General features: G+C 37.8%; 5 protein-coding genes across 6 annotated transcripts; 3 read left to right on the forward strand and 2 right to left on the reverse strand.

Moving 5' to 3' along the window:
• Window positions 1-506: 506 nt before the first annotated feature.
• Window positions 507-3265, reverse strand: LOC126632832 (serine/arginine-rich splicing factor SC35-like). The gene is made up of 7 exons (XM_050303328.1): window positions 3093-3265; window positions 2828-2986; window positions 2673-2739; window positions 2477-2554; window positions 1290-1481; window positions 925-1198; window positions 507-813 (listed from the first exon to the last, which is right to left on the reverse strand). The coding sequence occupies exons 1-7, from the start codon at window positions 3166-3168 to the stop codon at window positions 808-810; spliced, it is 852 nt and encodes a 283-aa protein (XP_050159285.1). The 5' UTR covers window positions 3169-3265; the 3' UTR covers window positions 507-807.
• A 22139-nt stretch (window positions 3266-25404) lies between these two features.
• LOC126633493 (sugar transport protein 5-like) lies at window positions 25405-38050 on the forward strand. Its single transcript, XM_050304108.1, has 4 exons — window positions 25405-25728; window positions 34620-34936; window positions 35932-36561; window positions 37274-38050. The coding sequence occupies exons 1-4, from the start codon at window positions 25590-25592 to the stop codon at window positions 37718-37720; spliced, it is 1533 nt and encodes a 510-aa protein (XP_050160065.1). The 5' UTR covers window positions 25405-25589; the 3' UTR covers window positions 37721-38050.
• Window positions 38051-49413: 11363 nt separating this feature from the next.
• LOC126632797 (protein CURLY FLAG LEAF 1-like) lies at window positions 49414-50785 on the forward strand. The gene is made up of 2 exons (XM_050303291.1): window positions 49414-49825; window positions 49974-50785. The coding sequence occupies exons 1-2, from the start codon at window positions 49595-49597 to the stop codon at window positions 50421-50423; spliced, it is 681 nt and encodes a 226-aa protein (XP_050159248.1). The 5' UTR covers window positions 49414-49594; the 3' UTR covers window positions 50424-50785.
• An 8261-nt stretch (window positions 50786-59046) lies between these two features.
• Window positions 59047-65776, reverse strand: LOC126632796 (carbon catabolite repressor protein 4 homolog 1-like). Of its 2 annotated transcripts, none has more exons than XM_050303289.1 (11): window positions 65204-65776; window positions 63463-64172; window positions 63290-63372; window positions 62069-62155; window positions 61876-61956; window positions 61681-61764; window positions 61544-61597; window positions 61372-61460; window positions 60992-61100; window positions 60647-60788; window positions 59047-59729 (listed from the first exon to the last, which is right to left on the reverse strand). In XM_050303289.1, exons 1-11 carry the CDS (start codon window positions 65362-65364, stop codon window positions 59509-59511), a joined length of 1821 nt encoding a protein of 606 aa, XP_050159246.1. In that variant the 5' UTR covers window positions 65365-65776; the 3' UTR covers window positions 59047-59508. The 2 variants fall into 2 exon arrangements, with proteins under 2 accessions (XP_050159246.1, XP_050159247.1); XM_050303290.1 differs by having other exon boundaries at window positions 61684-61764; window positions 65204-65775.
• A 2151-nt stretch (window positions 65777-67927) lies between these two features.
• Window positions 67928-68660, forward strand: LOC126630990 (uncharacterized). The gene is made up of 2 exons (XM_050301151.1): window positions 67928-68149; window positions 68240-68660. Exons 1-2 carry the CDS (start codon window positions 67985-67987, stop codon window positions 68408-68410), a joined length of 336 nt encoding a protein of 111 aa, XP_050157108.1. The 5' UTR covers window positions 67928-67984; the 3' UTR covers window positions 68411-68660.
• Window positions 68661-72089: the final 3429 nt, after the last annotated feature.

Raw genomic sequence — 72089 nt, forward strand, 5'->3', positions numbered from 1 at the left:
GCAGACCGCAATCAGCAAGAACATGACATTGACATCTACCATTTGTGTAGTTAAAATAGCACCAACAGCTACTACAGCATCTCATCAATCAGCAAGTTCACTCGTCCTGATACCACTACATAAGCCCAATCTATCGACCATTGCAAGTAGGATAATAGGATAAGACCAGACTGCAATCAGCAGGGACACGACTCATTGACATCTACCATTTCTGTAGTAGAAATAGCACCAACAGCTAGTACAGCTACAGCATCTCACCAATCAGCAATGTTCACTCTTCCCGAACATCACTAATAAATAAGGCCAGTATATGGACCACCGTAAGTATATGAACAAAGCAAGTTTCAGCTCATGGAAAGAAAAAACGAACATAAGTAAAAATAACGGAGCAGAAAAAATGACAGCAATAAAAAAGCTCAAAACAAATACGAATAGAAAGAAACTAAAAAGATTAAATATTTTGAAAAAATAAAGACGCTAATTCTAGAACCTAAAAAACTGCAATGTAAAACGATAATCCGAAGACTCCCATTCGCATGGACTGCTAAGCCATTATAAAAACTACAGCAAACACTTCATATTGTACCAGCCCAGTAATAGAATACAAAAGGCTACCATCAAACTTAGATGAGTTAAAAAACTCACTGAGTCCAACAAAGAAATGTTTAACCTTCAACAAAACTGCAGGAAGTCAAAAGTAACATTCAATTCGTTGATCCATAATATGAAAGTCATCCTCCTACTAAGAATTCAGACACAAGGAGTCGAGCCAAAAGTTATCATCTCAGGCCAAAAGATGAGAGTCCATCATTCCTGCAGAACAATATAACAACTTAAACGACTCATACATACTTATTCATGCAATAATATGTTGCAATCCAACAATAGGAACAATTAAATATCTACCCAAAGTGTATGGCTTACATCAGCATCAGATTTACGAGGGGAAAGACTTGGAGAATCATTACGTCGTCCATGTGGTGAAATATCTTTGGGGGTAGGAGAGCGTTCCTTGCGGTTGCGTCCATCAACATTCTCACCCCTAGAAGGTGTCGTACGAGGAGATGGGCTCCTCTGAGGAGATGCGCTCCTCAGAGGAGATGCGCTCATGCGAGGAGAAGGGCTCCTGCGAGGAGATGAGCTCCTACGAGGAGAGGGGCTCCTGCGAGACTTGGGGCTATTCCGAACAGGAGAGGCACTTTGAAGTACAAGAGGTTAGCATCAAATAACACTTTAGTAAGGCACAATAATTCATGATAAAAGACATTATCAGAAACAATATTTTATACCTTCCATAAGACCGGCTTCGACTCTGCCGCTCATCATCATATCTGCCCCTCTTACGATTATCAGGACTTGCACTGCGGCTCCTACTTCTGTAGCGATGCTCTCTTTCACTCCTATGGTGCCTGTCACGACTATATTTATCCCTACTTCGACTGCGACTTCCGTAATCCTTTTCCTTATATTCATCTCGATACCTGAAAATTTTTTGGGTCAGTTGCTGCAACATAATTTCCACAAATTTTATAGACTCATGTCAGTGGTACAGCTTTCCAAAAGCACACAATTACTAACAAACACATAAGCCTGTATTAGCTCCCAATAAAAATAAAAATAAAAAACACCCTAAATCCATGTAAAATCTGTTCAGTGAGAATAGAGGCCTATGTCATAATAACTGTACTAATAAACTCAATAAAAAGATTTATATAAAAATAGAAAAATAAGAAAATACACCAGCTTCAAAAAACAGCTGTACTGTTGCAAGAATCAAATAACTGAAACAGAGACATCACCCTCCACCCAAAGCATCATGCAGCACTAAGAAATAGTTAAGAGCTCTTCGTCAACATGAAAAAAGAAAGAATGTTGAGGATCAAAAGAAGTAGGTATTTCGAATTCAAAACACCTGAGCCTTGTTAAAGAGTCCCTTGGTCCTCTGCCATTAGGCTAGGACCCCAATCATGAAAAAATAAAAACAGAAACTGATGTGCAAACCCCCAGTAAAAAATGAAGAAAAGAAAGAAAAATTATGTACGAAGGTGTAAGATTAGAAAATTTCACCAAAACCCCAAAAAGTTGTAGGATGGTGAAAAACGCCAATAACAGATAGAGTTTAAGAAACAAAAATCGACCAGTCCAGACTGCTACACCTATCACCCTATGATACAACTATCACCCCATGCTACAACAGCATACCCCTTGCATATATGCAGTCCACTTCAATGGCAACTGATAACCATCAGCTGCTAAAATTAAATGCCTAGATGTATAAAAGCAAACAGTGAACTGTAAATACCAACTAAATACAACACGCACATATTATTCAGAAGAAAACTGCAAAACCAATATGTGGTAATGCAGGACTAGAAACGCAACATTAGAACACAAGATATCGGTATTACCCAATTACAGTTAATCAGAATACAACGATTTGTGCTTTACCCAATTCCAGCAAATGAAGAAATCTCACCTAGGACGAGGGCTACGGCTACGGCTTCGGGACCTTGATTTGAGCTTAGAAGTTGATTCACTTACCCTACCCTTGTGGCTAGAAAATCAAAAACAAACCAAACCCAAATTTTTAAAACAGCAACACTCCAATAAAAACATAAAAACTGGCAACAAACACAATTCTCAAAACCCATTACATCACACGAAAAACTTACATTCGCTCCGCATTGGGGCCGTATTTAGCAAACTGAACCATAATCTCTCTTCCATCGACAACTCTCCCTGAAATCAAAATTCAATTGATTAATTACAAAATCCCAGCTTCTAATTAAGCTAATAAGCGGGCAGAGTGAGAGAGAGAGAGAGGAACCATCAAGTTTCTCCACAGCCTTCTGCGCCTCGTCCTGATACTTATACCGAACGAAAGCGAATCCGCGGGAATCGCCAGTTCTCCGGTCTCGGGGAATGAAGACATCGACGACCTTTCCGTACTTGTCGAAGAGCGGGAAAAGGTCGTCCGCGGTGGTTCCTGTAAACACAGAGAGAGAGAGAGAGAGAGAGTGTGTGTCAGAGAGAGGGAGAGTTAGTATTTTGAGCAAGGGGATGATGGAGGAGGAGGGCAAAAGGGGAATTACGGAAAGTGATGTTGAGGACGAGGAGGGAGTAGGTCTCTCTGATGTCCGGAGGTCCGGATCGACCGAAGTGCGACATCTCCGAGAGGGATTGGAGCGGCGGGGGTGCGTGAGTCTGCGGCGGTATCCGAGGGCTCGCGAGCACTAGGGTTTGTGATTTGAGGTGGGGGAGGAGGTCAAGTTATTGGGCGCTATGTTGACGAATATGCCCCTCTTTTTGTTTCTTTATTCAATGTGGTTTTTTGGTTTACTATGTTTACCCGACTTCTCCCGCTTTTCTCCGCTTTTCCGTCAATGTGTAAATTCCATATAAGTGCAAAGTTTTACATTATGGTTGTTTGGATGAGGAAAATAAACTTACAATTTTGGTAAAAGTTAAAATTTATACATTGACATGCACCAATTTCCTTATTTGGATTCATAAACATAGAAATTTAGAATTTCCGCGTGGAAAACACACTTGGAATTTTGGACCTCCAATTCTCAAGTTCAAATTCCATATAAATATGTGTCATTTCCCAATTTCTATGATGAGAATTTAAAAATAACAAATTCAGTATTCAATTTCATTGTTTTTTTAGGTTAACCAAACAAGACAATTTACAAATTCTAAAAAATAAAATCTTGTCATTTCAATTTCCGTCATTTTAAAATTCCTTAGTAATTTTAAATTTTTTCATCCAAACATAGTGTTAGTTTTTTCTTCTGCAATATAAATATAAACTAGGGGTTGGTATTTGGGATGGAAAATTGAAACTGAACTGAGATTATACTGGACTGCATCGAACGATTCAGCTTTTCGGTTTTGAAAATAGTTTTAGTTTGAAATCGCACCAATAGCTAAAATAACAGTTTGGTTTCGATTCCTATTATTTGGAAATGAAACGAAATAGAACTGAACCCTATTATAAAGAAATATTTAATTTAATTAGCAAGTTAGGTGTTGGGTAATTGTTATTTTGACACACCCCGACCTAAATTAAGGCGTGTTGGCCGTCATGTAAAGGTGACGTAGCCATGTGCACAGTGTGGAAGTGATAAGGATATAAAAATGTGAGTAAATAAAAACCAAGCTAACTAATTTAAACTAGACGAATAAATAGGTGCGAGCAACGAGATTTAAATGTAAACACACATAATCAGAGCATAGGTAGTCTAAGTGCAATCCAGCAGGACAAATACTAATTATACAATACCAGAGGAATGGTTCTACATTAGATACCGTCTGTAAGAACCGTTGTAGACTCCTCGCAAGCCACCAACAAGAACGCTTCTACCTAGAACCTGGAGGGGCGCAAAACAAAAAGTGTGACTGGGCAAAAACAAATATTTTCAAAACCATTTCAATCATCAAAGATAGTAACCCCTCGCCATAAGACCTGTATAATTTCCCAGAAAATAGAATACATACGTATATCGAAACCACACTTGAAATAGTCAAATCCACGTGTATACCATGCCAAATATCTCAACATAATGAGGTAAGTAAATCAGGTGAAGTAATTCAATGAAAAGTAATATGTCAGCCGGATCCACCTAAGGTGGCCTGTACAGCTGAATCTATAGCTCATCAAATATGTCTGCACACGAGTTGGAACCACCTAAAGTGGTCTGTACGACATGACTAGGTGTAAATAAATATGCTCAAGTGCTACGATCAAGTGAAGACTGTGCGAATAATCGCGAGTCACCTACGAGTCGGAACCACCTATAGTGGTATGTATGATAGGACTGTGCACCAAACTTGGATCCAAGATGAGCGTGCGGTGCCGGAGGTGAACATCACGTGAAAGACTGTGCCCTGGCTATGTGCGGGAGCACTAACACAAGGGTGCAGGTTTATGAGCTCTAAATGCATCAATGAAATCATAATCATATAACTCACAACCACCATCTATAAACTCACATAGAACTTACCTGAGCGTCGTCCATAGCACCAACAATAATATATGCGACTACTAAATGCATATTCTAACTATAAAACATTTGGCATGGCATTCGAAATATAAAACCATTTAAATAAATTTTCTGGGAAAAATACCAAGCATATATACATATATATTGAAAACCAAAAGCTCACTCACTGGTATGTGGTAGGGTTGTAACCCCCGAGCCTCACCTGACTGCGCTCATCCTCAGGAAACGTCTCACCTATATGTGAAACAACTACTTTAACGTTATTTTAAGCACATGATCAAAATTAGGTAATAACTTCTCATACGTTGCTCAATTAGGGTATATGAATATACCATTGTGGCCTACTCAACCCCACGAACATCCCCATATTTTTAGAAAAAATTTCTAAGTTCCCACGCGCTGCCTACGCGCAGGCATGTGCCTGGCACACTGACGGATTCCCTAACGGCGTTAGGGAATATTCCATTAAATAATGGAATATACCGTTTAATTTACCTGAAGCCGTTAGCATATTCCGTCAAAGTTGATGGAATATTCCCCTTCTCCTTCCTTGGTTCACCGGAGTCCGGCGCTGGTCACCACTGCACTTACTGGTTTCTAGAAAAACTTCAAACCTTAGTATCTCACTCATTTCAACACCAAATTTCATGAAATTTGTACCAAAATGAAGCTCTCAACAAGGAGAATCTCTCCGAAAAATTTCGTGAAAACTGGCCAAACCTTCAACTCGAAGAACTCGAGTGTCCCGACGTCCAAAACCTTCCAAAATTTACCTAGGATCCTTATAAAGTTGCCTAGGACCCTCCTTAAACCTTAGAACCTTGTGAAACCTTGGCGATCGCGTAGGAACAAGTTTGCTCCCCATCAGAGTTTTTATTTTCTTGGGTTTTCGACCACTAAACAAGAAACTAAAAGTATAGGCGAGTTTGTGAGGTTATGAGGAAGATGATAGTGATGTCCTCGAGCTTGATCCGTGAATGAAGAAGCTAGTCGATGAATTGACCGTACGGGTTGTACAGATAGATAAGAAAGATCAAGAAAGAGAGAGAGGTCAACGTGTGTGTATGTGGGTATGGTCCGGATTGGGCAACAAAATTAAACCCTTGAGTTCCAATTGGCCCACTAAAATCCCAAAAATTAGGAAATGATGTAATTGGTACATTTACCTTAGCCCATAAACGCATTCACAACCCAACGCTCAAGGGTAAAACCGTCATTTTCACGCTTTTAGGAATAAAATACATTATAATTCGGGACAAGTTGTCACACCTACCCCATTTAAGAAAATTTCGTACCCGAAATTTCATACAATACTATACAAACCACTAATATTCGTAAAACAAGCATGAATACATATCTCTCATACGATCTTCCGTTTCCTAAATGGCTTTCTCCACCGAATGATTTCTCCACAAAACTTTCACTAAACGCACGGTTTTATTCCTCAAAACCTTATCCTTCCAATCCAAAATCGTCACCGGCTCCTCGGCATAAGTCAAATCTGGATTAATTTCCAGTGGTTGATGAGGTATCACATGTGATGGATCTGAGACATAATGATGAAGCACATAAACATGAAAAAGCACTTTAGATAATTCAGGAGGCAACTCAAGCCTATAAGCGACTTCACCGACTCGCTCGGTGATTTGATACAGTCCGATGTATCTAGGACTTAACTTACCTTACTTCCCGAATCGTACTACTCCTTTCCACAATGATAGCTTTAGAAATACCCAATCACCAACTTTATACACACTATCCATGGCATGTTTATCCGCTAGACTTTTCTGACGATTCTAGGCCGCTTTCAGGTTATATTTAATTACCTGAATATTATGTGTAGTCTCATCTACAATCTCGGGCCCCACCAAAACTCTTTCACCAACCTCTGACCAACATAGAGGAGTCCAACAAGACTTACCATAGAGTGTTTCAAAAGGTGCCATACCAATGCTCGAATGGTAGCTATTATTGTAGGCGAATTCCATCAAATCTAAATGCTTATGCCAAGAATCGCCAAACTGCAATACTGAATATCTTAACATATCCTCCAGCATTTGAATAGTCATCTTAGATTGTCTATCTGTCTGGGGATGATATGTCGTACTATAGAGTAACCTCGAACCAAGAGCCTCCTGAAATGCCACCCAGAACTTAGAAGTGAACCTAGGATCCCCATCTGAAATAATACTAACCAGAACCCCGTGGTATTTAACAATCTCTTATATAAATCATTCAGCTAATCAGCTTAAAGAATATTTATCCCTTACTGGAATAAAGTGTGCTGATTTAGTAAGCCAATCCACGATCACCCAAATTCCATCATAACCTTTTCGCGTATGGGGAAGCTTGTACCCGAAATCCATAGTAATATCTTCCCATTTCCACTATGGAACGGGAAGTGGCTGTATTAATCCAAATGGTTTTTTCCTCTTAGCTTTAACCTGTTGACAAACGGCACACCTACTCACATATTCGGCAATTTCTCTTTTCATACCAGGTTAATAATAAAATGGTCGAATGGTATGATACATTTTAGTACTCCTGGGATGCATCGCATATGCCGATATATGTGCTTCATCAAGAATTTCTTTCTTGAATTCTGCATTATTTGGCACGTACATTCTATTCTCCTGTATAAGCATGCCATCCAATTCTCTAATTCTGAGATCTTTCTTTTTCCCCTGATTTCTTACTTGAATTAACTCATGAGTTTCCTCCTCATTCATCTAAGCCTCGAGCACACGATCAATTAAAATTGGTCTAACCTGGAAACTAGCAAGCAAAGCTTCCTCCCAATCTTCTACCCCTAACTTCACTCCAGTGGATCTCAAATCTGCAAGCAAAGGGATACGACAAGCTTATAGAGCATTAATTCTACCTTGAGATTTTCTACTAAGTGCGTCTGCCACCACATTTGCACGACCGGGGTGATACTCAATCGTGCAATCATAATCGCTGAGTAACTCTATCCATCTTCTCTGTCGAAGATTAAGGTCCCTTTGGGTGAAAAGATACTGAAGACTTTTATGATCCGTAAAAATCATGCATTTTTCTCCATAGAGATAATGTCTCAAAATCTTCAAGGCAAAAACAATAGCTGCTAATTCAAGATCATTAGTAGGATAATTCATTTCATGTGGTTTTAATTGTCGCTAAGCATAAGCAATCACCCTACCATGCTGCATTAACACACATCCTAGACCATTCAAGGAAGCATCACTGTAAATCTCAAAGTTACCACTGTCATCTTGCAGAGCCAAAATAGGTGCATAAGTGAGACAATATTTTAACTGCTGGAAACTCTACTCATAATTATCGTCCCACTCAAATTTAACATCCTTTTTAGTTAACCTCGTCAGTGGTAATGCAATGACTGAAAAATCTTTAACAAACCGTCTATAATAACATGTTAGGCCAAGGAAACTCCGTACCTCAGTAACGGTTCGTGGCTGTTTCCAATTCTCAACGGCCGCTACCTTCTAAAGGTCCACCTGAATACCTTGAGCCGATATAACATGCCCCAAAAATGCCACTTGATCTAGCCAAAATTGGCATTTGCTAAACTTAGCATATAATTGATGCTCCCTCAATCTCTTCAACACCAAAGTGAGATATCGAGCATGCTCAACTTTAGACTTAGAGTACACCAGAATATTGTCAATAAAGACAATGACAAACCTGTCTAAATACGGCTCGATTCATTAAGCCCATAAAAGCTGCAGGCGCATTAGTTAACCCGAATGGCATCACACGAAACTCATAATGACCATAACGAGTCCTAAAAGCCGTCTTAGGAACATCCTCACTTTTGATCTTTAGGTGATAATAACCAGACCTTAAATCAATCTTAGAAAACACACAAACGCCTTGTAGCTGATCAAATAAATCATCTATACGCGGCAACGGATAACGGTTTGTAATCGTCACCCGATTCAACTGCCGATGATCAATACATAGCCTCAAAGTCCCGTCTTTCTTTCGTACAAATAAAACTGGAGATCCCCAGAGTGAAGTACTAGGCTGAATAAAACCCTTATCAACTAATTCCTGTAACTGGATTTTCAATTCTCTCAATTCAGCGGAAGCTATTCGATAAGAAGTTAAAGATATAAAATTTGTACCTGGAAGTAAATCAATAATGAACTCCACATCTCGGTCTGGCGGTAATCTAGGTAAATCATCAAGGAATAAGTCAAGAAAATGTCTGACTACTCGTACATCCTCCACACTATTAGGAGTATTGTCATTTAATACCACATGAGCCAAATATCCCTAACAACCTTTCTTTAACAACCTTTTAGCCCTCACAGCAAAGATGACACCGTGCCTCACTCCACTACACTCGCCCACAAATGTAACCATAGGTACTCCTGGACGATGATAAGTGACTGTCTTCCCGTAGCAATCTATCTTGGCACGATTGTAATGTAACCAATCTGTGCCCAAAATAACATCAAAATCAACAATATCTAATGGAATAAAGTTAGTTGGCATAACAACATCCTCCACCAACACGGGACATCCAGGATACACCCAGCTAACATAACATGTCTCCCCTATAGGCATTGAAAATTCTAACTTATATCCAAGATGTGTGGGATGAGGTTGCGTTGTCTGAGCAAACGTATGAGAAATAACAGAATGTGTAGCACCACAATCAATCAATACTCTAGCAAAATGACAAAGAATATTCAACGTACCCATGATTAAATCAGGATTATTCTGAGCATTTTGCAATGTAATGTGATGAATACGCCCATGTGTCTGTTGTCGTCCCCCACGGCCTCTGCAAGCCTGATTACCACATTCTTGACCAGGCTGATTAGGCTGCCTCAACGATCCTGCACTACTAAAAGTAACCTCCACGTGTTGGGATTGTCCTCCAGGATACCATTGTGACCTACCTGCTGTGTACGGCTGATATGGCATATAACCTCCAGAATACTGAGCATAACCACCCTGCTGATATGGATCTTGTGGATGCTGATACTGGTCTTCCATAATATAGAGCTATATCACCCTGATAGTGATAAGCACCCCCGTGACTTGTCTGGGTAAAACTACTAGGCCTTGGGACTTGCTGGATCGGGACAGGTGGTGGTAAAGAATATGGTTGGGGTCTCTGCTGGTTCTGCGGGCACTGAATAGCCTGATGCCCCATCTAGCCATAAGTATAGCATCCACTACTGCCTCGCCTACACTCCCCAAAATGCCTATTATTACATCTACAACATAAAGGAGCACATGTGCTACCAGAATCCTTCTGTCTTTGGAATCTAGAACCTCTTGAAAATCTGCCACCTCTCATTTGCCCAATGGAACTCTAACCCCCGTTAGAAGAACTGGATCTGGCACCACTTCTATTAAAACTTTGAGTCTTACGAGGTCCTTGAGACAACTGACCCTTATCTCTATTATTATTACTTTTCTTCATATTACCATCTTTTTCTTCCTCTTCTTCACTATCACTGGGCATATTTTCAGAATCCTCAACCCTCAACAAAATCTCATAAAACTCTTGGTAAGTAGCACAGGGAGTCGTGGTCGCCATAGAATGCCATAAGTAATCACACCCCCAAAGGCATGAAATATTTACTTCTAGATATCCTCTGAAATTCTCCCAGTCTAATAGAGGATTTTATCTTAAAAATGTCTCTCTCCCGATTGGTATAAATATATCATTCTAGGGTTCATATCTGGTAACGCAATTATCGTACTCTAACTTTCTTGCCCACTATTTGAGTCTTATTTTGCTTACTAACTTGACTGTTTGAGAGCCTTTGACCAGTACACCCCCAGTCTTTAGCTTGCTCACGGTTATCTACTCTTTTAGAGGTTACTCAAATTTGTGCATCTCCACCACTTGTGGCGGCGCATGAATTTAGTTCCAACAATTGGTGCTTTCATTGAGAGCAAACTCATATCTATCTTGAGCAAATCATTATACCCCTACGGAGGCCCCTTTAAAGAGATCACGTTGTGACTGCACCACTTCTGGGCACAGCGAGAGCGAAGATGTTTCCGTAGTGGACCGAATATGGGAGATTATGTTGCAGATATATGTGTGTGTAAAGGATCTCTAAAGAAGCTCACTAGCCAAGGAACAAGCGAGACTCACTGACCTCGAGATACGAATAAAGGCTTTTGAAGATGTCATCTCCCATTTTAATAAGCAATGGTATATGTAACGTCTACTCAAACCCAACAAAAGCAGTTGATCCAACCTATGCACGCAGCCCTAACGACCTAATCCCAAAATGCGACATAGAAAGTTGAGAAAGATTCAAGACCTTCACCCAATCCAATGTTCGGGAAAAGAATCGCTCTTCAAGATCAATTGCATATATAGAGAACAGTAATATCTAGAAAAGACTTGAAAGGAAAGGAAGGCAGCAAGCAAGAAGCCTCGAATGAAGGCTTCAATCAACAAACCACTACCCATCGATTCTAACATCTTGATGTTCTCTGATCGAAACTTATAAGATGTTTACTCCCTTCACAACAACGCTCTTGCCATCAAGGTATAGATTTCTAACGCTATGGTTAGCCGAGTTTTGGTGGATAATGGATCATGAGTCAATATCTTCTTCAAAGACGCAGTCGAGAAGATGAGAATCCTTGACAGCATCAACAATAGAAAAAACAACCTTCATACCCTTAACGAACCTCTATCTGGTCTTTGGGAACTGTGAAACTTGTGGTTCAGGCAGAGCCATACAACCATCTGGTGACCTTCCATTTTAGGGTTGTCTGACTCCTCATAATGCCATTCTCGGTTGGAACTAGTTGAACAAGATGAGAATCGTTCCCTCAACCTACCACCAGCTGCTTCGCTATGCCACTCCGGATGGAATAAAGATATCAAGGAAGACCAAGCAGGGGCACACTAATGCGCTGTTGAAAGCACGAATATAATCCGGAAATGAGAGCGTTAAAATTTTGAGCAAGGGGATGATGGAGGAGGAGGGCAAAAAAGGAATTACGAAAAGTAATGTTGAGGACGAGAAGAGAGTAAGTCTCTCTGATGTCCGAAGGTCCGGATCGACCGAAGTGCGACATCTCCGAGAAGGATTGGAGCGGCGGGGGTGCGTGAGTCTGCGGCGGTGTCCGAGGGCTCGCGAGCGCTAGGGTTTGTAATTTGAGGTGGGGATTTTACAAGCGTAGTGAGGAGGAAGTCAAGTTATTGGGCGCTATATGCCACTCTTTTTGTTTCTTTATTCAATGTGGTTTTTTGGTTTACTATGTTCACCCGACTTCTCCCGGTTTTCTCCGTTTTTCCGCCCATATGTAAATTCCATATAAGTGCAAAGTTTTAGTTTTTTCTTCTGCAATATAATATAAACTAGGGGTCGGTATTTGGGACGAAAAATCAAAACTAAACTGAGATTATACTGGACTGCATTGAACGATTCATTTTTTTGGTTTTGAAAATAGTTTCAGTTTGAAATCGCACCAAAAGCTAAAATGACAGTTTGGTTTCAATTCCTATTATTTGGAAATGAAACGAAATAGAACCGAACACCATTATAAAGAAATATTTAATTTAATTAGCAAGTTAGGTGTTGGGTAATGGTTATTTGGCGGAATCCATACAAGAATTTAAATTTGGATACTTGAATCTTAGTATAGTGCTTATTGGTTGCTAGAATTTATTTTTCCCTTTTGATTTTGAAACAAACCCAAGAGGAATTTCCTTGAGCTTTAGTATAGTGGTTATTAGTTTTGGTTTTAGTTACTTTAAAATGTTCTTCTCTCCCGTTTCAGGGCTAAAACAAACTGGAAAAAAAAACTATAAAATTAAAATTTGAAAAAAAAAAAAGTTGAGAACCCGAAATCGAAACAGGCATGTAAGGTAAGCCCAATTTTTTAACACGCCTATAAGTTAGTCCCAAACTGAAACCAAATTGAAGTAAACCTGAATGGTTTAATTTTACTTCGATTCCAACTGTTAAAACGAATAAACCACAAAAAATTCCGACTTTGCTTTTACCCTAAAATAAAATTGCACCAAAATGTGTACTAGCCCTAATTAAAATGCACAAATAATGAAACCACACACATGGGGACATATGCTTAATGATTTTTTTTCAAGTATAAACGATATTTTACACTAATCTACAATGAGAAAAAGGGTAAGGTGTGAAGTTGGGACGTAGTTGTGGGACCATAATTTTCCAAGGCAGAGTAAGGTGGACTGGAATACAAATATCTAAGAAGTTCAGTCATAGACTCAACAATTCCGAGCGGAGCTGGATTAACGGAGTAAGGGGCGAAGTTCGAACGACTTCGCTGAGAATGACCATACTTGTTTCGCAAGTTATGGGAACCCGATCCAACACGAAATCAACCAGGTTTCGTATATGCTTGGAGTTCCTACATTGAGAAATTGGCGTGCGCTGCGCGCTACAAGTAATCACACCCCCAAAGCCATGCAATATCTACTCCTATATATCCTTTGAAATTCACCTTGTTTAATAGAGGATTTTATCTTAAAAAGGTCTATCTCCCGATTGGTATAAATACATCATTCTAGGGTTCATCTTTGGTAATGCAATTATCGCAGTCTAACTATCTTGCCCACTATTTGAGTCTTATTTTACTTACTAACTTGACTGTTTAAGAGTCTTTGACCAGCACACCCCTAGTCTTTAGCTTGCTCACGGTTGTCTACACTTTTACAGGTTACTCGGATCTGTGCATCTCCACCACTTGTGGCGGTGCACGAATTTGGTTTCAACAATTGGTGCTTTCATTGGGAGCGAACTCATATCCATCTCGAGCAAATCATTATACCTCTACAAAGGCCCCTCTAAAGAGATCACGATGTGACTGCACCACTTCTAGGCACGGCGACAACGAAGATGTTTCCGTTGTGGACCAAATATGGGAGATTATGTTGCAGATATATGTGTCTGTAAATCATCTCTGAAAAAGCTCACTAGCCAAGGGACGAGCAAGACTTGTTGGCCTTAAGATATGAGTAAAGGCTCTTGAAGATGTCGTCTCCCGTTTTAATGAGCAATGGTATAGTTAACACCTACTCAGACCCAACAAGAGCCGTTGATCTAAGCTATACGCGTAGCCCCAATGACCTACTCCCAAAACGTGACATAGAAAGTTGAGAAAGATTCAAGACCTTCAACCAGTCCAATGCTTGGGAAAAGAATCACTGTGCAAGATCAATTGCATATGCGTAGAACAGGAATATCTGGGAAAGACTTAAAAGGAAAGGAATGCAGCAAGCAAGAAGCCTCGAATGGTGGCTTCAATCAACAAACTACTACCCATCAATTCTAAATCTTGATGTTCTCTTATCAAAACTTAGAAGATGTTTACCGCCCTCGCAACAACGCTCTTGCCATCAAGGTATATATTTTTAACACTATGATTAGTCGAGTTTTGGTGGATAATGGATCAAGAGTCAATGTATTCTTTAAAGACGCAGTCGAGAAGATGAGAATCCTCGACAGCATCAACAATAGAAAAAATAACCTTCATACCTTTAGTGAAACATCTGTCTGGTCTTTGGGAACTGTGAAACTTATGGTTCAGGTAGAGCCATACAACCATCTGGTGACCTTCCATTTTATGGCTACCCGACTTCTCATAATGCCATTATCAGTTGGAACTAGCTGAATAGGGTAAGAATCGTTCCCTTGACCCACCACCAGCTGCTTCACTACGCCACTCTAGATGGAATAAGAAAATCAAGGGAGACCAAGCGATGGCACACTGATGCACTGTTGAAAGCACGAATATGATCTGAAAGGGAGAGCAGTGCTCTCTCCAACACTCACATGGAAGAATCATCATAACAGTCACAGCTTGGGAGTCAACAAATGAGTTACAAAAAGTTTGACCTAGGTCTTGACCACCAAGACGACAGCACTCCCAAGTCAAAGACAGAAGAGAACGCTATGCATATCAGCCTCGATCCTGACAAGCCAAAACGCAAAGCTAGAATCAGATCAAAACCGACCGATTGAGATAATGAGCTATTCACCAACTTCTTATATGACAACAAAGACGTGTTCGCTTGGTCCGCAGAGGACATGTCTAGGATTAACCATTTCGTGATCTACCATTGGTTCTACTTGGACCCAACCGCCATACCAGTTATCCAGCATAAGCGAAATCATGAAACTAAACGAAGTAAGATTATAGAAGCCAAGATCAACAAGCTCAAGGACGCCAACTTCATCATCGAAGTACATCATCAATTGAAGCTCAAACCTGAAACTCAACTCTCCTACACGAATATTTTAACAAATTCAAAGACAAACAACAAATATAAAGTTGATGACAGGATTAGAAGTGTGGTGAATGTCGTCAAATTGCGACAAAGATAAGAAAGGTTAATAATAGTTAATTTTATGTCAATTCAATTTCTCTCTCTACTTGGTTTAGGGTTATTTATAATGCACTGGCATATGAGATGTACCGTTGTTTAAACTGTTATATTTTTTGTTGAACAAATTAAACTGTTATATTAAAACTGTTAAAATCTAAGGTAAATCTCAGTTTACTATCCTTAATTTCGTGGTTTTCAAGATTTAGTACATGAAGTTTTTTTGGTCCTAGAGTTATACCTAAAGTGTTAATTTTGGGACAGTCTCATACATCCGTTAGTCTGAATGTTAAGTCTCCCGTTAATTGATGACGTGGCGCCCATGTGGACAATGACTGGACACCACGTGGAAATTAAAAATTGAAAAGAAAAAAATTCCCGTCCAAATTTAAAATATTAAACTAACTAGTTAAATAAAAGTATTTAAAAAAAAATCCCAGAACCCCCATTGTCTTCCCCACTCGACATCCCTCCATCCCTTCCACCTCATCCACGGCTCCACCCCACATCTCTCTCTTCTTTCACTCTCCTTCTTGTTACGTGCAGGTTGATTAAGGGCTTAGAGATTTGGATCTTATCAATGGTATCATCCTTCTCGAATCCTAGTTTCCCTCGTGTGCATGCCCACCTGACCTATCTTCTTGCCATGGATGCATGCCTCTCAGCTGCAATTGACTCATTTGAAGCTTTGATGTGTGCTAAGTTTCGTGTAATTTGGGATTCTGCCTTCGCCCTCTGCAAGGCTATGGATTCTGCAGTCGTACCAATCTGCTGTAACATTGCTCTGTTACGCCATGACTTGGCTCTGGATGCTAGGGACGGTTCCGATCCAGCCCCGATGTTTTCCGATGATGCTGAAATTTCTGATCTCAATCACCAGAAACTTCCATGACTTAGGATACAAGACAGAGACAGCAGCCCACAACGAATTCCCTCGAAAATTCAAGTCCATTCCATTCCTCTGTTACTTAAATCATCTCCGTTGTTGATAGCAATGGCAAATTCGCCCGTCCAGTCGCTACACTCAAATGATTTTGTATCAGCCACAATTCCATTGCAAAATGTTAAGAAACCCAAGCCCGTTGTGATGGCTACCACAACGTCGCTGCTATTTCCAATTTCAGCAACCGTTAGCAGTAAATCAACCCACGCTCACAGTCACAAACCCGTTTTGAGCACCAAGGAAGTTTCAACAATGGCGCATGTTTTGGGTTTCCCTCTCAGGAACGCAGGAGCTACTAAATCTGTAGGTCTCTCTCATACAAACACCACAAAACGTCGCCATGAGGTATTGCGATCTTTGATATACAATTTGTCACACGGGAAGGCCAAATGGCATTGGCTTTTGAATAAGTTACTTGCATGTTATATGATGGTCAGGTGGGGATGAATGATGTTTATTTGAAAGAGATTAATGGGTGGGTCGGCATGTATAAGGTTGGCAAGTTTGTGGTGGTTTTGAATGCAGAGAAAGTGTTTGATGAAATAGGTAAGAGACAAAGCAAGGATGAAAGGGGTGGATGGGATGGAAGGGTGGAGCCGTGAAGGGGGTGGAGGTGTGTCGGGTGGGGAAGACGAAGGGGGTTATGGGCTTTTTTTTTTTAAATACTTTATTTAATTAATTATTTTAATATTTTAAATTTGGGAGGGAAATTTTTTTTTTTGAATTTTTAATTTCCATGTCGACCCTTGATGACACGTGGCACCCAATCATTGTCCACATGGGCACCACGTCATTAGTTAACGGGGAGACTTAACAGTCAGACTAACGGATTTATGAGACTATCATAAAATTAACACTTTAGGTATGACTCTGGGACGAAAAAAACTTTATGTACTAAATGTTGAAAACCACAAAACTTAGGGTAGTAAACTGAGATTTACCCTAAAATCTAATAATACAAATCCACTCATCCACTACACAGGTTCAACGCTCACGGCAGTAGGTAAAATATTGTCCAATGTGTTTCCTTGGGGTTTGAGTTTTTCTTCTCAATATTCGTTCATCAAACTCAACTCTTTGCACGAATCTTGTACAATTTTGCTTCACGATGTGAAAAGTCAAATCTATCATGAAGAAGAAGCATTTGTGATAAGTTATTCATGAAAAATCTATCGTATTCTCTTATGGTGAGTTGACATTCCATAACTTTTAATGCTGTGTTTAAAGAGTTTTATTTTAATTTTTTTCATAAACAACTAGTATATGCCCCACACTATGTGTGTGAAAATAATTTTTATTTTTATTTTTATTTTAAAATGGGAAGGAGAAGGGGAGAAAAAATGAATGTGGATTAGAGAGAAGTTTTCTTTTTATATTTTATTTTTCAAAATTAGAAGATGTTAGGATCACCCTTGGGTGGGGTTTTGAAAAAAAAAACTGAAAAATTTAGTTTATGTGAACTTACTTTACTGCCCATGATTTTGTTTTCTGGTAGAAAACAAAATTGTCTTTTTACCCTCTTTTGGTTGACAAAGAAGATTTTATTAATGTAGTTTAGATTATATTTTAAATTTTACTAAAAGAATGAGATCATATTAAAGGTAATGCTAGTGAAACAAAATTTATAAACTAAATGATGTGTCACCAATAGGATGAGCACACTTATCAACGCTTAATTAATAATCCAATTAGCAACTTTCATCTTCTTTGGTTTACAAAATTTTATCTACAAATTTAGTTTCTCTAACATTACCCAATATTTAAACTCAGAACACAATAAGTAAAAAGGAAATCCTTATTCTCCATAGCAATTTACAACTTATTGGTTCTAGATTTTTTTCTAGTAGTGCTACTAGGTAGGTTACAACCAAGGTATTAAATATCGGTAATATCGGAAATATCGGTAATCCGAAAACACGGAAATATCGATGGAAATATCGGGATAATATCGATATCGATAAAAATTACATGGAAACCACGGAAATTGTAAGAAAAACTTGGAAATTTTTATTGAAACTTTGCAGGATGTTTATTTAGTCAATTATCTATTAGTTTATCACAAAAAATTGGAAGGAAATGCATTGCATGATGGATTTAACATTATCAAGTTGATTATATAGCGAGCTGACAAACATTGTGAGTGTAGAAAATATGTAGTAATTAATGAAAGAAGTCTAAACACACCATAATCATTTATATATAATGAATTAGTACAATATTTTACACTTTAGTACCACATAGAGTTCCTATGAGGTTCAAATTTTTCACTATCTTTATTATCTCTATGTGTAGAGTGAGTGTATTGTGAAGAGTAGTTATCAAATGATAAATCCCCAAAATAGTTTCGCATGTAATTGTTAACATGCCACCCATATGGATCCGAGATTGGTTGAGGTTGTCCATAAGAAAAATCATTTGAAGATTGAGTCTGGGATTGTTTCCATGAGTCGCTCGATTCCATCCCAATAGGAATGGGATATGAAGGGTAGGGAAATGGTTGGTTATGAGTATAACCATAGTTACTACTTCCCACTCCAACAGAGTCCGAAGTTCTAGATAACGAGTCATCTTCTTGACTTGACAAAATCCCCTTCCCTCTTTCTCTACGAGTATAGTCCTTCCCTATGACACCAATTCTTAGTCCTGCCCGCCTACTGCCATGGTCATCATCCTGTGTTGCATGCGTGAAGTTTGCCTCACCAGTGAAATGGCTCATAAATCCGGGAGGTGGTCCATAATAGTTTCCATATCCACCACCACTACCTCCAGCTCCACTGTATCCTTCATCATTCCCACCTCCGGTGGTAGGTGAGTCTCCTGATCTTGTACTAGAGCTATCATTAGTATCAGCACGATGTTGTGGTTGTGTAGGATTGGAATAAGGTGGAATTCCAGTGTTTTTTGGTCTTGGGCGCAAAAGTTCTTCCAAAGAGTCAGCGCTGCTAGATCCCACCTCCTCATCTAATACTATTTCTACATTTATCCCTTCATTACGTGCTTCTTCAGCAACTTTGGGAGCTGGGTTGCCTTCATCATCATCTAAATGAAGAGGTCTAATCCATTGATAAAGTTGGTTACCGTCTATATCATCATCTTCACCAACAATATCAAACACATCTATTGGGTCACCACGGTCGACATGATCTATTTTTGCTTCCTTATCTCGAATTTGAAGCTTCATGTTGTAGTAGCAATAAACTAATTTTTCCAACCTACTGTGAGCCAACCTATTTCTTTGCTTTGTGTGTATGAGTGCAAATGTGCTCCAATTTCTTTCACAAGCAGATGAGGAAGCTGTTTGTGATAATACTTTGATTGCTAACTTTCTCACAGTTGGTGCATTGGTCCCATACATGATCCACAATTCTGCTACAATGAAAAACAATGTTGATAAGCCTAATAACTCGAACAAATTCTATTATAAACTTATAGTGAAATATGTTTACACTCACTAGGAGACATTGTTGTTCGAGTAGCAATTGATGTTGGTTCTCCAAAAGTTCTTCTTGCATCTTTAAACCATGTTAGCTGAATTTAATAAATCATGTTAGTTTAATCCAACAAAGTAATTATTATAATTTAAGTAATTGTGTACCTCATTTCCAAATTGGCCAACTGTTGGTGATGCAGGGTCTAATTTAGAGTATACATTATGTACAGCACGTATAAGGGTACTATCATCTCCAACACCGGGTCTGTATTGGTATCGAGGATTCAAATAATATGATGTTCAAAGAAACACATACTCTAATAAGAGAAATAATACTTATGCAACTAAAGAAATGAATTGCAAATTATGACATAATTTATACCTGCTGCATGCAAATCGTGGTATAATGTTTTATATCATCGGTCTTCAATTATCTTTATGACCCACCTTGCACCATGTTTTCTTTCCAATTCATCCTTCACACACGCATTAACTCATATACTGCCCCCATAGTAGGATACACTTCTGTGTCAATAATCCGTAAAACCTTGTAAACAGGTTCAAACACTTGGCACACATGTTCTGATTGAGTCCAAAAAGCATGATCAAGCACTATACTTTCCACCATACGACCTGTATTTGAGCGGCCGAAATTGTGGTTGGCCCAATCGTCACTAGTGAATAGTTGCTTCAACCCTACTTTCTTCTTAAGTAGGCTGTCTAATGCAATATAGTTGGTGGCGAATCGAGTGGTAGCTGGACGAATAATTTCTCCTTTGCAAAATTCACGCATCTTTGCCAACAACCAACCGTGATTGTAAATATAATTTGTGATCGTTCTAGCTCTTTTGACCACAGCAGCAACATTCTCTCTCTTCCCCATTGCCTCAAACATGAGATCAATACAATGTGCTGCACATGATGTCCACAACATTATGATGTTTCATTAACTTTTTTCCAGCTTTGACAAATGCAGAACCATTGTCGGTCATGACTTGGACAACATTATGCTCTCCCACCTCCATGATTACATCCCTCAATAATTTGTAAATATACTTGTAGTTCTTTATATGGTCTGAAGCATCAATAGACTTCAAAAAAATTGTCTTTCCCTTGGAGTATACCATGAAGTTTATGATAGACAATCTGGTCGGGCCAGTCCATCCGTCACACATGATTGTACAACCATTAGTTTCCCACTTTGACCTCAACTTGTTAACATACTCGCCAATGTCTTTATACTCCATATCCAAATATTTGTTTCTTATCTTATAGGGAGTGGGAGGTTGTACTCCAACACCGGCCTGTTGACATCCCACTACCATATTTTTGAAATGATGTGATGATGCTTTCTCAGCAGGGACATTTTCATAGATAAAGAACTTGCTAATTAGACGCCCCATTCCCTCCTTCACATTACCTCCAGTGAAATAACTTCAAACACTCTTTTGACGTGCTTTGGATGACTTATATAAACTTGGGGCTATTGGTGGTGTTGGTTGTGATTCTCTAAGACTGCCTCCCCGTCTCATTTGTGCACCACCACTTGTCCTGGAACCTTGTGCTCTATTAGGAATTTTATGAAGGTGTTCTCTTTCCCATGCTGACTGTTTGGAGGCACGTAATGCTTGTTTCAAACTGCGTCGTTCTTCAGGTCCCATGTCATCATCACATTCGTCCTCATCGTCATCATCATCACTGTCAACCGCTTGGCCAATGACTTCTCCTCGTAGCCCAGCTCGAATATTTTCCATTCCATGTGTTATCTTTTCCTTCTGCTGTTTTTTATTTTTTAATAATGTGCTGATGAATGCCTTCACTTCTGGGGGGACATTATCGCATCGTTCGACATTTTTTGCTGGATCTAATCCACTAAGATGGTACTTAAGTCATGTCACTCCGCCACTCTTCATTACCCGACCACAATATTTGCAAATTGTGCCATGTTTGTTTCCGTCTATTGGGTCTCCATGTTCCCAAGCTGGATCACGTTTAGTAACTCCACTGGACATCTTAAACGTACCTATATTTATTTTTCATGAAAATTAGACAATTATTTTTTGATAAAATAAGAGAACCTAAATAATAAAGTTATTCTACAGAAGAATTAAATACGAAGTAAAGAAAATGATTGTAAAAATTTAAGTAATTATACAAATAATATGGAATAATAAAACCTAATAATAATGAATAATAATGAATAATAATCCAATTTGATAAAAAAATAATCCTAATATAAAACATGGTGATGAATAATAATCCAATTTGATAATAATCCAATTTAATGAATAATCCAATTTGATAATAATCCAATTTAATGAATAATCCAATTTAATGAAGAATAATCCAATTTGATAATAAAACCTAATATTAATGAATAATAATCCAATTTGATAATAAAACCTAATATTAATGAATAATAATCCAATTTGATAAAAAAATAATCCTAATATAAAACATGGTGATGAATAATAATCCAATTTGATAATAATCCAATTTAATGAATAATCCAATTTAATGAAGAATAATCCAATTTGATAATAAAACCTAATATTAATGAATAATAATCCAATTTGATAATAAAAAAAACCTAATATTAATGAATAATAATCCAATTTGATAATAAAACCTAATATTAATGAATAATAATCCAATTTGATAAAAAAATTATCCTAATATAAAACATGGTGATGAATAATAATCCAATTTGATAATAATCCAATTTAATAATAATCCAATTTAATGAATAATCCAATTTGATAATAATCCAATTTAATGAAGAATAATCCAATTTGATAATAAAACCTAATATTAATGAATAATAATCCAATTTGATAATAAAACAAAACCTAATATTAATGAATAATAATCCAATTTGATAATAAAACCTAATATTAATGAATAATAATCCAATTTGATAAAAAAAAATCCTAATATAAAACATGGTGATGAATAATAATCCAATTTGATAATAATCCAATTTAATGAATAATCCAATTTAATGAATAATCCAATTTGATAATAATCCAATTTAATGAATAATCCAATTTAATGAAGAATAATCCAATTTGATAATAAAACCTAATATTAATGAATAATAATCCAATTTGATAATAAAACCTAATATTAATAAAATAATAAATAACATTAAACATATTAAAATTATCCTAGGGAATAATTATATAACATTACTTAATTACTTAAAAAAATTAACATGTAATTGTTAACATTACTTAATTACTTACAAAAAGTAACATGCAAGTATTAATTACTTAAAAAAATTAACATACGAGTCCACACAAATTTATTTGTTGTTGTATAAATTACAATAATATAAATATAAGTTTGTAAACTTACCTTAAATATGGAACCCTTTGTGTTCAAGCTTTGGAATGGATCTGGAATGGCTTTGAAAATGGTAAGGGAAGAAGAAGAAACGAAAATGCTCTGAATGCCTCTGATAGTGATACTCCACCTCTGATAAGGTGAAAGAATTTAATAGACAATGGCACACTGTTCTGCATGTGAAAGAATATCACGGATTCACAGTGGCACATGGTTTCATTATAAAAGCAGTATTATTTGATGTCCATGGTCTGAAACTGCAAAAAGTTATTGACATATTGTGAAATCAGTCAGGCATATCAGATGAGATGACCCAACCACACACACACACACAGACATGACACCACACACGCACACAACACACGCACACTCACCTCACATGCATACAGTCTTTCTCTCAGACTCTCGAACCTTCTCTCTTCTCTTCTCTGACTCTGAGCTCCTTTCTCCCCCTTCTCCATTCTCCCACGGGCCACAACAAACACAGATCTCTCACATCTCTTGATCCTTCTCCCACACACACACACACGCACAGAGACCCAAGGTCTCTCGATCCTTCTCCCACTCCCACACACACGCACAGAGACCTACATCGACAGATCGGCTTCTGCTTCTCCCTCGTCGCCTCCATCGTCTCTCTCCTTTCTCTCTGCACCGAGGGTCCAAGACCCACATACACACACGCACACCCATCATCATCATAGCAACCTCGTCTTTCTCCCTCTCCTTCTCGTCTCTGCAACTCGGCGAACTCCGGCGAGGCCGTGGGCTTCTGCTTCTCCCTCGTCGCCGCCGTCTCTCTCCTTTCTCTCTGCACCGAGGGTCCGAGACCCACATACACACACGCACACCCATCATCATCAGCAACCTCGTCTTTCTCCCTCTCCTTCTCGTCTCTGCAACTTGGCGAACTCCGGCGAGGCCGTGCGTGTCGACTCACTTTTCGAACACCTCCGACGGTTTCACGGCAAACTTCATATATAAAAACGTTCATCTCGTCTTCTATTTCATTTTCATACCTAGATCGGAGTCTAGGGTCCTGTTTTACAGTCAGCCGGAGCTTCTACAGCTTCGGCGTTCTTCTCCGAGCAGGCCAGTTCCGATATTATCCCGAAAACCATTTGGATATTGAAAAAAAAAATCGGTTCCCCTAAAAACCGATAATATCGGCGATATATCGCCGATATTATCGGCATTTCGGACCATGGTGACAACTCATACTAATTACCACCTAAACACATATGAACAAGAAAATATTGATTAATTACCACATAAACACGTATCGATAAAAATGAAAAAGAAAAAGAAAGGGTAATTAACACATTTGCATCTGTAATTCCCTTTAATTGCAAGTAGTGGAAGCCATCTCATTTGCCACATGTCACATCAAAGCTTTGCATACAACGGAAACGGAAGGAAATAGTGGAAGGGAAGGTGCACGTTTTTTGTTTCATCACCAAACTACCCACCCCTAGCTAATTAGCTTAATCTGTAAACAATTGCATGCATGTGACCTTTTCATTTTTCTAATTTTTTGTTTTTGGTCAATTCATTTTTCTAATTCAAGTGAACGTGTTGAAGCTTGATACTCTATCAATAAAGGAATATCATGATTTCTTTTTTAACATGATTATTCTTTCAAAATTTACTTAAAATCCTAATTATGAATGTCAAAGAAATCATACGAATTTGAATATTTGGCATTCGTAATTAGGAATATCATCAAGTAACCGCTCGTTTAAAACCTAATTACGAATATTCATATATGGATTTAGCTGATGCGTGTGATATGATTGCCTCTTTTTTGAAGTTTACGTAAAAACTTACATTTGATAAAGTAATGGACGATGGTGTTGTTTTTTCTCATCAGGATTTTCTTGGGAGCTGATTTTTATAAAAAAAAATTTAAAATAAATTAGCCTCTTGCACATTCTTTGTTTATTTCTAGTCATTGTTAATTAACGGTAGAGAAACTGAAGAAGAAAGAATAACATAGAGAAAGAGTATAGTGAGAGAAAGTTTAGAGAAAGAAATGTGAGACTTGTATTCACCTTACAGAATTATTATTAAAACTCTGTTTTTATAACAGATCCTAACAAATCTAACCAAATATTAACAAACTTACTAACTAATTGCTCATTTTAACTAATCATCTAACTAATGGTGTGGAACCCTTAATAGCCATCAAATTGAATCACACCAACAAAAATAACCAACACGGTTAAACATGCATAGTAAGTTTACAACAATAGACTGCTTACTGGTAGGTAGCTTTTCTTGTTTTGGTGGCGGGTGTCTTTTTAAATACAAAAACAAATTGATTATTGCAACGCCATTAGTCTTTGCTTATAAGTTAATCACTTTCTTATGACCCCCAACTCTTGGGGCAAGCAGCACATGCATACTCTCAGCAAACTGCAGCTGTCCAAGAGCGGACTACTTGAGCGATACCTGCTGTTTGTTTCCTGAAAAAATAAGACAGGAAAGGAGAGTGAGAATTAAAGAGCGGAACAAATGGCCGTGGGTGGTTTCGCTGTCGATGGACCTCTGGCCGTCACTGGCATCGACGGGAAGATAACGGTTTCGGTGGTTACAACGTGCATCGTCGCTGCGTCTTGCGGCCTCATATTTGGTTATGACATCGGAATTTCAGGTGCGTTGTTTTGATTATATAATTTAGTCTTTAATTTTAACGTTCGAAAATTAAATTGTTATCTGAAATGCTTTGTCTCTCTCTGTATGTCGCTGTTACAAAATACATTAATTATCCAAAAACTATTTTTATTCTTATATTTTAAGAAAAAAGAAGAAGAAGAAGAAGAAACGATGAATGAAATTAACTTCAATATTGTAGCCTGTAGATATTCAGAAGAGAATCATGGATAGTCATTAGTCACGGTTTACCTAATACCAATATTAGGTGGGTAGCAATTTGGGCATGCATTTTTCTCATGGTCGGAATTTTAACACTCGTTCTAGTTTTCTGGCACTGTAAAGACATATTGTTTTAATTTCATGTTTAATTTTTTTATAGTAAAATGTTAAACTGGCTTAAGAGCAACTCCAGCCCACTAAGGTAATTACCGCTTGGGCTATTGAGTAAAGGCAATTACTGTCTTAGTTAATAATAAGGGATTTTTAACGAAAAATTCACGGTACTGTTAATTTTAACTAAAAACCATATTTTTACACTAAAAAGTTAATCATGGTACTATTCATTTTACCCTTTATTTTGTCCTTATCGTTAAAAGTCAAAGTTTTTAAAACCATTTTCATTAGTTTTCCTTAATAATAACTGTCCGAATGCATATTTACCCTTAAAATAAATTTCCCGGACAATTGACACTAAATTTTTTTTTAAAATAAATAAAAAGATAAATTTATGTATAATTTCGCAAAATAAACTTTTGCCGATTCCGTCACGTATCATGGTTAGGTAATTACTTTTTTTTTTAATAATTTTTAATATTTATTTCTTACTTGATTAATATGAACCATTGGATGACATTTTTTTTGTAATTCAACAACCCATATTTTGCCACATGGGTCACAACAGCTTATATGTATTTTTTTTTCCTTTAGATTTTTCCTTTTTAAAAAAAAAATTGTTGAAAAAATCTGGACCATAGGATACAAATATGTGCAAACTGAACAACCGGACTCTCGTGCACGTGAAACCCACGCATCTAGCGCAAAAAATATAATAACGTGGTGACGTCACACTCCCTCAGGCATTGGGGTTGGGCTATTTTGACCTGAGTGAGCAGTCGGGCCACCCTCTTTTTACTGTAACTCGACTTGTTTGATCTGGGGTGGAGCTCATTTTGTTGGTTTTGGTGCGATTATATTGAATCGCCCAATCTCCCTTACAATTGGGAGGGGGTGTAGTTGCTTTAATAATTCACAGGTATTAGCTAGCTACGATTCCTGCATTATATTTTACTCAATCTAGTTGACAATTCATTTATGGGTTGTGATGTTTTTATATAATAGCCTCTTGACATTTTGGCAGCCAAATTAAAGGTTTGGTTTATGCAGTTGACTGTTAGGCTAAATTTCTCCATAATCTCCATAACAAGATACCATAGATATTAGATCGGATCTTTTTTTTTTTAATGAACGATATACCATGTGCCCCATAAAATTTGAAAAACTTTTGTAAAATCTAAACTGATTTGGGTTTGCAACTCGATGATTTTTAAGGTTGTCTCTTTTTTTAGCACAATTTTAAAACTCAATCATGAAATTTTTTTTAGAGTGCTACTAGACCCACCCCATTGTTCTATTTCTTAACCCACATTATAATTCCACCCACCATAAAAAGTTAAAAAGTTAAAACGTCATTTCCACACTCACTATTATTCCTAAAATAACCTCTAATTAACAACTTGTCATAAATTTGTATGAATGCATTGTACAAAGTCACCAGCAACGGCTAGGACTTCATCTGCAATCGCTCTTAAATGTACCAGTGAATCCACCTTCCCAAACTCAAGTCCACAAGATGATAATGGTGCCCACCTGATTCAATTCCACACTAGGCCTCCCATTCTGAGCACACCTCACAATCATGCTGATCCATGAAACAACATTCCTCTCCGGCATCTCATAAAAAATTCTCTACGCACCATCAATATCCAGACACCATACATAGCGCTCAAGCAGCGAATTCCAGACACCATAGATAGCCAGCAAGCAGCGAATTCCAACTCGCAACACTCCTCTCACTCATACCATCAAACACCCGGCATGCATACTCAACACCACCCCCAAACCCAGTTACCAGAACCCTCCTGTGCACCTGTTCCCCTTCTATCACCAACTTCGAGCACTAAAACATACGAATAGGAAAACCCATCAGCCTCCGCCTCCAAACCCACCAGCGATTTATATAATTCAACCGACTTCTGCGAAGTTTCGCTCCGAGCGTGGCCTCTGATCATATTCCCCATAGTACTACCTGTGTCTTCAACATTTTTTAAATATTTGAGGGAGTGATTGAGACACCCAAAAGCAACGTAGAATGATAAAATCCGAACAAGAATGTGGCTTTTTTGTGAGTCCATGAATTGTTAATTTGGGTGTGAATTTAGGGTGTGCTTGCAAATCACTGGAAGCAACTAGTTTTTTGCTTTGTCCCTATATGTCATTTTACAGGAGGTTAAAATTGGCTTTAAAAAAATTATTAAAAGATGGGTGGAGAAATAAGACGGCAAGGTGGATTTATCAGCATTCTTTTTTTATTTATAAAAACTTCATGGCACATTTTAAAAACTAATTCATATCACGATGGTTTATCAAGAAAATTTTCTATAAGCACCTAAATTTTTATTTTATCAAACATACCTAGATCTTTTAAGTAACAAAAATAAAAAGCTTTACCCAAATTCTTATAAAAGCGTAAGTGATGGATTGCCGTTGGTTATGATCTTTCTCTTTAACCCATTGCTTTCTAAGTCTAAACTCTTCCCTCACGTTTATTAGCATATATTAATGCAGATCATTGTTTGTGAAAAAAAATCCTATACAAAAAAAAATAGACATCACTTTATATAAAAGAAAAAAAAGAAACTTCAACTAGATTAATGTGTTTATAACTTTATTATACGCCATAAGAGGCTGCTAGCATCACCCCGCTCATGACTTAATGCAAGGGAGAAGTGTCCCTTTAATTCATTAGGGATAGTGTTATTCATACATTCATTTTTATCTTTCACGTACTTTTTGGTAATTTTTTGTCATTGATTTTCTTCAATTCATTCGATCCGACGATCGAAAATTAAAAATGATGTGTAAGAAGTAAAAATAGGTGTGTGGCTACCCTAACCATTTGTTAGTTTATTAGTTGATTGACATATATGTTGCCAATAACAAAATGTTAATAAAAAAAAAGAATAAAATGTTTTTTTTTATAAAAAAAAATCTTTACAACTAATATTAATATATAGAAGAGTATTCTCGTTTTAATCTTAATTTATTATTCTCTATGAATTATTTGATGATAAACTATGCTACCAATAAGGTTAGGTTGCTAAAGTCTTCAAATTTCAAATGCCCAAGAAAATAAAATATGAATTCAACCGAAGTGGTTCAGAAGCTTCGATAGATACGAAATCTTTTTTCACTAAACATAGATAAATAATTTAGTAACAAGTAGTGACATTCAGTCGATAAACTATTCTCTATGAATTATTTGGTATTACAAAATGTCAAACTATTTGGCAAGATAACTAAGACATGTACCAGCTACCGAGATCAAGTCGATCTCCTTTGTCTTTCAGTTGGCAGATTTCAATTTTAATTTTCCGATTCTAATCATACTTGTTATATAAAAACGACCAAACATGAGGCATTCTCCCTTTCAATTAGAAATATATTTTTGTGTATGTGTTTGGGTCCAAAATATTGTATTGGGCCGAGCCTAGAGCCAAGCTTCGGTCCAGTTACATTTATCTAGAATCTTGTCATGGACCGTCCAATCAAGGTCGGCTGAATCCTATTACGAAGAGGATTGGTTTGGATAAGGGTGAGTTAGTCGAATCCTAGTGCAACAAGGAGTCTTAAGGCTAAGGATGCTGAGAATTAGGGGATGAATCTGGTTTGTTAAGGAGTTTGGTTCAAAGTCCTATAGGAATTATGATTGGCCGAAACCTGATCAAATTGGGTTGAGGAGTTCTAATCCTAATCCATTTCTTGTTCTGTCATGCCCCGATTCCGACATACGTCCAGGATCGACACATGACGTCACCAAATACCCGTATCTCAACCTTCCCCACCTCCGAGATATGTACATAGCATAATTCAAGATCCAAATCTCATATAAATTTTTGTATATTTTATGGCTGCATCTAACCTCCTCGTTAGACTGCCTACGTACCCTCAATAGGGATCAAGCCATTCGTAGTTCATTGTTTCACTACAATCGAATATCCATCACATAAAACGTTTTGTCCCAACAATATACCACAATCCATATTATGTGATATATCAAAGAACAACAACGAAACACAACATATTTTCTAGCCATAATTATCAACAAGTCTAATCATAACAAATACAATGATATCCAACATAACAATCCCACATGATGATTAACATTTCCACTTCATCCATCACATAAATCATCATGTTTCACATATCACCATAAATCATAGTATGCAACATCTCAAAGAACGGTCAATGAAGCACAATGTTATTATCTAGCCATATTGGTCAACAAGTCTAATCATAATGGCAACAATCACAACCAACATCATTCACAATCACATCAATCAATATCACATATCATAGACCGAAATCCAGGGCTAGAGCGACACAGTTTGGCCAAAGACTACATTTCTGGAAAGGGGATTTTGGACCATCCAACAGAATCAAAGCACCTAAGGGGACTCCGGACCATCACTCAACAGAATCCAAATCAGGATACGATTTCGGACCATCACTCAATGGAATCGCGGATAGAAGGGATTCCGGACCATCACTCAACGGAATCCAAATCAGGATACGATTCCGGACAATCACTCAATGGAATCCAAGTAGAACTCAGTTCCAGACCACTCAACAGACCCGAACGGAAGTCCAAGAAGCACAACTATGGCTCGAATGAACAAGACATGATTCAAGTTAGTCAATTCACGAAGACTAAACGAAATGAAACAATATTGAGCAACAAATCCCCATCACAATGGGTTATCCATCTATTACCAAACCTCACATCACCCAAGCAATTCAATAAGCATTTCAATCATATGTCACAACCATTTCCACTACACAAGTCAAATCACATTTAACTACATCATACCAATCACTATGTTTCCAACATTATATCTCAATCCATAGCTTGTAACATATCAACGAATCACGAAGCACAATATTAATATTTAATTACGTTAATCAATCAGTGAGATAGCATATCATTTCACGAATTTAATTAAAGAACTCTACATAATTCCCTACTTGGGTTATGAATAATAACATGGTAATTCTAATTTGTATTCACAAGATCCATTGTGGGTAATTCCCATTCACTCGAATCTAGGGTTCTAATCTTATGGGAATTAGTGAAAGTAAGGATTTCGGACTACTCAACGGAATCCAACAACATCGGGTTCCAGACCACTCAACGGAACCAAAATATCAAACGGTTTCTCACAATCTACTCAGACCTGTTATAGGTAAAATCAATGCCTACATCATGGAAATGGTGCACTGGCCAAACGAAACTCGGATAAGCTGTGGAGCTCGGGTGAGTGACAATAATTCAAGTATAAGATATTCAATAAAAACAGACCATCGATCACAATCTATAAACATCAAGTATAGAATCATGCTTTATGGAATCATAATCAAGTCATTGAAAACTCCGTGGGAGTCACCTAACATCCAACGACTTTTTCCATTCAACCAAGCAAGATTCCCAAAAACCTTCGTTCATAAGTGCATTAAAAACTAGGGCTAGAGGGACGCGATTCGGCCGAAACCTACACAAGTAACCAAATAGGAAGTGGCCCCCTAATGCGAATTAACCAAGCAGAGTCACTCCTACAACTGTTAGAAAGTGATCACCCAATGCAGATTAACCAAGCATGATCACTCTTAAGCATACATAGCCATAAGGATCGCCCAATGCGGATTAACCAAGCGTGATCCATTTATAGTATGGTCCCCCAATGCGGATTAACCAAGCAGGACCACTAGTGACCCCTCCCAATGCGGATTAACCAAGCAGGGTCAAGATAATCAGGTAGGTAGTGATCACCTAATGCGGATATACCAAGCATGATCACTCCTAGAATGCGTATGGTCCCCCAATGCGGATATACCAAGCAAGACCATCAATGTACAACTACTACATGGTGTAGTAAGATCAACACACAACCCACGTACCCTTATCTCATCCGTTAAGATTTACATCGTAATCACTTGCACTATCAACTTCTCATGACCACTATCTTATCATACAAGCATAAAAGTTCTACATAAACTTCTCATAAGATTTTGGGTTCACATCGTCATAAAAACAATCATATACATCATACTAATCATACATATCTAACCACATTTCATAAATGTGTCCAAGCTACAGTCGATTCACAATTAATAAACATGAATCAATGCTACAAAAAATAAAGATAACAATTTAATAGAAAGTACATTTAATAAACAAGTATAACTTAATATGGTGATGCTAATACATATATCGAGACACGTCAACTAGAAACGACACGTCATCATGATGAGCCAACTAAGCTCCATCAACAACAAACTAGAGATAAGTGACACCCTAGAGTAGAGCACGTTGACTAGAACATCAACCGTAGATAAGGTAGGTCCCTTAAGGTCAACAACCTGAGGTTATTCAATTCGGAAGATCCGCACATCAGATTTTTGATCTGTAAGTTCTCAAAGGTCTAACAACTGACAACTAGGGTGTTCACAAAATTGTACAACGAACCAACGATCAGATTGTTATCAATCACACAAATAAGTGACGGTCCAATTTGATCACCACACCAAACAATTGAATTTCGGGAAACCGAGCTAGACATAGGTTCACAGGGTCACTAAAAGGTATTTTGTACTTAGACAACACTCGTGGACGGTCCCACACACCGCCACACGCGGGTTAGTCAAGGTGGAGGGTTTAGAAACCCCAAATTTTCAACATTAACTAAATAAGCTCAAATTTACGTGATAGCTAGAGCTCAGTAAGGGAAACATTTTTCACAACTAGGCCGACGACAAATTCTAACCGGAAACCGCCCAAAATCACCGGTGAAAACCGGATTTCTAAGGTTCTACACACCTAACTCTAAAATGAATACAAAAGCACAAACTAAGCATACCATCTTGAAGATTATGAAGAGAAGATGAAGTTTCATACTTCACTTGAAGGAAATGGTTGTTGGAATCGCCGAAAAAATGACAAAACCGCCGGAAAACCCATGAGACTTTGCTGCCTCGAACTGGAAAAATGGATAAGAAAATGGAAAATCTAATACAACAGAGTTGTAGGGCTCGTCAAGAGCTTTCCATGGACACCAAGATCACCCAAAACGGAGATCGGATGAAGAAGATACAAGCGGGTTAAGTTTGTGGTTTTATGGGTCGAAAACGCCCCAAAACGGGTAAAAAAATCAGACCCCTCCTTCCTTTTTTTTTCTTCAGAAAACTCCCATCTTTCTAATTGGTCCCTTCCTCTTTTATTAAACTCCCTTAACCTTTAACCCACATGTGAGAATTACATAATTCCCACAATCTATAGTTCGCAACTTCAAACGTCAGTAACTATACCGTTATAACTCGGACTCGCAAACGGCTTTCGCCTATGTGCTCGTGGCTTCGAGACCTATTCGAAAACGTTACTTGTGATCTCAAAAGGTCAACGAATTTTTGATAATTACCTTCAAAACTTCAAACTTCGTAACTAATTTAATTAAAATCTAAATCCAAATAAATTAATATAAATTCTCAAAAATAATATAAAATCTCAATAATACAAATATGTAGATTATAATAATGAAATCCAAGAACGGGATTTCACAAGTTCGGCCATGAGGGGGTTCGCTGCTATAAATAGAGAAGGGAATGCATCATTCAAGACCCTTTCAAATCAACACACAAATTGCTCTGTGCAAAGCTTCTCAACAACCCTGAGAATTTTTCTTCTTCCCCTTTCTTCCCGCCAACACATCTTCAGTTTGGATAAACAACACTGTGAAGGCAACTGGCAACATTTTCAGTTTGGATAAACATCACTGTAGCTGTAGAATCAGTCGACTGAGGAGCACCTTCAGTTTGGATAAACATCACTGCTTCGAGACCGACTGGTTATTTATCCAAGTCTTGGTCAAGAAGGATTTTCGAGTCTTTATTGGCAGATGTCATTTCATCAACATTCTCGACGAAGTGAGGTGTTGCCAGGTTACTAGGCTTAGCACATTGAAAGTCGAGTATTGCTTTATGATTAGATATTCACAAGTACATTTTAGAGTTCGGCACTCCGACGGCCGAACCACATTTACAATCAAAACATTTATCTATTTCGAGTACTTGTGTCCATATAGTTTAGTGTCAGTTCGGCGTACTTATACTCTCACGAATATAATTACCGAGATCGAACCCGACGTCGACGATTTGTGAACTTCGCAGAACTAGCAGCCTTGTCTTCAGACTCTAGAACCCGAAGGCCGAGATGTGTTCTTTTCTCGGCCACAGTCGCAAGATTAAGAAGTCAGCAACGCGCCCAACACCACATCAACACATTTTACTCTCCGACTGAGCTCGGCTGACGAATTGGCATGCCCCTCACAAAACTGAAGGACTTAGTAAACTTATTAGTTACTCGGCCTGCGCGTCACGTAGGCTTTGTATTTTTTAGGATTAACAGTATGTCATACAATCGAATGTAAAAACTAAAGATATACCTCCATTGACACAAAGAAGCTATACACATGAAACTAATGAATAACATCTATAATTATCATATACTTTGGTGCACATCAAATGCATGAAACTCATCATGAACATAAACAATTTTCTCAGGAGGAGTAACTACAATGGCACCATTTCTGAACAAATTTTTCCCAGAAGTGCTGAGAAAGGGAGGGCCCCCAAAAAACATATATTGTGTGTATGATAGCCAGGTTTTGACAGCATTCACATCCTCCCTCTACATAGCGGGGTTGGCTGCGTCGCTTGTGGCCAGCCGTCTGGCCAGGACTATCGGCCGCCGGAATGTTATGCTTCTGGGTGGCTGCACCTTCTTTGCTGGATCTGCGATCAATGGTGGCGCCGTCAATGTTGCCATGCTTATTTTGGGCCGTATCTTGCTCGGTTTTGGGGTTGGTTTCACAAACCAAGTAAGTGGACTTTCTTTATGCATGTCCTTGGGCCTGCAATGAACATGCAAACCCATAAAAAAGGTAGCATTTTAAATGATGGATTTTTATTTTTTTTTATTTTTTTTTATCTCTTTGTTGTCACCTATTTTGTACTGAAGGAGGAGAAATTTTTCGTTGTGATGAGAACACAAGTGGTACACCACTTGTTTTAATAGGAATGGTGGGAAATTGTATTTTTTAAGTTATTAACTTTTTAGAACACATATCCCACCATTTATTTAGTGACACGTGGTGTATCATCCCGTATACCAGTCACACTTAAAAATCTCTCCTGAAGGAGAGAGAGGTGGCGAGAGAGAGAGAGAGAGAGAGAGAGAGAGAGAGAGAGAGAAATATGGCTAGGGAGAATTGTATATTCTATTCTCTTTTGTCAGTGTATCTATTTATAGTAAATAATAGAAGGGGAGAAACTTGATTCCTAAAAATACAAAGCTTAATAGGAAATATATAATATAGGATTCCTATCTTAACTTTACTACGGATTTGCATAATCATATCATATAATATATTCACAACACTCTTACCATTTTATGGATCATTTATCAAGTTGATTCTTGTCTAAGTATGTGCTACAGATTACTATTACTATTTGGAAAGAAAACATATTCCGTCCCTTGAGAAACTTTCTTTTGAATCACGTGTTTATCTCTTTTATTATGTGATCGATATTATTACAGATTATTGCTACTATTTGGAAAAGAAACATTTTCCATCCTTTGGGAAACTTTCTTCTGATTACAACACGTGTCTCTCTTCTTCATGTATCGATATTATTTTGTATCATGACAATTGATCGTTTGATGTATCATATTTCTAATAGAGATGAATCTGATATTTTGCCCTACTTGTCTAAGAGAAAGAGTGAATTAATTAAATGGTCCACGGGTTCCTTTGTGTATATTTCCTTGATTTCATCCATTACTAACATCCCTTGTAATATTGTCAAAATATAGTCTGCTCCAATCTACCTCTCAGAGATTGCACCACCCAAGTGGCGAGGTGCATTCAGCACAGGCTTTCAGTTCTTCATAGGAATTGGGGTGGTGGCATCCAACTGCATAAACTACGCCACCGCCAAGCACAGCTGGGGCTGGCGTCTCTCCCTCGGCCTCGCCATAGTCCCAGCCACCATCATGACTGTTGGCGCCCTTTTCATTTCGGACTCACCCACAAGCTTAGTAGAACGCAACAGGGTCGACCAAGCCAGAAAATCCCTAGTTAAAATCCGAGGCAAGAACGACATCGAGGACGAGCTGGCCCTTCTTATCAAGGCCAGTGAAGTTGCCAGAGCCCTCAATGAGGAGCCTTTTGTCACCATATTTCAGAGGCAGTATAGGCCTCAGCTTTTGATCGGTGCGCTTGCTGTGCCGTTTTTCCAGCAGCTCAGTGGGATTAATATCATTGCTTTCTATGCTCCTGTTTTGTTTCAATCTGTGGGTTTTGGAAATGATTCTGCTCTTATTGCTTCGATTATACTTGGGTTGGTGAATCTTGGTTCGATCCTTGTGTCTACGTATATGGTTGATCGGCATGGTCGGAGGTTTTTGTTCATGGAGGGTGGCATCCAGATGGTCATCTGTCAGGTAACTATCATCTAGCTAATATGGTATATTGAGTATACCGTGAAAAATTGCAAAATAAACTCTCTTTATTTTTTTAATTTTTAATTTTATTTTTTTATGGGAGGGCAATGTTACTTTGTCATACCATTTGACAAGCTAAGATGTTCATTTAGTTACTTTATAATATGGTGAATCTAGAATACTGATTAAGTTGATTTTAGTCTGCTTGGGGGTAGTCCATATTCACAGTTTAGTAATATAACACTAGTAAAGAATATTTGTAGGAGGTGAGTCATCCAAACATCCCTTTTTACTTTTCTACAACATCTTAATTTTCGGACATCGGATATAATGAATTGAAGGAAATCAAAATATATTAATTAATAAAAGGTGTGTGAGAAGTAAAAAATAAGTGTGTGAATATTACACCCCTATTTATATCGTTATAGTCACACTATTTGGCAATATAAGTTGTTTATTTAGTTACGTTATAAGACGTGAATCTAGACTATATGACTATTGATCAAGTTAATTTTTGTCTGGTTGAGTAGTCTATATTCAAAGTCTAGTATGATAAACATCTATATTGCAACATAAACCCTTATGTGGATAAAACTATTATACCCTTTTTGCATGGTCAAAAAATGAGTTCAGACAAGTCAAGATATACAGAGGATGATCGTTATCTATGTAAAAGAAGAAAAGTTTTCTTATCTGAAATGCTTTTGTGCAGGTTGGTGTGGCTATAGTTCTGGCAGCTACGACAGGTACGGATGGCAACGGCCATATCTCAAAGGGCTATGCCATACTAGTTCTTGTAATGATGTGTTTTTATGCTGCTGGTTTTGGTTGGTCATGGGGACCTTTGAGTTGGCTTATCCCAAGTGAAATATTCCCCATGAAAATTCGACCCACAGGCCAAAGCATGGGGCTAGCAGTAAACTTTGCCACCACATTTGTTCTCTCCCAAACCTTCTTGTCCATGTTATGCCATTTCAAATACGCCACGTTCTTGTTCTACGGCGGTTGGATTCTGGTGATGACCATTTTCGTTGCGCTCTTCCTGCCGGAGACTAAAGGAATCCCGCTGGATCAAGTTCACACTGTGTGGGCGAAGCATTGGTATTGGCGCCGGTTCGTTGAAGGTAGCCCTAAGGTTAATGCCAATGAAAATGAGTAAAGCTAGGGATGCCAAAGTAGAACTCAAGATTTTTCGCATCAAATGATGCGGTTGTGCTTCACTTGTTCATATTTGATTTCACTTTGAACCTCGTTTGGTTGTAATGAGAGATTTTTCAGTGCGACCGGTACACAAAGTGATACACCACGTGTTACTAAACAAATGGTGGAATATGTGTGCTAGAAAGTTAATAATTTAAAAAATAAAATTTCCCACAATTCCTATTAAAACACGTGATGTACCATTTGTGTTCCTATCACAACTAAAAATTTCTTGTTTGTAATACTAAATCATCATATCGTAATATGCCACGTTGTTTGGTGACTCCAATTTGATATTTTTGTTTTCTTTTTTCCGGTCAACCAAGTATTATATTCGAATGGAAATCATCCCAATGTGTTAATACAGTTTTTAAGAGTATATGAATTGTATTTCCTAGCTAGGTACAATTATGTTCTATTTTTGTGATACCCGAATGCCTTTGATATTTTGAAGCAAATATGCAATATTTGGCTCATAAATTGCTGTGATGACATGCTACTTTTTCTCGTGGATATGATATGGACTGAAATATTAAGGCAGCATGTTGTGTGAAACTCATAAGTTGACAATATAATTAATTAAGGGCTCATTTGGGAAGTGTTTTTAGATAAAATGATTTTGACTTTGAAAAATACTAAAGTGTTTTTTTTTTTTTTAGGATTAACTTGCATTTTTACTAAAGATTGGTTCCAAAAATATTTTCTCGAAAAACGTTTTCAATCATTAAAAATCACTTCTAAAACGAACCCTAAGGATGATAAAATGCTTTAGATTCTACATAATCAAACCTATGAAACTTAAGAATAATGGAATGGAATAAAAAAAGTAAAAGAAGAAAAGAAAGGAAACACTAATAACAAAATGAAAACTCATTCCGGATAAATTAAAAACAGAGGGAAGGAGATATCGAGATGGACAAGGGGTTTTCCGAAGTTTGTCAAGGAATGCAAAAGACTTAATTAACGATAGTGTCGTGTTCCTTAGAGAGAGTTTCTCGCGCCCCCTTTTCGGAGATTTACCGTTACCGCCGTAACAGATGGAAATAGTGAACTTGGCGTGAAGGGACAAAGACATAAGAGATCGACTGCTTATATGAAAGACAAACAGATTTGATCACGAACTCAGCTTTCCGAACCAATAAGCTTTACTAATAAGGGCATTCCATTGATAACGATAGAAAGAGAAATCCACAAAAAAGTTGATAAAAAAGGGAGAGGGGTTGAGCTTTATTAGGATTAATAATTGGGAAATAGACAAAATTGACCCATTTTCTTAATCTTGGGACACAAATAAGCAAAACAGACCATGCGCAAAACTGAAAATACTAAAATACCCACATATAAATACTAAAAATCCTTAGGTCATTGCATCATTTTTCTCATTTGGAAGAGTGGGATGTCGAAAGAGCTCTGTGAGCTCGAAGTTTCTGGGTTGAGATCATATCTCTGACCTTGGATTTTGAAGAGAGGGAAGTCGAGAGTGAAGCTTCGAAGTGAGGGTTTCTAGTTTGTATCAGTGTTTGATCCTTAAAGATATGACCTTTATACTAGATTTTCTGTTTTGGCCAGAAAGTTCCATTTTTTCAGCGAGTAAAGTTTCGGAAGCCATATTTCTACAGCCATTCTGTTCATCTCTCTCTTTCTCTCATCTCTTTCTCTCTTTCACTTGGTTATCGTCTCCATTTTTGCATCTAATTACTTGTTTTTTCAATTGGTCTTTTGGATTTGCAAAGATGGGAAGTCGAAGAAAAGAGGGATAATGAAGAAATGGCTCATAATGTGTTCTACATCAATGATTTATGGAATAAATGGGTTGTTTGTAAGATGAATTAATACTTAGAAGTTAAATTAGGGTTTGTGTTTCATGTTGTGGCCTATGGGTTGTTGAATAAACTTTACTTTTTGACGTGCTACAAAAATGGGATGGAACAATTTCTGGTTCAAGTGTTCAATTGCATAAATTTGTAAATTTTTTTTTTCTGTAATGTGCATATGGTGTGCATGGCTATAACTTAATATATGAAGCAGGAATGTTCACTAGTTATAATGCACATATGTTGGGCCTTGAAATTTAGCGAGTATGACTACAACCTAGTTGGCCTCGGCGAAATAAAATTAAGAAAAGGCTTAGAAGTGTTAAGGGTCATGCATGTCCATGAAAAAAACGACAATGAGTATTATGTTTTTTACGTGCACGGTTAAACGATGATTGATATACGTAACAAGACTTTTCAAACAGCCATTGTAACCTTATATATGTAACAATTATGTTTTAATTGTATCCACTATATCAATAGGTCGACGTTAATTTTCTTATTAATGCAAAAAATAGCTCGTTGCTCAATCTCCAGTTCTGTGCATATCATGTGCATGTATTGTACATGTGATGTGCATGTGGTGTGCGTATAGTGTATATGGTGGTGACGTCACATGTGATGGCGTCATTTTTCTGATTTTGATGAGAGAGCTATGAGCCTGTGAGTTCTGGGTTTTTGGGTTGGCTTAGATCTATGAACATATCATGTGCATGTCACTAAAAATAGATGATTTTTAATGGGATTTTCAGAATCTAAGTTCAAGTCAAAGATTTGTAAACTACAGATCTTTAAGGTATTTCCAGAATATAAGCCCCATATATCCTCCAATGCCATTAATTACATGATGCACGTCCACACCAAAACCGATGTTGTTACACGTATTGATACAAATAACAAATTTGGGATTTTCTTTGAACTTAGAGGGATAAGGCGTTCATCGACGGAGAAGAGAGATTGCAATAGAAAAACTGGTGTCTTTAGTTTTTCAAATGGATTTTCTTTGACATGTGAAAAAAATTTGGACTGCATATTGGTTTTGACCCGGATGGGTTTTGAATGAGATTTCGAATATGAGGAAGAAGATGATGATTTAAGGAAGAAATCCCCAATCTGTAATTGCAAGCACATAAATGTGTTCATTTCTCAAAATGGCCAATCAGCAAACACAAACAATCTCCAAATAAATCAAATCTTCCAACTGAATTTTCCGTTATCTTTTACTAATCTAAGAATAGCCAATAAATATCAATGTTAGAGAAAGAGGGAGGGAGAGAGAGTGAGTAGAGAGAAAGAAATCATAAAATATGAAGAAATAACTCATTTATATACGAGAGCAATTTGATAATTTAAAAATGTAAAAAAAAATCTTATTTTTTGTCTGATTATTGTGCATATTCAAAAAATCTTATTGTTGTCTAATTATTGTGCATATTAAAAAAAATCTTATTTCTATCTCAAAATTAAGAAAATAGATCATCTTTTTCTATTTTCCTTAATAATTTGAAAATCCACGGTTAGTGTGCCCCCGATGGGGCAGATAGATGAATGACCCGTCAAAGATTGAGTTGAAAGCCAAGTGTTGTCCACTGAAGTAGTTGGCACATTACAACGACCGATTACTTAGGTGGTTTATTAGACAACCACCACCACACACCCCCCCCCCCCCCCCCCCTTCCCCCCTCTTTCTCTCTCTCTCTCTTCTGTCTCCTTTTCTAATGTAAAAACCCCCTTTTAAATGTAAAAAAGTTCTGGTTTCTTTTTTGTTGTGTCCTAAGTGGAACCTTAGGGTTTGCACTAGTATACTATCAATTAAAATAGTCATTTACCACTTGAATGTATTGAGTGCATAATAATTATTTTAGTAAGATGATAATATATGTCTAAAATGAAAAACAGTGAAATTTTAGAATACTTGTTCCTTATACGGGAGATTTTAAACTCAAATGTCATATTCTCTTACAATATGTATACAATCAGTTGTACTTAAAAAATACATCAACTTAAATCGGGTTTGGAGTTGGTTCAATATATGTCTAATTCAGTGAATCACATTTGGCTCAATATATGTCCAAATCTAGTAAGCCTACACACGTGCTTCACGTCATCCAATTCATCATATACGATCTTATTTAAATTTTAAAAGAAAAATTAAAATAGCAAGTGACCATTTACCAGTGGTGGAAAGATATTAAGCCCTTACATGATGATGTGGGTTCAAACCCCATCGAGGACTAATTTAACTTTTAATCTAACAAAATTTATCATTCGACCAAAATAAATAAATAAATATCATTAGTAATTTCATTTAATATTTTTTGTTTATTTTCAATTAGAATTTTTCTTATTATGTAATAAGAAAATAGGGTTATAAGTGTATTTTACATGCATAAGAACTAAATTGATATTGCAAACAAGTATAATATTCACAAAAAAATGTTATGTTAAGTCGGATCGGATTACCTTAATTCATCTATCCGGATTCCTTTATAATTGGATTATCTGGTTCGAATCTTATTTGGATAATCAAATGGGAGTTTTAACGAAAAACCCACGGTACTGTTCACTTTAACGAAAAACCACATTTTACACTAAAAAGTCAAACCTAGTACTATTCACTTTACACTTTATTTTGTCCTTATCATTAAAACTCAAAGTTTTCAAGCCCTTTTCATTAGTTTTCTTTAATCAGATTGGAAACCTTGATCCATATAATTGAATAAAGTTGAGGTTCCACCATCCTATAAGCCCATGCAAGGTCCTTCCTCCCATCAATGTGAGATTTATTCTTACACGCTCTCTCATGTGTGCAAATTTTTAAACCTAATACGTGAACAACACAAACAAACGGGTGAGGTGAAGCATGTATGGCCTTTAGGCTTCACACATGGGACAACCTACTGTGATACTATGAAGAAAGCTAGAGTTCCACCATAAAAAAGAAAGTCAGGGTTCTACCATTAAACCAATTGGCAATAAGAAGAGTGGCCCAACCTCTTATACCCTTTTGTAAGGTTTCTTCTTTCATGATGTGTGACTCTTTTACCTTCACATCCTCACATAGCCGCTCACATGTGGCGAATTTCAAGCCGCGTTGACAACAAGAATTGGGTGACGTGGAGTACGTGTAGCCGTAGGGCTTCACACATGGGTCAACATGGCTTTGATATCATAAAAAAAGTTGAAGTTCTACCATAAAACCAATTGGCAATATGAGGATAGCCTAACTTACTTATAAGTCTATGCAAAGTTCCTCCCACCATCAATATGTGATTCATTTTCAATAGTAATTACATCATATTCGGATCAGGTCCAGATCAAAAATCTGATCCATTAATATGTCTAAATCGGAATCAGATTTCTTTCGAAATAGGCTACAAAAATTGAGCTAGTCGTCTTCTTGAAACCATGACGCAAGCTGAGCTACACAACTTTTCTACTGAAACTTAAGAAGTGGTACACTCAACGAACTTTTGCCCTAGATTATATAATAGTGTTTGGGTAATACTAAGAAGACCAACTATTTACACCAAATTTTATATATTATATGACGTGGTTGTAATGATTGAATTATTACGTAAGTGTTGATTAATGACTTGCTTATTTTCTATTGGTGATAGATCATATGATTTACAAATTTAATCTAAAAGTTGAGTTTACCTAACATTACTGATAGTGTTTCATATATCCAAATTATTTCATTCTAACAAGTAAGATGCTGACACGTACATTGATCGCCAACCATCTAGTGAATAAATTTGGTGAATAGATTTTGATGAGTCATTAGTGAATCGTGTATACAAGTATACTTTGTTTTTCTTGGTTTCAAAGCCTACATGCATATGCTTGCTTTTATAATCTTGACATGTATTGTGCATATGATATAAAGCTTTCGGTTCAAAAGCTTATGACTCCCACGGGCTGACGGCCACTCAACGGTTAGCAGATTAATTAAATCTAAAAACGACTGAAAGTGATCAATCTTGGCAGGCTGATTTAATTCTATGTAATACATTTTGTCACCCCCACCTCCATCTCAAATCAAAGCCATTAATACCAGATAATTACAATTACGTACATTCAGTGGCGGAGCTAGAGTTTTTGCCATTGTGACGAAGCCATAAATTTTATTAAGGAGGGTCAATCTTGAGTGATCATAAAATTATGATAAATTAGCTTATACATAAAATTACTGAAGAAATGGTCATGAGTATCTGCTTATTAAACATAAAAAATATTCCAAGTTTCCAACCTTTATATTGTTTTTTTTAACAAACGATATTATCTAAACCAAAAGAGAGGGAGATGGGCTTAGCCTCACAATGGGATAGCAACAATGTGGTTCAACTCGCCTGTGATGAAAATCGAATTTAAGATCTCTTACTTACAAGTGAAGAAGAATACCAAGACCATAGTACTAAGTGGCTCAATCTTTATATTGTTATGAGAACTCGCCTTTGACGAAAATATACATATGCACCTTGATGAGAACTCAAATAAATAAAAAATTGAATATAAGTATGAGGAAATGAAATTAAATATCATTTATTTGATTAGGCAAATAATGAAATTATGAGATTAGGCTCGTTTGAATATGCTTTTAAAATTATTGAAAGCACTTTTAGAGAAAATATTTTTTGGTTTCAAAAGCACTTAAAGTGCTTTTCCAGAATTTACTTGCATTTATACTAAGAATTGATTCTAAAAATATTTTCACCAAAAGCACTTTCAGTCATTTTAAAAGTACATCCAAACGAGTATAAAAGCCAAGCTACATCAATATATCATATATAAATACAACTTTCCAAATTGTAAGAAGGGTCACATTTCCAAATTGTAAGAAGGGTCATATAACCTTCCTAGGCATTAACTGGCTCTGCCAGTGCCGGTATATATCACTTTACCAATTATTCACGTGATGAGGGAAATACATCAAAACTGTGTACATGTATAGTTGCATAAAAGTTTGTCTCATGGTCGCTATGGGACTCTTTCAAAAGTTAAATTACGGTTCTCAAAGCATCTCCAAAGGAGATGTCAAAATCCTAGGTGGAATGTCATTGTGTATATTTGACATCAAAAGTCTCTCCAACTGAAGTGTTATTTGTTGACTGGATTTGAAGGCTTAGTGATTTGATGTCAAATTTGACATCAATGTTAAATTTATTTTTAATTCATTTTAATAGTGGGTCCCTTATTCTACTAACATTTCAATCAATAAAAAATTTATTTCAACATTTTTTTAATAATTACAATCATTTAAAACTATATTTAAATAATAAAATAACATTTGATAATTTACTTGCCACATCAGTCATCAATTATAATTTGACTCTTATAATTTGACATTTCCTTTGAAGATGGTCTCATGCAATTACAAACTATAAGAGAGATACATACGTAAGAAACCCGTAACACAGTTCCATAGAGCTTATCTCATATAGTTGCTATGGGACGTTTTCAAATGTTGAATTAGGATTTTCATGCATTACATTCGGTACTTTAAGATGGTGAGCATTTAAGATGGTGAGCATGGTTGTTATATAAGTTTGTCCAATTAATTTTGAAGAGAATTGGTGACTTTGAAGTTGAACCGATAAAATTAATCGGTTGAATATAAGCAATATTGTCGGTTCTTTCCCTTCTTAAGTTCATGCGGTACCGAAGCTGGATTTTCCTGCTAGGACACTAGAAATAAGTGCAATAACATTCTTTTTAATTAAAAGAAAATTAATTCTAGAATTTATGAACACACAAGAGAGTAGATATTCTGACACTTGATTCTTATATGGGGGAAACTGATTGAAGCTTGATGAATAAATTTTCACAGAGAGAGAGAGAGAGAGAGAGAGAGAGAGAGAGTATAAATAAATGGAAGAAGAGGTGGGTTGGGAGCATTTAACAGAAGGAAATAAAACCAGTGCTGGTGCTGGTGCTGGTGCTGGTGAGAGTGACGATCGAAAGAAAGGAGTGTCGAAGTAAGTGAGGGTGGTTTCGATGGTCATCCTTGAATTCTGCATTTAAGTGAATTCAAGATGATTTAATGAAGGCAGGTGAACAATACTTGAAACCCTCTTCCCTCAAAGCCTTTAATACTCTTTGGGACCCTTTAGGATTTTCTCAAATATATATTTTTTTGGTAATTATCTATTGATAAATCTAGGGTACTAGTCTCCGAACTTTTGTCTAATTGAAGCTTTGATCCCTAACTTATAAATTTTTGGAGTATTGATCCTTGAACTTATTATAATGTGAAGTAACCTAATTATTTTTTGGGTAACACAGAAGTTCTAATGGAGTTACCCCAAATGACCATTACTTTATATTGTGACAATTCAAACACCAATACTCATGAATTTTTAGTTCTAAGATCAAAACTGCAATTCAAAGACAGATACTCATGAATTTTCTCTTACCTTATTTTTTTTGTTGTTGTTCTTTGCACTATGGAAATGTCAACAGCACTCCTTATACAAAATTTTCCTTGTATTGTTATACATTTGGAGTGCATGATGACTTTTTTAGAGTGCTAATAGCAACTCATTTTTTATACAACAATATTCTATTCTAAATGACAAAAAAAATTAGGCTAAGTCGTACAATGAATCAGTCATAATTTAAACTCAACACAAATACTATACATTCTTGCAATCATAATTTCTCTTCTAGTTTTTCTTTTCTCCACTTACATTCTTGTTTTCAATTTGGTGGCTACCTTACAAAAATGCCCCTTTGTTAGGAAAACTAGTTTTTGTGTCCTAGTTCTTTTGACTAGTACCAATAAACAGGCCTGGTATTTATGTCATTAGTTGTCTAGTCTATTTAGGGTCCCTCTCCAATTTATACTTGATTGGTGATTTTTTTTCTAAGCACACCCTCCTCTCCAATGCCCTTATGGCTTCATCCTTCATGAGTATGCTTAGATCTTTCCCAAACAAAGGAACTTATTGCCCAACAAAACTTGCAATTTCTTTTTTCTTTTGCCCTTTCCACTCACTCCAATTCTGACCCAAAATTGCACTCTGCTATCTATATCACATTCACGAGATATAATCAAGGGGTAGAAGAGAAAATGCAAAATAAATAATAAAGAACCAGCAGTTAGATGAAAACTCAATAAATATATCATTTTTATGATATCCTGTTTTAGTTTTTTTTATCATATTTTTTTTATTGTTTTGTTATTGTGAAATACGAGAGAAACTTACATGGTACAGATGCATTATCGCTGCCGTCCCATGCCAATGAAGATGAAAACTTACATATATCTTTTTTTCATTGAAATGTGATGTTACTGTAGCGATGAACCAGTGCCATGCACATACCTCTCATGAAGGACATAAGTATATTAGGTACTTATTCTCTTAAAAGTGGGATTCAACAGCCTAGTCTATTAGAAGTTGAACTCAAAACTACCTATTTAATAAGGGTAGAGGTACCACCACACTATAAGGTCAGTGACATCAATGAACCCTTGATGCATGAGGTTTATAGTACATGAGCTATATACTTAAATGTTTAATGGATAGATTGATTACAATAAAAATATTCAATGTTCACCAAATATGTAAACAAATTTTAAACAATAGTTAAAAGAAAAGTATCTGATTGTTGGTCCAAGAATAAATAGAGTTTCTGATCTTAGGAGCAAATGGATAGGGTCATGAATTGCAAGATATATACTTCAAAGAAAAAAATTAAATAAATATTGAATGAAGAAATAAAATAAGGGGCATGACGGATATAATGGCCGATGGTGTTGGCTCAAGTTCGTAGGGGGACCGGGGACATTCTATCGAGGGTCTGGTTCCTTCCAATTGCTTTGAGTCGGGAGAATGTGTAAGTTGATGGTCAACCGCAATTCGGGTCCTGATGTGTAGTTTGTCTCACTTAATCCTCTATGTCTACGATCAAGTTTTCTCCCCTTCAGTTAGTAATCTCTTTTTACTTTCAATATATCATGAGAAATGTTAAGGAGACTCTTTCAAAGTGAGACTCTCCATGGATTTTCTGTTACCTTACAATTTAACGACAATTTTGGTGCCAACATTATAAAATAATGTGCAATAAACATGAAATGACAGAGAGTCCCACTTTTAAATCTCCTTAGCAGTTCTCATATATCATTGATTTCCCTATAAAAAAAACACAAATAGCCGATGGTGTTGAGAGCTTTAAAAGCAAATTTAATTAGTTGCAGTGATTAATTTCATGGCTTATGGCAAGGAATGTGGTTATTGACGGGTGTGAGGGAGAGAGGAGTTTGGGTGTTGAGAGCTTTAAAGGTTTTTGTTTTTCTTTGAGTAACCTAATTGTGGGAAGTTGGAGTTATTGTGTATATTAATGATCCATAGATATTCAAGACCTTCCTTCAACTGTATACAGACTCTTCTCATTTAATGGCCACTTCACACACCTCTTCCCTCCTCTTTCCCATCTCACCGCTCTCTCATAAGAATCATAACATGGCATTTGGTGTCCATTTGGTTTTCAACTATTGGCTTCTAGCTTGGCTAGCTTAGCTCACCTTCAATTGAAATCGAAGTGTTTTTAGCACTTCAAAATAGTTATTATTAATTTCTCTCTTATAGAAATCAAGGGGAAAATGGAATTGGAGGATTTGGAGAGTGCATGATAACTATTTTAGAGTGCTTACATGTACTCTTCTAATATTCAGAACAAGAGAAACATCTACAAAACTGTTCATGTTGCATTTCAGTGTTGAGTCTCAACATTCCACTTAAAACTCGGCATTTGGTTTACATTTGGCCAGCTTAGGTTGCTTACTTTTCAGGACATGAGTTATATATGTTAAATTGTTCTTGCTACGATTATGTAACAATCCAGTAAATACTTGACCTTTGGTCTACAATTGGCTTCTAGCTTGGCTACCTTAGCTAACTTAATTTTTGGATACATGCAAAAACTTGTGAGGTTGTCCCAATCACCCGATAGTTCCGGCTGTTACAGTAGTTTGAGCTTGGGATGAGTTCCAGCAACATAAATTTATAGTAATTTTGGGTAAAGACTATTCTAAAGTGTTAATAGCTGTTCTATTTGAATTTTGATGACTTGAAAACTTACGTGATTGTTCTTGCATGCCAAGTGGCACGATAATCAAATTAAAACTTGGCATTCGGTGTACATTTGGCTTTTAGCTTGGCTAGCTTAATTCGCTTACTCTTGAAAGCATGAGTTGCTCTTGCCACATGACAATGTTGAGTGGTGCAATAGTCTTGCTAAAATTTGGCTTTGGTGTACATTTAGCTTTTAATTGTGGCTTATGCATGGCTTGGATAACATACCTCACTAAATTCGAGACATAAAAAACTTATGTGAAGTTGTTCCTGCCCGATATCACTATTGAGTTTCACAATATATAGTCTAATTATGACTTTTAAAATGTTTTTAAAAAAACTTAAAAATCGGTAATCAAATTTGAACATATGTCATATTTTAACTGAATCGTTGCGTTGCATAGTATTGTCATATGGCAGAAGTTATATTATTTTTCTTGTACAGTATACAGTCCATGGAGACCAAATGCATTGCTAAGATTTATATAGTTGGGTGTGTTAGGGTGGCATCAGGATCAGGGGGGTTGGGGGTATTAGACCAAGGAGTTGAGTTGGTTAGAATTTCACATCGTAGGCTTTAATAGAGAGCTGGCTTGGAGCTCTCTCTCAGCTATAATAATCAGAGTTAATACAACCAACTTGGAATGCACGTCATGCATGCGTAGGCCAGGTTTCTTTTAGTTGTACCTTCAAATTTTGCCCCTTAGATCCTCCCTTGCAGTTGTGGCCAAACTCCACCAGCCTATATAACTACCAAAAAAATTTCCCAACCATTTGACATATAATCCAATCCAACTCGATCTCTCAACCTCTCAACTCTCCCCAGCTCTCAGCTCTCTGTGTGTGCTTGTGTAAGAGAGAGAGAGAGAGAGAGAGAGAGAGAGAGAGAGAGAGAGAGAGAGTATAACTACTTATCTTTGAGTGATTGAATCAGCTAGAGCTATGGTTTCTTTTCAAGCTCATCCTCTTTCTCCAATCCAAAAGAAGGCAATCCCAGACTTTGAGAATTCATCCAAGAAAAGAAAATGGGACGACGATCCATACGATCATATGGAGCAACTTTTCGAAAAACGTGTGAAAGTACCACAAAGCACACCGAAATCCTTGTTTGATATCGAGCTTCACCTTGAGACTCCATTGCCTTTGGAGTGGCAAAGATGCCTTGATATTCAGGTATATTTTATATATGTGTGTGTGTTGTGTATGTTTCAATTATATAAACAGAAGTAACAAAGATAGCATACCGTTAGATAACCATTTCAGTTTTTAGTATTTTACTTCTAAATAGAAACTATTTTTTTTATCGATCGTGTACATGCAGTCGGGGCAGATACATTTTTACAACACAAGGACTCAGATGAAGACTTCAAGGGACCCAAGGAGGAGCCCTGAGCCACCAACTAGTCCAGCTGCTGATCATCATCGTCGTCGTCGTCGTCCCATGAGCCTCGACCTGGAGCTCAACCTAAGATCATGTGATCAATCCAACGCTAATTCAGACATTTCATCAACACACAACTTCAGTGCTTTGTTCATGGAACCCCACAGACCAACAAAAAGTAACCCTATTAATTTAGGGTTTCATGTTGATCATCACCATCAGCAGCAGCAGGAGATGGTGGCCACTGTGTGCATCAAGTGCCACATGCTGGTGATGCTGTGCAGGTCTTCTCCTGCATGCCCTAACTGCAAGTACATGCACCAACTTGATCAGAGCCCCCCAAACCTATTCAATTTCAAGCCAAGGCGTACTAGTAGCTTCATGTGTTAATTAATTAGCTAGTAATTAAGCTTCTGCTAATTAAGACTAAGACAAGGCATGCCATATGATTTAACAGTTAATTATATATTCTGTGTTATACTCTTCCTGGAGGGTTTAAATGTCTGTCAATTTATAGCTTCATCTTCCTCCTCTATTAGAAAAATGACTGGTAAGAGTGCTAATATATATATATATATATATATATAGAGAGAGAGAGAGAGAGAGAGAGAGAGAGAGAGAGAGAGAAAGACCTCTCTACCTAATGTAAATATAAATGAAGCTTATTATCCTACTACTAAAGTTGTTTAAACCATGGGTGTCGGTAATCATGGTCTGCTACTGATTATATATAAATGCTCTACTTTTCTTAATCTGTCTCAAGGATTTTATTTCTTTGCTTTATAAGTATATTGGATGAGATCGAACCATCAACCGTTGCAAACTAAAGACGATTTATAGTGGAGGTCTACAATTTACTGGCGTAGGTATCATCATCGCATTTATTATTATTTTATAGAATTATAAGTTTTTTTTTTTTACGGAATTATTGGTAACACTCTAAAATTCTAATTCTGCATTCTGAATCTTTTATATTTTGAAAAAAAAAACACTTTTATGAGGCAAAATTAAACTTCCAGCGTGATAATAATAGTTGTTTATTTATTATTATTATTATGGTTAGGATGAAACTGGTGTCAGCATATAAGTACACGCATCTCTTATTCTTTTTGCCTTTTTATTTCTGATGAAATCTCACCGCACATGTTTCCCCGACTGTTAACAAGGGCGACCTTTTACTTTTTGGAGGAGTTAAACTAAAAGATTTACCCAAATGTTTTTAGGTAATTGAGGTTTATAGTGAAACTCCGCATATGTAAGTTTATCTTACATTGCCGGTCCCAAGCCCGGATAAAGGAGGAGGGGGAGGGCGTCAGGTAGTCGACATCCGGCACTCCACAGTTACGTCGAATCCTTATGACAATGAATCCAGAACGAAATCGCGCTAAAACTAGGACGTCACTCGTAAGTGGCGCGCTGTGTGGCCCGAGCACAGTAATAAGTGAGCAAGGGTCGCTGTATCTCCATCGGCACCCGGATGCAGTGTTAAATGAGCAAGGGGGCCATAGAAACTTCTTTTCGAACGACTCCACTCAAAGTTGTTTGGGAGCATATGCTCCTATCAACTGTACACAGGACACACAAAAGAAGTACTTTGATCCTATTAGACGGGGGATGGTGAAGAAGCTAGGACAGAAGGGTAGAGTTCAAGAGAGTAGAATGCGTTTAGGAACGTGGAATATAGGAACCTTAACGGGAAAATCTATGGAAGTAGTGGAAGTTATGGTGAGGAGAAGGATAAATATTATGTGCCTACAAGAAACTAAGTGGGTTGGTCTTAAGGCAAAGGATCTAGAAAACTCAGGGTTTAAGCTTTGGTATTCAGGCACAAATAGAACGAGAAACGGTGTTGGCATCATTGTGGACAAGACCTTGACACAAAATGTTGTAGATGTCAAGAGGGTAGGAGATAGAATCATGGCAATCAAGATTGTAATAGGACAATAACTCATCAATGTGATTAATGCGTACACACCTCAAGTAGGGTTGGATACGAGTTCGAAGAAGAAATTTTGGGAAGACCTTGGAGACTTGGTGCAAGGAATTGCTCAGACAGAGAAGTTATCTATAGGAGGAGATTTAAATGGACACGTAGGCAGGGAGACAGACAACTATGGAGGTTTTCATGGTGGCCATGGTTTTGGGGAGAGAAATGAGGATGGGGAAGCTATCTTGGATTTTGCAATGGCATATGATCTCTTCTTAGCCAACACCTTCTTTAAGAAGAGAGAAGAACATGTGATCACTTACAAGAGTGGGTCGTCAAAAACACAAATAGATTTTCTTCTAATGAGGAAAGGGGATCGTATAACTTGTAAGGATTGCAAAGTTATACCGGGGGAGAGCTTGGCTAATCAACATCGCTTGTTGGTGATGGATGTACATATCAAAAGAGTGAGAAAAAAAGAACAAGACTTGGAAGTGCCCAAAGACTAGATGGTGGAATCTAAAAGGAGAAAAACAAGTCACTTTCAAAGAGCAAGTAATCACCCAGTGTGTGTGGGATAGAGAGGGGGAAGCTAGCCAAATGTGGGATTCCATGGCTAGCTGTATCCGAAAAGTAGCAAAATAGGTATTAGGAGAGTCCAAGGGCATTGCTCCACACCAAAAGGAATCTTGGTGGTGGAATGAGGAGGTACAAACAAAGGTGAAGGCTAAGAAGGAATGTTGTAAAGCCTTATACAAGGATAGGACCGATGAAAATGGTGAAAGGTATAGAAGAGCGACGCAAGAGGCGAAGAAAGCTGTGAGAGAAGCTAAGTTAGCGACTTATGACGATATGTATAAGCGACTAGATACCAAAGAAGGAGAGTTGGATATCTATAAACTAGAGCAAGGGAAAAAAAGACAATGGACCTAAACCAAGTGAGGTGCATTAAGGATGAGGATGGAAAGGTTCTTGCTACAGAGAACGCGGTCAAAGACAGATGGAGAGGTTATTTTCATAATCTTTTCAATGAAGGACATGAAAGGAGTACTCATTTAGGGGAGTTGAGTAACTCAGAAGAGTATAGAAACTACTCCTTTTATCGTCGAATCAGGAAGGAAGAAGTGGTTGTAGCTTTGAATAAGATGAAGCATAGAAAAGCAGTGGGCCTAGACGATATACCGATTGAAGTGTGGAAAGCCTTGGGAGAGACATGTATAGCATGGCTCACTGACCTTTTCAATAGGATTTTGAAAACGAAGAAGATGCCAAACGAGTGGCGAAAGAGCACCTTGGTGCCTATTTACAAGAATAAGGGCGACGTACAAAATTGCATGAACTATAGGGGTATTAAGCTAATGAGTCATACAATAAAGCTCTGGGAGAGAGTCATTGAGCATAGATTGAAGCAAGAGACACGGGTTTCGGACAACCAATTCGGGTTCATGCCAGGGCGCTCAACCATGGAGGCAATCTATCTCTTACGAAGATTGATGGAAAGATATAGAGATGGAAAAAAGGATTTACACATGGTCTTTATAGATTTGGAAAAAGCGTATGATAGGGTCCCAAGAGACATTCTTTGGAGGATTTTAGAGAAGAAATGAGTACGAGTAGCATATATCCAAGCTATAAAGGATATGTATGAAGGAGCAAAGACTGCCGTAAGAAATCATGAAGGACAAACCGAAAGCTTCCCCATAACTGTAGGATTACATCAAGGCTCATCCTTAAGTCCTTACCTTTTTGCGTTGGTAATGGATGAGTTAACATGACATATTCAAGATGATATTCCTTGGTGTATGCTTTTCGCAGACGATATAGTGTTGATAGATGAAACTCAGGAAGGGGTAAATGCGAAGCTTAACCTTTGGAGAGAAGTGTTGGAATCTAAAGGTCTTCGCCTAAGCCGATCAAAGACAGAATATATGGAGTGCAAGTTCAATGCAAATGGAGGCCAAAACGAGTTAGGGGTGAGGATCGGAGATCAGGAAATACCAAAGAGCGACCATTTTCGGTACCTAGGATCTATCTTGCAAAAGAACGGAGAATTAGATGGACATCTCAACCATAGAATACAAGCTGGATGGATGAAGTGGAAGAGTGCATCCGGCGTGTTGTGTGATCGTCGTATGCCACTGAAGCTTAAGGGAAAATTTTATAGGACGGCAATAAGGCCGGCGATGCTGTATGGCACAGAATGTTGGGCGGTGAAGCACCAACACGTACACAAAATGGGTGTAGCGGAGATGAGGATGCTTCGTTGGATGTGTGGGCACACGAGAAAGGATAAGATTAGGAATGAGGATATCCGAGGTAAAGTAGGAGTAGCCGAAATTGAAGGAAAACTGAGAGAAAATCGGTTACGGTGGTTTGGACATGTGCAAAGAAGGCCTACTGACGCTCCAGTTAGAAGATGCGACTACGGGACAGAGGTTCAGGGCCGAAGGGGTAGAGGAAGACCTAGGAAAACTTTGGAAGAGACTCTAAGAAAAGACTTAGAGTACTTGGATCTAACGGAGGACATGACACAGGATCGAGTACAATGGCGTTCTAAGATTCATATAGCCGACCCGACTCAGTGACTTGGATTTTTCAAGTCTCCAATCGAGAAGTTTTCCCCACTCGGGAAATTAAGGGAACACTACCTCAACCTACATGCTCCACTCACAAATACGTTGAAATGAAACAAAGCTTATTTATTGATATCTCTAAGAAGTTACAAATATGTACATATACACGAGTCAAAATAAACAAACAAGAGGGAGCCTTCACAAAGGTTGCTTAAGAGAAGTATCAGCAGTCGGCAGAGCCCCAGAAAGAGAAGGCACCGGAGGGGGATCATTTGGAGCCTCAGTACTGGACAGCACCCTAGAAGGAGGAGGCATCGGAGGTTGATCATTTGGAGCTTCATTACGCGGTACAGCCCCAGAAGACGAAGGCAATAAATGCCTTTGGAACAAACCCACAAACCTCTGATGATCATGTAAAATCTGACCATCAAATTCATTCATCTGGTCAAGCTTCCTCTTCATGTTTGTAGCATAGTCATGAGCGAGCCGGTGCAACTGTTTATTCTCATGCTTGAGCCCTCTAATCTCCTGTTTGAGACTCATCACTTCAACCGCCAATGATTCAACTTGGCGGGTTCGAGCAAATAGGCGTTGGGCCATATTAGACACAGAACCTACACACTGAACACTGAGAGCCAGAGAATCCTTAACAGCCAACTCATCAGACCGTTTGGAAATTAGTCTGTTATCTTTGGGAGTGAGAAGGTTCCTGGCCACCACCGCAGCGGTCATATCATTCTTCATCACAGAATCCCCAACGGTAAGAGGACCAGTAGGGGATAAGAAGGATGGGCGCCATATGTTGTTTGGAGAAGGCGTGGCTGCCTCTTCAACAAGGTTCAAGTCAAAACGACGGTCGGAGGGGCCAGACATTTTCAAAGGTGTTGAAGAGAAAAGAGGTCGGACAAATCAAGATCTTAGAAATGCAAGAAGGGAGCTTCTACTGGTGGAGATTCAAGTGTGTTTTGGAACTTAATACCAGCCTCTATAAAAATCCGCACTCGATGGAGCTTCAGAAATCGAAGAGGCGCCTGCTCAGAAATCGAAAAGGCGTTTGCTTTCTCAAAAGTTGGGCTGCTCAGAGACCACGAGGGCCGATCTCAAGAATCGAAGAGGTGTTTGCTTTCTCAAAAGCTGGGCTGCTCAAAGACCACGAAGGTCGATCGCAGAAATCGAAGAGGCGCTTGCTTTCTCAAAAGCTGGACTGCTCAAAGACCACGAAGGTCGATCGTAGAAATCGAAGAGGCGCTTGCTTTCTCAAAAGTTGGGCTGTTCAGAGACCACGAGGGTCGATCTCAGAAATCGAAGAGGCACCTGCTTTTTCAGCCTTGTCAGCACCTGTCACATGCACACTCAACTTTGCGGAAATTACGGGCATTCTGTCGAAGATTTCTAGTGAAGTAGAAAGCATGTGAATGTTACTGTTCAATCATTCACTTTCCACACGCAACATCAGCTCACGGGTACCAGAGATAACTTTGCCAAAAATCTCTGACAAAGTTTAGACACGTGAAGCTTGCAGCTCCCATTACATCGCTATGACCAAAAAGGGTAAAAGAATAGCAAAGAAACAGCACTAACAAAGTTTAGACACATAAATTTTGAAGGTCTAGCTACCATATTATTACCCATAAGGGTAAAGGAACAGGACCATTGCTGGATAATTGGAAAGTCCCTGTGGGTCAACCTCTATGCTCCGTGGCAAGGTAGACTAGCAAACAGGCCTAACCTTTACTCACATTCGAGAAAACACTCCCAACAAGATTGCTTGCTTCAAGATCGAAGAGGCACCGTCCTCTGAATCTCGAGAGCCAGACTCCTAACATGATTACTTTCTCAAAAAGTGACGAGACACCGCTCTCCGAATCTCGAGAGCCAGACTCCTAGCAGGATTGCTTTCTCAAAAATCGAAGAGGCACCGTTCTCCGAATCTCGAGAGACAGATCCCCGACAGGATTGCTTGTTCGAAAACCGAAGAGGCACCGCTTTCTCAACTTCGAGAGCCCCTTAGATAAAGCTTGTCTGTAATCCTCACACCGCTTTCTCAACTTCGAGAGCCAGATCTCCTTGGATAAAGCTTGTCTGTAATCTTCACACGTAACATCAGCTTTCCAGATACCACAGACCACTTTTTCAAAGTGTTCTGACAGAGTTAAAACACGTGAAGCTGGCAGTTCCCACTACCGTGCTATGACCAAGCAGGGTAAAAGAATAGTATTACTCCTTATTAAGGAGACTCCTATATATGTCGACCTCCATTCTCAACGGACAGGCAGACCTGCAAAAATGCTCAACCCTTCCTCATATCTGAGAGGGCACTCCCAACGAAGCCTCTCGAAATACTCAGCTTTCTTTCCCCCCGAGAATACCTCTGCAAACAAGCTACACTAGAGCAAGAATATCTCATATCATCAGGGTTAAAAACAAGAGTATCCCATATCATGCTTTTTCCCTGTCTTTTCCTTTGGCCTTGTTCTTACCTGCAAGACAAGGAGAAAGAGAGCAATCAGTCAACACTTGGAATCAAGCTTCTAGTCCGGAACTGACTGCCTGGAACCCCATTGCTCTCGAGTACTCATCTTCAACATCTTATACTTCCCGAGAAGATACCACATCTGCTTGAGGAACAAATAGGGCAAGTGAGAAGGATACAAGGAAGCATGTGGAGACAAGCGCAACAGAACACGTGCTGATACATCCACTACTTTGTCAACCGCAAAAGTATCCCATATCAGCAGGGTCGAACGTACTCTAGATTTGATGGACTTGTTTTGACCCTCAAATTCTTCAGTCGGCCTTATACTCTGGCGGAAACAAGAAAACCCTTCAGCCCAGTTCAAGAATAAGCCTGTGGAAAGTTACTTCTTTAAAAGCAAAAGTATCTCATATCACCTTTTCTCTTTTTCTTCTCTTTATCCTTCATGCTACCTGCAAGATAAGGAGAAGGATAACAATCAGCTGGAACTCGAAATCAAACTTCTGATCTGGGACTGATTGCTTACCTTGTCTGTCACCTCTTTCAGCAGATCCCCTAGCTCGGCGATTTGGGGGACTCCTACTACATGGTTTGTATCGCGCTTGACCAAGCCTGAAACTACAAGTAAGCGTCAAGTGAAATTGATACATTACCTTGTGCATCTCCACCAGTTAAAGATACCACCCCTGGAGGGAGGAAGAGTACTTCCAAAGAAGATGCCACATCTACCTATGAGACAGATAAGGCAAGTGAAGACGATACCACACTTCGGTACTTAAAAGTTTCGTGATTACGAGATCATTCTTCCACAATATTTCCTAATGTCATCTGTACTAAATCATTCACTTGTACTCACTAAAGGAGAGCTTGAACCTATATACTGTGTAAACCCTTCACAATTAATGAGAACTCCTTTACTCCGTGGACGTAGCCAATCTGGGTGAACCACGTACATCTTGTGTTTACTTCCTGTCTCTATCCATTTACATACTTATCCACACTAAGGACCGGAGCAATCTAGCGAAGATCACAAACTTAATATTTAAGATGATATTCTTTGGTGTATGCTTTTCGCAAACGATATAATGTTGATAGATGAAACGCAGGAAGGGGTAAACGCGAAGCTTAACCTTTGGAGAGAAGTGTTGGAATCTAAAGGTCCTCGCCTAAGCCGATCAAAGACAGAATATATGGAGTGCAAGTTCAGTGCAAACGGAGGCCAAAATGAGTTAGGGGTGAGGATCGGAGATCAGGAAATACCAAAGAGCGACCGTTTTCGCTACCTAGGATCTATCTTGCAAAAGAACGGAGAATTTGATGGAGATCTCACCCATAGAATACAAGCTGGATGGATGAAGTGGAAGAGTGCATCCGGCGTGTTGTGTGACCGTCGTAGGCCACTGAAGCTCAAGGGAAAATTTTATAGGACGGCAATAAGGCCGACAATGCTGTATGGCATAGAATGTTGGACGGTGAAGCATCAACACGTAGGTGTAGTGGAGATGAGGATGCTTCGTTGGATGTGTGGGCACACGAGAAATGATAAGATTAGGAATGAGGATATCCGAGGTAAAGTAGGAGTAGCCAAAATTGAAGGAAAGAGGAGAGAAAATCGGTTACGGTGGTTTGGACATGTGCAAAGAAGGCCTACTGACGCTCCGGTTCGAAGATGTGACCACGGGACAGAGGTTCAGGGCCGAAGGGATAGAGGAAGATCTAGAAAAACTTTAGAAGAGACCCTAAGAAAAGACATAGAGTACTTAGATCTAACGGAGGACATGACACAAAACCGAGCGCAATGGCGTTCTAGGATTCATATAGCCGACCCCACTTAGTGGGAAAAGGCTTTGTTGTTGTTGTTGTTGTTGTGAGGTTTATAGTGAGATCAAAGTAAAAATAGCCAACTACAAAACTGATGAACTTCTGGGAAAAGGAAAATACCAAGAGCAAATGCTGCTCATGCAGCCAGCTGACACTAGAAAATAAAAAATTTCATGGTAAAGACCATAAAAACGTAAATTAAAACCCCTGATCAGATGAAATCAACACGGGAGTGGTTAATCATTCACTGTCAAAACATAACATGTCCGATATCCAAAAATCCATTAATATCCATTAGGAGAAAGAACATTCTAAACACGAATCGTAAAAATTACCAGAAACGGAAAATTTTCAACTATAGAGCAGCATTCAAGTCAATCTTACAGAAAGACGAGGTCCCTGAAAAGTTACCATGTTAGAAAAGAAAAAAACGATGAATTGTCACTGTGTATAAGGAAGAAAATTTGAATGCTAATCTTCCCTTCTGTGTCTAATCTTCTTCTGTGTATCTACATCTTGACCTAAATCGACGAAACTGTAGAGATCGATGCTAATCTTTAATCTTCTGTGTATTTTCATGTATCCTATGTAAGTACCAACTTTGCCAGCTGCGGGTTTTGTATAGAATTTGAATTCATTCCGTACTGATTATCGGACTAAGTAATCTCTCAATCATCTTCAGCTTTCCTGTAAAACTTTATTGTTGTGCAAAAATGTTGGGTGCTGCCCTAGGCTCTCTGGAAGAGGTTCTGAGCTCCGATTGCAAGTGCTTGTCTCAAGAGAAAAACTTGCCATGAGGGCAATATGGTCTGATGACCATTTAGCAGATGGAAGGTAACCTTCTTTGTCAAGATCTTTGTCAAGAAGCTCCAATACGCTGTCAAGCCTCAAGCTAGCAGCTGCAGGAAAGCATTATACATACAGTCAACGAAAACGATGAATAAAACAAAATTCAGAATGCAAACAAGGTGTTAATTATATACATCAGAAAGCCTAAACAGCAATGCCGTATGCTTATACATTATGAAAATGCAATTACTCTCGTAATGTATTCCATGATGTACTATGATTTGCAATGCCTTGGAAGCCAATAAGAAAGAAATACACGTTGCTATAGAATGAACCGATAAGAAACTTTCACAAGATTTTAAATACATCCAATTAGATATAGTCATTGCTAGAAACGTCTTTCTGAATTGTTCTACATAAGCAACCTTGGGAGGTCAAAATATTCTTTTTCTAAAGTTTACCCTATAAGTTTCGTGACTGAATTTAGAAAGAACAAAAAATAAAAAGATGATATATGGGTCTAACAAGAATTTTAGGGGAGAACCGAAGCCTACTTAGATTTTACATTGCAAGCGAAGTATTTGTTAGCAAATAAAGCTATCCGTTTTTCTCTCAAATGTCCATGGCTATTAAATACATCAAGGCTCAATCCTCACATTATTATATGTAATGCCACTTTCCTGATACAGTTGTCTGACTATCAGCCCAGTATTTTGGTAGAACTTAATCAACACATACATGAAAGGATACTTTTGGAAAATAATTTAAGCCTCCTTAAGATGCTTGGATCTCTCTTAGAAAGAAAAAAAAGAAAAAGAAAGTGAAAGCACCTAGCTCTCGACTCTCAAGTGACAGACATATAAGTAGTGGACAGAAACCTATGAGGTCTTTCAAAAGTATAATTTGTTAATACAGATTCATATTGAACTTTCAATTACTCATAATACACGTTTTGTTCAAAGAAAACATATGTTAGGCTGAACTTTAGCAGAGAAAAATCAGATACGTTATAAAACTCAAATGGTACCTGTGTAGAATATATAATCTAAAGTTCCAAAGAAGGATGGTGTGTGGCTGGTGAACAAAGGCTCCTTGGTTTCAGGATCCATCTTCTCACGTTGGTGATCCTCGACCCCATCAGACTGAAAAAAAGTTGCATATGCACTTACCTGGAAAAGAAAAGAAAAATTTTGCAGCGCTTTAAAATGATCACAAAAACGATAAGCTCTGCAGAATTCAAATTCTTGCAAGATGTTCAGAACCTCAACCAGCTTTAGAGGTGCGGGTTGGGATACATTGTTCAGTAGGAGCTGAGATTAAAAAAGGAGCAGAGAATTGGTCAGTAGGGAATTAAGGGATACATTGGCCTTACCAGATTCAATGGATGAGAAAGCTTGAGTGTCTGCAATATGCCCGATTTATCAGTTTCCTTGATGGGAAGAATCTCAACTCTGGCCTTGCTTATGAACGTATAAGGATCACTGCAATGTTGAGTGTGAATATCAGTCTAACCTTCATTTATCATCCAAAGTAGAAATAAATAGTCGCCAAAGTTAAGAAGAGAAATATATGGAAAGAGGAGGTTTGGTTTGTTAGGAATAATAATTAATATATCCAATTGGATATATTAGTTCAAGAGAAACATGGAATCAATCAATGAGTGCAAAAAATCGTAAATGGAAAATCAGGGACTGTAGCAATTCTTCCATCATAGTCTCAGAAGCCAATCAGTAGCAGTAGCAGAAGGTTAACCTCCGAGGCAGAGAGTTCAAATCTGCACAAATCAGCAGGGGAATCTTCAACTCGGCAATTTTCTCAAGTGCATGGATGAGGGTTACAACCTTGTACCAGAAAAGAAGCGAGTCAATTCTGCTTTTTAAACTCAAAACTAATAGAAGGAAGAGTTTCATTTTACACACTGTACCTGGAACAATTTAATGTCTGGATTTTGTACATTTGCATGTATATGGGTATTTGCCTATGGTCAAAAGGGACAACTGTGTCAGCAGTCAGCACTCGAGGATTTATGATATAAGACTGTATAATTTGAAATAGACATACTACCACACAAATTCTAGGTCGATTGCCATCAGAAGAGCCCTCATTTTCCACCATTTCTAATATAACAACAAGTGCAACATTGTCCTACAAAATCGAGTACAAGAAGCTGATATAACAAACAGTTGTGAAGCAGAAACAAAAGCCACTAGAACATAGTGAAGAGTAAAAACTATACGAGAGTCTAGAGATGTAAACCTTCAACAGACGGAGAGCTTCTTTTTTCTGTTCACCATCCAATGAATCTACAAAGGGCTTTGCTGAATTATTAAACTCAAGCTGCAAAGAAAACCAGAACCATTAAATACCTCCAGCATGCATATATTCACATAGATAGATTTCCTTGCTTTTTCTCCATTTTCGTGGTAAGTACAAGCGAGAACTTCCTCACCTCATATGTTGCAATTTCTTTGAAGCGTTGATCACGGTAAAATGTAGCACATCCATCAACTGTAAGCTGGGACTTAAACGTAAATATCTGAAAGACATCCATTAAACTCATATTACCATGATATAATGCCATCAAGCATTTTCTGTTAAGTGATTGTCGTTAGACCACATAAAGCAAAAGATATGCACCCACTTTTCTAGAAGAATTTATATATCATATTCTGTTGAAAACAAATTGGTGCAGAAATCAGAATGCACATTGCACAGAACATTTGGGTAGTGAGGTAATTAATATGATTAAGAATTCAAATGCACAAAACTTATATTTTTAAAATATTAATTTCATTATTTGCAACGGAAAGCAATGCAAAAATCAATATTACCTGGGCGAATGAATTGGATGTCTTAAAAATTGTATTTAGATTTTTGCGTATCAGCAAGTTACATAGAACTGATATCCTGTTACCTAAAAACTTATATTGAACAATCTCAAGGATGCTTTGTCCAAGTCTTTGATGAAAAGGCCATAGGAAGGTGGCATACTAATGTGTCAAAGTTCGTGGACACAATTAACTAGGAAAATGAGAGGGCTACAGGGCCTTTTACCAGACTTTTTACCGGGCCCACCTTGTAGCAGGACATTGTTCATACAGGATTCTGTATGAAACTCAACCTACTTACCAAATGCTGATGCCTACAATCACAGTACAATGCAAGCAAACCAATATTTATCTAACAATTCATATACTTTTAAACGTTAATTATTCCAGATGCAGTTCATACTGTATAGTAATGCTTTATTACAAGTCAGGTTAATGTTGGGGAACAAAAAATCAAGACCTACTCTATCTATAAACAAAATAGGTCAAGCTCAAATTTTATCACAGTTGCCCTGTAATTTGCCCTGTAATACGAAGTTCCATACACCTTGCAATTCCTCTAAAAAGTAGGAATTGGAGGTTTCAAACCGCAGGCTCATACCGTGTTGGACAAGCATTGAACTCCAAGTGGTTAAGTTTTTAAGGGGTGGGCCAACAATGTATACTACAAGGACAATAAAGTAACAACTCAGAAAAAACAAGCGAAGCTACATTCCAGAGCACCATGTTAACCAATTCTAACCGTGGCTGCAAGGGTGCATACGTTAGGCAAAGGGATACTATTCTAAGCAGTAAATCCTGGAAGTGCATGTATTTCTATTAAACAGGCCATATCACCTTACCTCGGTCTTTTTCTTCTTGTATACAACCGAGTATCCATATTTTGCCAACTCAGGTTTGAGGAAATTCTCAAAATGATCTTTCTGTACCTGCCCGTACATGAGGAAAAATATAAAAAATAAAACGGTCTTGGGCAATGATCTCGTAAAAACATATGCATTTAAGAACAGAGTAGGTACCTCTTGGAGACATAAGATATCTGCATCATAGTCAATGATCTCATAAAGTAAATTTTGCTGACGATATGCCCATGAAAGAGCCCAATCTGGGCAGTAATAGTGCCGGTTACTACCACTAGTAGCAAGATAATCAGCGAGAATATTATAGGACAGCACCCTAAATGTTACATCGTTAGAAGAGTGTTCTTTGAGGTCAGCGATGCAAGAGTTCCACATTGTACAACGCGGTGGATGAGGAGGAGGATAAATCACAGGATCTGTCACTTTGATTCTTGCTGGGCACAATTGTGTACGCGTTGAAGAATCAACAACTTCAACTTTTAGCCTCAGACAAAATCCAATATCATGCTCCGTGGGTACATAATATTCCCAAGGTCCCATTTCAATCCATGTTTTCCCATCTTGTTCCACCGCCTCATCAGGTTGTGAATCGTCATCCGGATAGCCAGGTAAATCAGGATAGGAGCCATAAGGCCCAAAACTCTTGATGATTTTCACTGCTTGTGGATCAGGATCTGCAAAATGATGGTGCAACTTGTGCTTGTTCCAGGCAGCCATATAACAAGTGTTAGAGCAATAGTAACTTATCTTGGTATGTCGATTTTGACCTACACAAACTCTACACTGAATTGTGGACAGCTTGTCATGGTGGACAAAACAGCGAACCTTCTCTTGATTGGAAGACGAGCAAACATGCTCTCGGTACCTACAATATATAATAATGAGAGATTTTAGTAAGACTACTCATGATAACAGCAGTGCTACCGTATATTGGAACGAGTACTGAACAGGAACCCGCCATAGCAGGTTCTGCGATTCAACAATAAGTTGCTGTAGTACAACAATTTCAACACTTTGGATGCACGAAAAATTCCATATTTTTTTTTCTATATAATAAACCGTCTTCTACTTCATTTGCATGTGAACGTATTTTGGCTACAACAAAATTATTGTTATTACCAAGTTATTACTGTATTGGTTTTTTTTTATTACCAAGTTATTATCCTTTCTTGTTCCGTATTGTTATTTTGTTTTCACTATATTGTTAATATTTTTATTATTGCTGTAACTTTTATTTACGTTGATCATAATTACTGCTATAATTATTCATTGGTATGCCTAAGTGTCTGAAATTTGAATAAATAAGGAAAAAAATAAACCATCTCTTTAATTATAATTATATATCATTGTTTTAGGGAAACAAAATTTCATGAAGCCTCTTACAAGCGCCTATCTTTAAGGAAGCAAGATAAAAATAAATAAACATAAAAAGCATCAACTTTTCATTTATTTATTTATTTCTTACAGATTTAGAAATACACTTGGACAAATGAAGCCATTTTTCTCAGCCAAAAAACAGAGCAATAATATTGACATGAATTACCCATTTCATAAGAAATAAAACAGAAATTTTATTACAAGAAGTAATTTTGATTGCTTTGAGCAAAATGAAGAATGTAAAACTTGATTTTGGTTCAAGAAACCAAAACCCAACTCTCCAAATTAGGACCAAAAATCCTACTTGTCCTTATTGGGACTAAATTTCACCAAAAATTCACTAAACAAAAAAGAGTAATCTTTTCCTCTGTTTCTTTAGCAACCAAAAGTTTAATAAAAACCCCACTTACAAGCCATGCATTGTGATTAAAACCCACATGAAGAAACAAGAATATATTCATACATTCATCAAGAAATTAAAACCCAGAAAGATTAAGAGAGCGAGAGAGAGAGGCTAACCAGGTGCAAGAATTCTCGTGAGGCGGGAATTGAAAAGAGCCTTTGGGTGTGACCACACGAATGTAGGGCTGGAATCTGCAGCCGAACACAGGAGCATTTGAAGGAAAATCCAGAATGAGTCTCCAATTGGGGGACTCAGACGACCCAGATTCTTGAGCCATTGAAACCCAAATGGCATTACCAGAAAAAATGGGATTTTGGCGCAGAATGGGAGGTGGGTTTTGCGGAAAATGGGATTTTTGATCTCTTTGAAGCAAAAGATTGAAGCTTTGTGAGAGAAAAATTAATGGGGTTTTGGGGGTTTTATCAGAGGTTTTACGCGGAGGAAGATGGAGAGGCCTCTCTCTCAGCTCTAATTATATGTTTTTTTTTTTTTTTGAACAAATATTTATATGTAAATAGTCAGTGAGAGGGAGTATTTGTTTTTTGTGTCTTACCGCTATTTTTTATCTGCAACAAATTATGAATGAAAATTGATAGGAAAGGAAAAAATGATTTTATTTTTATTTTAGTAAAATTAAGAAATAAATTTTCTTTTGTGTCGTAAAGAAATTAGTTGAACTGCGAAATGAAAAAAATAAAATTGGAATGATAATTTTGTAGTTTCATTAGCCAAAATTTTCTTACTTGTACTTGTAGTTACTTCTTAAGTCAAATCCGATTTATTATTTTTTTCCTATACAAATAATCTTGTGTGTCCTTCGTTGTAGTTACTTCTTAAATCGAGTTTGATTTATTGGTGTTTTTCACCTTACAAATAATTTAGCGTTGTAGGTACTTAAAAGGAATTATCAAACCATCATTTCTTAGGTTTTGCGACAACAATTAAATGAATCATGGTAATGTATACTAAGAAAAAAGTCTCGTGTATTCGTAGTAGTTTGCCTCTGATGAGTTTTTCGACAATACAGAAAATGTTACAGTGGTACAGCTGTATGTATTCTTCATTGTAGTTACCCACTTCATTGAACTTATCTAAACGGCCAATTAACAAAATTGTCTTTGTAAACCAAAAAATGGTGAAAAGATCAAATTAACCTTGTCAACAAAACTAAAGAAAAATAACCACAAATAAAAGCTATGGGAATATAGTAAACTAATCATAAAATCATAAAATAATTTTACTGTTTAATTTAAGCCTCATAGTCATGTTACTATATCAGTTGCCCTTATCTTCTTTTCCATGATTTTCTCCTAAATAAACTAAAATTTTAGTGGCAAAATAGTTATTAAAAAACAATCGCTAAAAATATGAACAGTCTCTTCAATAACAGAAAATCATTTGAAGATTGTCTAGCAACCAATTTTATATTTTTATATTTTCAAAATTTTAATAAGCACATATATAGCATGTGTACAATTGCTAGTTAGTTTATATTGACACTCCAAAATTCTTATTTTGACTTTCAAACTTTTTATTTAAAAATAAAAATAGACTTTATAAGAAGTGTATAATGATATTTTTAGAGTGCCACGTAAAATATTTTACACATAATTTCGTGTATATATATTGTTTGTTGTAATTATCAGATACCATCCAATTTTTAAGGACAACTTATTAAATTTTTGCAAGTCTGTTTCATATACGATAAGACCGTGAAATATAGTGATCTAGGGTTTACTATAAAGTTTATTAAGCTTGAATGCTAATTCAACTCATTTATAAGTTTAAACCAAACTATGACTAAGATTCTGCCACCAATTATTGTATTGTTGTTTGTTTATTGTTTGGATCAATTTAAAGGATTAGGGCTTAATTAGTGTTTAACCTCTTGGTTTTATAATTCAAGTACTAAAGCTTGACTCTTAATGTCTAAACTTAACCAAGCTTTTATGATTTAAGAGACTGGCTTAAAGTGGTTTTTTTTTTTTTCATGCTTTGAAATTAGGAGTTTGGAATCCGGAATGCATGACTTGAAACTCAACACCTCATCCACTAGAATATTTGACCACATGCAAGAATGAATAAGGACATTGACATTTATCAAATTGGTTGTTTTCATCAAAGAATAACCAATATTTTGGTACCAGACTAAGGGAAATCTATTCGGTTCTTTGAATTGCTCTATGGACACTCTATGTGGTACAATTTTATAAGTTATAAACATTATTTGTCACTTAGTATTACGGTCTAGTGATATTCTTTTTCACTTATAAGTGAAAGGTCTTAGATTTGATTCTTTTGATCGTCTCTATATTTCGGGCAATCCTTGATGTGAGGAAGTGTATTACTATTGGGTAAAAGATTTTATTTTATTTTATTATGAGTTTGTTTATAAATGTTGCATGAAAAAGTCTTTTGAGTACTACTGAATTTTTGGGACTTTTTTAAATAAATGAATCATCAATTTTCTTTAATTTATCGTAACCGATCCTCTTCGAATTTAAAAGAATTGAACCCACTCATCAAATGATCCGGCTATTGAAATTTGATTCAACGACTACAAACATAAGACTCTCTAAAAGTTATAATAATTGCAACCGTTGGATCAAATTTGAATGACTCGAACCATTTGATGATTGAGCTCAGTTACTTTGGGTCGGGAGGGGATTCGGTTCCTAATTTCTCTAGGAAACTGGATTATACGGATAATTGTGGCCCACCTGCCCAGTTTATACGGAATTGGGACCTGAATTGGTTCGTCGTGATGACGTGGCAACGACACTTGTGAAGAGCGGGATTCCAAAATATTTAAAAACTCAAAATTTCAATTCATAAACACATACACAAAAAGTGAAGCAGAATTCGATCGATCGATCGATCGATAGAGAGAGAGAGCTATGGAGGGAGCAGCAGGAAAGAACATAAAGAAAAACGGAGGCGGCGGAGCTCTGAGATCGGATGTCGCAATTCGCTGTGCAAAAGCCGCGCTTCTTCTCTCTTCGCTCAAATCATCGCCCGCTCGCCGCCGCGACACTGCAGTCGACGACGATGACGACATTGCCGTACGTATTTGCGTCATCTCTAACTCGTTACTACGTAATTTCGTATTAGCAATCACAATTTTGATCGGAATTTTGAAATTTGATGATCAGGAGAAGGAGATGAAGAAGGAGATCGGAGATCTGAAAGTGGAGGTTGCGAGGGAGCGACTCAGGAACAAGAGGATCAAGATCTTCGGCTTTCTGGAGCTCCTTCTTCTTGCGTTGTTATTTGCAGTTTCCGTTTTCCTTTTCATGCTCGCGTTCGAAGCTGGAGCTTCGTAATTGCTCTTTCCTCTGTGGAAAAATGGAGTTGCAGTAGAAAACAAGTAAATAATTAGCGGCGGGAAAGCTGATTGTTCCTAATTTTTCATTAATTTTATTGAATTTTTAGTTTCTTTTGGTTTGTTAATTTGGTGGGGTTTGTTAATGAAATTAGTATTAGTCTGTTACTGTATGTGTCAGTGCCTACTATTTAAGGGTGGTGTTGTTCATATATTTTTTTTATTTATACATTTTTGTTAATTTTTTTCTATTGATCTGTTTCAATTTATTCAATCAACAACAACAACAACAACAACAACAAAGCCTTTTCCCACCAAGTGGGGTCGGCTATATGAATCCTAGAACGCCATTGCGCTCGGTTTTGTGTCATGTCCTCCGTTAGATCCAAGTACTCTAAGTCTTTTCTTAGAGTCTCTTCCAAAGTTTTCCTAGGTCTTCCTCTACCCCTTCGGCCCTGAACCTCTGTCCCGTAGTCACATCTTCGAACCGGAGCGTCAGTCGGCCTTCTTTGCACATGTCCAAATCACCGGAGCCGATTTTCTCTCATCTTTCCTACAATTTCGGCTACTCCTACTTTACCTCGGATATCCTCATTCCCAATCTTATCCTTTCTCGTGTGCCCACAAATCCCACGAAGCATCCTCATCTCCGCTACACCCATTTTGTGTACGTGTTGATGCTTCACCACCCAACATTCTGTGCCATACAACATCGCTGGCCTTATTGCCGTCCTATAAAATTTTCCCTTGAGCTTCAGTGGCCTACGACGGTCACACAACACGCCGGATGCACTCTTTCCATCCAGCTCGTATTCTATGGTTGAGATCTCCATCTAATTCTCCGTTCTCTTGCAAGATAAATCCTAGGTAGCGAAAACGATCGCTTTTTGTGATCTTCGCTAGATTGCTCCGGTCATTAGTGTGGATAAGTATATAAATGGATAGAGATAGGAAAGCAAATACAAGATGTACGTGGTTCACCCAGATTGGCTACGTCCACGGAATAGAAGAGTTCTCATTAATTGTGAAGGGTTTACACAAGTACATAAGTTCAAGCTCTCCTTTAGTGAGTACAAGTGAATGATTTAGTACAAATGACATTAGGAAATATTGTGGGAGAATGATCTCGTAATCACGAAACTTCTAAGTATCGGAGTGTGGTGTCGTCTTGACTTGCCTTATCTGTCTCATAGGTAGATGTGGCATCTTCTCTGGAAGTACTCTTCCTCCATCCAGGGGTGGTATCTTTAACTGGTGGAGATGCACAAGGTAATGTATCAATTTCACTTGAAGCTTACTTGTAGTTTCAGGCTTGGTCAAGCGCGATACAAACCATGTAGTAGGAGTCCCCCAAGTCGCCGAGCTAGGGGGTCTGCTGAAAGAGGTGACAGACAAGGTAAGCAATCAGAGCTCCGACTGATTGTTCACCTTTTCCCCATCTTGCAGTAGCATGAAGGATAAAGAGAAGAAAAATGAGAAGAGATGATATGAGATACTTTTGCTTTTGAAGAAGTAACTTTCCACAGGCTTATTCTTGAACTGAGCTTGAGGGTTTTCTGGTTTCCTCCAGAGTATAAGGCCGACTGAAGAATTTGAGGGTCAAAACAAGTCCATCAAATCTAGAGTACGTTCCACCCTGCTGATATGGGATACTTTTGCTTTTGACAGAGTAATGGATGTATCGGCACGTGTGCTGTTACGCTTGTCTCCACATGCTTCCTTGTATCCTTCGCACTTGCCCTATCTGTTCCTCAAGCAGATGCGGAATCTTCCCTGGAAACATAAGATGTTGAAGATGAGTACTCGAGAGCAATGCCAGGTAAGTAATCAGGTAAGGGGTTCCAGGCAGTCAGTTCCTGGCTGGAAGCTTGATTCCAAGTGCTGACTGATTGCTCTCTTTCTCCTTGTCTTGCAGGTAAAAACAAGGCCAAAAGAAAAGACAGGGAAAAAGCATGATATGGGATACTCTTGCTTTTAACCCTGATGATATGAGATATTCTTGCTCTAGTATAGCTTGTTTGCAGAGGTATTATCGGGGGGAAAGAAAGCTGAATATTTCGAAAGGCTTCGTTGGGAGTGCCCTCTCAGATATGATGAAGGGTTGAGCATTTTTGCAGGTCTGCCTGTCCGTTGGGGATGGAGGTCGACATATATAGGAGTCTCCCTAACAACAAGTAGTAATGCTATTCCTTTACCCTGCTTGGTCATAGCACGGTAGTGGGAGCTGCCAGTTTCACATGTTTTAACTCTGTCAGAGCACTTTGAAAAAGTGGTCTGTGGTATCTGGCTCTCGAGATTCGGAGAACGATGCCTCTTCGAGTTTTGAGAAAGCAATCATGATGGGGGTCTGACTCTCGAGATTCGGAGAGCAGTGTCTCTTCGATTTTTGAGGAAGTAATCATGTTGGGAGTCTGGCTCTCGAGATTCGGAGGGCGGTGCCTCTTCGATTTTGGAGCAAGCAATCTTGTTGGGAGTGTTGTCTCGAATGTGAGTAAAGGTTGGACATGTTTGCTAGTCTACCTTGCCACGAAGCACAAAGGTTGACACACAGGGACTTTCCAATTATCCAGCAATGGTACTGTTCCTTTACCCTCTCTTCGATTTTGAGAAAGTAGTCATGTTGGGAGTCTGGCTCTCGAGATTCGGAGGACGGTGCCTCTTCGATTTTGGAGCAAGCAATCTTGTTGGAAGTGTTTTCTCGAATGTGAGTAAAGGTTGGGCATGTTTGCTAGTCTACCTTGCCACGAAGCACAGAGGTTGACACACAGGGACTTTCCAATTATCCAGCAGTGGTACTGTTCCTTTACCCTTGTGGGTAATAATATGGTAGCTAGACCTTCAAAATTTATGTGTCTAAACTTTGTTAGTGCTGTTTCTTTGCTATTCTTTTACCTTTCTTGGTCAGAGCGATGTAGTGGGAGCTGCAAGCTTCACGTGCTCAACTTTGGCAGAGAACTTTGGCAAAGTTATCTGTGGTACCCATGAGTTATTGTTGCGTGTGGGAAGTGGGTGATTGAACAGTAAGATTCATGTGCTTTCTACTTCACCAGAAGTCTTCGACAGAATGCCCATAATTTCTGCAAAGCTGAGTGTGCGTGTGACAGGTGCTGACAAGGCTAGAAAAGTAGGTGCCTCTTCGATTTCTGAGATCGGCCCTCGTGGTCTCTGAGCAGCCCAACTTTTGAGAAAGCGAACGCCTCTTCGATTGATTCGGAGAACGATGCCTCATCGATTTTTGAGAAAGCAATCATGCTGGGGGTCTGGCTCTCGAGATTCGGGGAGCAGTCTCTTCGATTTTTGAGAAAGTAATCATGTTGGGAGAGTGGCTCTCGAGATTAGGAGGGCGGTGCCTCTTCGATTTTGGAGCAAGCAATCTTGTTGGGAGTGTTTTCTCGAATGTGAGTAAAGGTTGGGCATGTTTGCTAGTCTACCTTGCCACGAAGCACAGAGGTTGACACACAGGGACTTTCCAATTATCCAGCAATGGTACTGTTCCTTTACCCTCTCTTCGATTTTTAAGAAAGTAGTCATGTTGGGAGTCTGGCTCTTTAGATTCGGAGGACGGTGCCTCTTCGATTTTGGAGCAAGCAATCTTATTGGGAGTGTTTTCTCGAATGTGAGTAAAGGTTGGGCATGTTTGCTAGTCTACCTTGCCACGAAGCACAGAGGTTGACACACAG

This window comes from Malus sylvestris, chromosome 8, assembly GCF_916048215.2.
Source record: "Malus sylvestris chromosome 8, drMalSylv7.2, whole genome shotgun sequence".
Lineage (NCBI taxonomy): Eukaryota > Viridiplantae > Streptophyta > Magnoliopsida > Rosales > Rosaceae > Malus > Malus sylvestris.

Coding starts and splice junctions, on each gene's coding strand:
- LOC126632832 (XM_050303328.1), bottom strand. CDS start 3,168: ATGTCGCACTTCGGTCGATCCGGACCTCCGGACATCAGAGAGACCTAC. Junction 2,987..3,092: donor CGTCCTCAACATCACTTTCC/GTAATTCCCCTT, acceptor CTGTGTTTACAG/GAACCACCGCGGACGACCTT. Junction 1,482..2,476: donor AGCCGTAGCCCTCGTCCTAG/GTGAGATTTCTT, acceptor AAAAATTTTCAG/GTATCGAGATGAATATAAGG.
- LOC126633493 (XM_050304108.1), top strand. CDS start 25,590: ATGGCCGTGGGTGGTTTCGCTGTCGATGGACCTCTGGCCGTCACTGGC. Junction 25,729..34,619: donor TTATGACATCGGAATTTCAG/GTGCGTTGTTTT, acceptor CAATTTTCTCAG/GAGGAGTAACTACAATGGCA. Junction 36,562..37,273: donor TCCAGATGGTCATCTGTCAG/GTAACTATCATC, acceptor GCTTTTGTGCAG/GTTGGTGTGGCTATAGTTCT.
- LOC126632797 (XM_050303291.1), top strand. CDS start 49,595: ATGGTTTCTTTTCAAGCTCATCCTCTTTCTCCAATCCAAAAGAAGGCA. Junction 49,826..49,973: donor AAAGATGCCTTGATATTCAG/GTATATTTTATA, acceptor GTGTACATGCAG/TCGGGGCAGATACATTTTTA.
- LOC126632796 (XM_050303289.1), bottom strand. CDS start 65,364: ATGGCTCAAGAATCTGGGTCGTCTGAGTCCCCCAATTGGAGACTCATT. Junction 64,173..65,203: donor CACGAGAATTCTTGCACCTG/GTTAGCCTCTCT, acceptor TATATATTGTAG/GTACCGAGAGCATGTTTGCT. Junction 62,156..63,289: donor ACAAGAAGAAAAAGACCGAG/GTAAGGTGATAT, acceptor GATGTCTTTCAG/ATATTTACGTTTAAGTCCCA.
- LOC126630990 (XM_050301151.1), top strand. CDS start 67,985: ATGGAGGGAGCAGCAGGAAAGAACATAAAGAAAAACGGAGGCGGCGGA. Junction 68,150..68,239: donor ACGACGATGACGACATTGCC/GTACGTATTTGC, acceptor TTTGATGATCAG/GAGAAGGAGATGAAGAAGGA.